This window comes from Pygocentrus nattereri, chromosome 19 (genome assembly GCF_015220715.1).
Source record: "Pygocentrus nattereri isolate fPygNat1 chromosome 19, fPygNat1.pri, whole genome shotgun sequence".
Lineage (NCBI taxonomy): Eukaryota > Metazoa > Chordata > Actinopteri > Characiformes > Serrasalmidae > Pygocentrus > Pygocentrus nattereri.
The window spans coordinates 19,653,443-19,708,208 of NC_051229.1; the positions used below are offsets into that span (position 1 = coordinate 19,653,443).

At 38.4% G+C, this 54,766-nt stretch overlaps 4 protein-coding genes across 4 annotated transcripts; 2 read left to right on the forward strand and 2 right to left on the reverse strand.

Annotated features, from left to right (window-relative positions):
- Positions 1-9,211: 9,211 nt before the first annotated feature.
- Positions 9,212-15,366, reverse strand: LOC108439881 (serine/threonine-protein kinase NIM1). Its single transcript, XM_017718532.2, has 4 exons — positions 15,014-15,366; positions 13,409-13,711; positions 10,974-11,242; positions 9,212-10,267 (listed from the first exon to the last, which is right to left on the reverse strand). Exons 1-4 carry the CDS (start codon positions 15,072-15,074, stop codon positions 9,506-9,508), a joined length of 1,395 nt encoding a protein of 464 aa, XP_017574021.1. The 5' UTR covers positions 15,075-15,366; the 3' UTR covers positions 9,212-9,505.
- A 4,616-nt stretch (positions 15,367-19,982) lies between these two features.
- im:7138239 (uncharacterized protein LOC497366 homolog) lies at positions 19,983-27,177 on the forward strand. Its single transcript, XM_017718522.2, has 7 exons — positions 19,983-20,073; positions 22,280-22,375; positions 22,770-22,909; positions 23,244-23,520; positions 24,401-24,582; positions 25,360-25,418; positions 26,979-27,177. Exons 1-7 carry the CDS (start codon positions 19,986-19,988, stop codon positions 27,127-27,129), a joined length of 993 nt encoding a protein of 330 aa, XP_017574011.2. The 5' UTR covers positions 19,983-19,985; the 3' UTR covers positions 27,130-27,177.
- Positions 27,178-29,784: 2,607 nt separating this feature from the next.
- LOC108439880 (anti-dorsalizing morphogenic protein) lies at positions 29,785-32,768 on the forward strand. Its single transcript, XM_017718531.2, has 5 exons — positions 29,785-30,513; positions 31,331-31,467; positions 31,735-31,857; positions 31,989-32,184; positions 32,305-32,768. Exons 1-5 carry the CDS (start codon positions 30,210-30,212, stop codon positions 32,730-32,732), a joined length of 1,188 nt encoding a protein of 395 aa, XP_017574020.1. The 5' UTR covers positions 29,785-30,209; the 3' UTR covers positions 32,733-32,768.
- An 11,919-nt stretch (positions 32,769-44,687) lies between these two features.
- Positions 44,688-54,112, reverse strand: LOC108439879 (macrophage mannose receptor 1-like). Its single transcript, XM_017718530.2, has 5 exons — positions 54,076-54,112; positions 48,615-48,980; positions 47,063-47,407; positions 46,724-46,821; positions 44,688-45,387 (listed from the first exon to the last, which is right to left on the reverse strand). Exons 1-5 carry the CDS (start codon positions 54,110-54,112, stop codon positions 45,235-45,237), a joined length of 999 nt encoding a protein of 332 aa, XP_017574019.1. The 3' UTR covers positions 44,688-45,234.
- Between the last annotated feature and the right edge of the window lie 654 nt (positions 54,113-54,766).

The following is a 54,766-nucleotide window of genomic DNA, read 5'->3' on the forward strand; positions in this document are numbered from 1 at the left end:
GGCTCATCTCCCCCCTCACCATGTTCTACAGGGGGACTGTGGAGAGCATTCTGAGCAGCTGCATCATTGCCTGGTTTGGGAATTGCACCGCCTCTAACCGCAAGACCCTACAGTGTATGAGGACAGCTGAGAAGGTCATTGGGGTCTCTCTCCCCTCCATCTACACCACTCGCTGCATCCACAAAGCCATCAGCATTGTGGGTGACCCCATCCATCCCTCACACAGACTTTTTTCACTGCTGCCATCTGGCAGAAGGTACTGGAGCATCCGTGCCATCACTGCCAGACTCTGCAACAGCTTTATTCCGCAAGCAATCAGGTTTATAAACTCACAAGGACTGAAGTAAACCCTCCCTCACACGTATATTCTAGACACACACACACTTCTCTTTTGATGCTCTACTTGCACTGTCTGGAACATTGCTGCTAACACTGTGTTTACACTGTTTACTGAAGTTTTCCTACCTCAGTGACTGCTGTGTTTATGTATGTCATCTGACTGTATGACTCACAGATCACAGCATGTTTAAAATCTTTGCACCTTATTCCACTACCTCATGTCCAGAAATGTGTGCTGTGTCGGTGCTGCACTGTCCTGTCTGTTTACTGTGTCTAATGTCTGTTTAATTTATCATATTTATTACATCATTTCTAGCTTAATTTTTCTTTTTGTACACCATGTCTGCACGTTTGTACTTTCTGTTCCTTGTTGCACCATGTTGTTCCTAGAGGAACGTAATTTCATTCCACGGCGTACTTGTGTACTTGACTTAATTAATGTTTGTTGTCACAAGATCCCCCTGAGGCTCAGTGTCTATCACAGTCACATTTTGTCAAGTCAAAGATTTTTCTGTAGCTCCATCCTCTCATTATCTTGTCCTTCTGACCTTGCCCTTAGACTGATATCTTTTTGCAACTAGTCCTCATGTCCTCGTGACAGCTGCCATAGTTTTAATTCATATTTAATTGGACTTGCTGACGGCAGTGTCAGAGAGGAGGATGCTGTCTAACCCGCAGGCCATTATGGACAATGGCTCCCACCCACTCTACGACACAGTGATGAGACACAGGAGCTCATTCAGTGCAAGACTCATTCTACCAAAATGACCACAGAGCGCCACAGGAAGTCATTCCTACCTGTAGCCATTAAACTCTATAACTCCTCCCTCAATGTACAATAACTCAGTGTTTTTATACAGTAAGTCTCATATTTATTATCACAGTCACTGACACTTTACTGTATTTGTAAGAATTTAAACTTGTACTTGCAAATTTCGCCCTGCGATGGACTGGCGACCTGTCCAGGGTGTATCCTGCCTTCCGACCGATGACTGCTGGGATAGGCTCCAGCACCCCCCGCAGCCCTGATGGAGAAGCAGCTTAGAAAATGGATGGATGGATGGATGGATGGATGGATATTGCAAATTTCTTAAATTATTAAAGTGTTTATTCTTTTAAAGAAATGGTTGCAACTGTAACACCTGCTGTTTCCCTCTGGGATCAATAAAGTATTCTGATTCTGAATTCACATTCAATGTTAAACATATGACACATTTTAAGTCCTATATTGACGCACAGAGACTCATGAAGGAACTGTTTATCCTACAGTTGAATGAATGAGGAAATCAGTTAATTATTGACAGGGAAAGTGCAGTGCCTTTCTCCTCGGGTCATAAGATCCTTAATTGTATGCACATTTTTGTGTTTTCCCTCATCTAGTACACCTGAGTGAACCCAAATTTATAAGCTCCTGTTGTGCCAGTTGAGGTGTGTCAGAGTGAGGAAAATACAACACTATGCAGAGTCAATTCCCAGTTCATTATAAAAAAGCAATGATTACTGATGAACCACAATTTGTCACAATTGATTTATTACATTTTAAAAGCTAACTATGTGTTGATCATATATACTCACCAAAATGACAGTCATTTTCTTGCCCTCCCAAGAACAGTGATAAATGTGAGTATAATGTAATATAAAAACAGGACATTGACAACATTCATAGGAATAAAAAATATATTTATTGTCAATATTTATTATCATCTTCTGACTTTTACACAATACACAGAACTAGGGTAATGTGAATATGTCGTTGTAGCACACTGAAAATAATACTTTTTACAGCCAATGTGTGCTCATTGTCTGCACTTAAACATTGGAATTACTGTTTTACATAATAGGAAATAAGTTCTGTTGTAGGTAAACATATACAATCTAATATGATGCGATTACTCAAATACATTCTAATATGATACTAATACTCCAACTTATAACTTTGTAGGTTTCAAATAATTTGACAGAAGCTATAAAAATGTGTTCAAATCTTATTTGTAGATATAGAAGTTACAAAAAATTGGCATCCAGAATGCTTTATATTTAAAAAGTGACAATCAAATCACAAGGCGAATAAATTTTACAGTATATTATTTATCATTATCTAAATAAACTAATATATAGCTCTGAATATTGCAATCTGTTACGGTGGAGGTAATTTTTTGATGATGCAGCATTTACATTCCTGCACGGGTTCTAACATGTTACTGCTGCACTATTTATGGTAGAACGGACGTGAAAATGAAAAAGAAGCTAAAATCAGTCTTAAGAAGTTAGTGTATCAAATTCAGCATCATATTGTGAATCTGGTACTGCCTGATACAACGGGCAGTGCTCTACAGGGTTTTTGCATTGCCAATGTAACCGTCTTCATACATGAATCATGATGATGGGCAGCAGTGGCAATAACTTAAAAAAACACAAGGTGCCGCAGAGAAGATAAGAGCTACTTAAAGAGGAAGAGGACATATCCGAGCAGGTGGGCAGTGAGAAATGCAGTGGGAAATGTTTGACTGTCATGATAGTTCCATTTGTGATAAAAGCTTTTGGCCGTTTTTATTCATTTTTTTGCTTTCATTATTTTTTCATAATTTCATAAATATGAAAAAGAGTAAAAAGAGTACAGAATAAATGAAAAAAATGGACATGCAATTATTTTTGTGTGTGTGTGTGTATGTGTGTGTGTGTGTGTGTACAGGTAGAGTTTGGAACGGACTGGTCTGCATGTAAATCTTGGTCTCAATACAATTCCCACTCCAGCCCTGAGTGTAAATGGAAAGTGATACCCATCTCTGTGCTACTTTTGGGAAAGCCAGGTTCAGATCTGCAGGTCTGCTTTTCATGTGAAGCATAAAGAAAGTAAAATTGATGCATGTGACTCACTGCTACAATCAGGGCAGGGAGCATGGGATTAAATAGGTCAAATTTCCAAGAAGTAAATAAGCCTAAAGCTGTTATTTAACAAAAACTAATAAGAGCAGCAGTGATGAGTAGCTATGAGGCACATCAGCCTGTCAAAATGCTATTAAAGCAGTCCTTCTTGTCTTTCAGTGGCCCATTAACTTTGACAGGCTTTACTAATTGTTAATCGTGACTTTAGTCAATAGGAATGCTCCCATATTTTGAATGTGGAATTAGGTTACTTCTTCAAAGGTCTTGCAGAGCAAGATGCATGTTAATGTCTATAGGCAACAGTTCTAAACATGTTGGATTGTTGCTTTTACCTGCTGTAATATCATCCTATTTATATTCTTCTTACTAGAGGAAAAAAAGATTCTCTTAATGTTAAATGCTTGTTTAATGACTATCTCTTCTTTGTTGATTCTTCTCATTTGTTGATAAAAATGTGCTTATGCACTGAATGTTTGAGCTATCTTTGCTGTCTTGTCTGGGCAAGTGCAGTATTCATAGAAACAATGTAATCCTATCTACTGTTGGGTTCAAACAAAATACAAAAATCGTGAAAACACATTTAACGCTGGGTTTATTGTTGTGGGTTATTATTCTTAATGCTTATTGCTGCTATAAGTTACTGAATAACTACAGTAATAAAAAACTGTAAATTTACTGGAACATAGCACAACAGATTTGTCAAGTAACAATAAACAAAGGAAAAATATGTTGCATGTCTTACAGGCACCAAACATAATGTGGGAAAGTGAATGCACACTATTGTTAGCTTGGTGCTAACATGTGAACATAGATTAAATCTCATAAGGGTTTTGTTCACATATCTCCATTCATGTGATTTACTGTGGACACAGCACCGTTCTGATAATGTGGTCCCTCCTCAGGGGTGCAGCCACAGATATCACTGGCCTACCAAACCAGCAGAATAGAATAGAATATTTATTAAGATATATTTTTAAGGCAATCAATTGTGCTTTCTGTGAGCACTATCATTGTATTATGAACAATTAAAACCATTACACTCTCTAATCATCTCCTTTTCATTTTCCTCAGCCCACTTCCTGCAACCCCTGCTTAGATGTTTTTGCTGTCCACCATTGCCTCAAGTCTTCAGCTCATTATCAGCACCCACCCTGTTCTTAACTTGCATGAGGACACTGAGGTGTGTAGAAGTTTAGAAATGGTTCATGAGATTTAGTGTGGAAACTAACCAACTGACTGTCAACTGACCTCAGAGCAGCTGTGGTTTGACCATAGACTTAAACTGCCCACTATCGTTACCTATGTATGAGATGCACAGGTATGCAGCACACCTACTACAGGTTAACAAATGTCATTGCTATTATGAACAAATGGTTAATTTAATTAAACAAGGAGTAATGCTTTATCAAAAAAATTAAGAGAAATTGACAGTAGGTATAATACACATATTCGGCAGTTAGTTTATTTCCCAAGCAAGCCAATTTTGATCCTAGCTATGGTCTTGCTACTGTATGACACACATACTATGCTGAAGTTTGTTGTATTGCATACTCTGTAAAGTAATACATTGTTATTACTTGTTGATTTTTAATTGCAACAATAAAAATGTTGTTTAGCTATATTTTCCACCTCCACTATGTGATACAATAGTTCCAAACTGTACTGAACTGAAGGCTTGAATCGAAACTTTGTTTCAGGCCTTTAGGCTATGACTTTAATGCATAAGCAAGGGTAGCTGTGGATTAAAGCACATGCTGTGCCTTGTCACCGCCTTGTTCACTCTTGAAAAAAACCCTGGATTGAGATCAGAATACATTCCCACAAAAGCCAACAGGTTTGATATCACGTATGCGTTTTCCCAAAAACACTCTTATTGAAAACCTGCCTGAACAACGAGAGATCAATCAAGTGTTGTAAGACAGAGCCCAGGGCTATGCCAAGTTTACACTATGAGAGAACACTGATTCTAGAGAAGGCAAGGAACATGCCGTCTCAATACCAGACCAAGCACCCCAATCTGAGAGGGAGCAATAAATTGTCATAGTAGTGAAAGTACATGCCAAAATAATAATCTGATTTGATGGCAGTGGAATCAAGCTTTGGTCCTGGGTGTAGCGCAAATTCCAGATAGGGTATGGATGACACATAGAGGTTTTTTATGGTTCTCTGTGCTTTGCAGGATTTATAAAATGATGATGAATTAAACAAACAAAAAAAAAGATTTCTGGTGTACAGGGAAAATGCTCTCTGGCATAGCCATCACTCACAGTGTGGGTGTGAAGCTGTCAGTGAATCCGGAGGCACATATTATTTAACCACTGCCGTTTTAGGATAGACACCTTATTTGTAAAACATAACCATTTGCAGATTTGCTAATTCTTTTTTTGTTGTTGTTCTGTCCACAACTGTTGCTCAGACTGAATATGGCAGCATAATTTGAAAGATAATTATGGAAGTTAATCTAATCAGTAGCGCACATGCTACTGTCAAACATGCAGGAGCATAACAGGGTCCTTCCTGCATGGAGCTTGCATGTTCTCCCTGTGTCTGTGTGGGTTTCCTCCCACAGTCCAAAGACATGCTATGCCATGATGTTACTAATCTAGGTAAACTTCCTTACTAAACTAAGCTAACTTCACTTTAGCACTACTATATAGCAACACCAGCTACTCAAACTGTAGCCTAGTACTTCCAAAACCATTCGACTACCACACTTGACAAAGCTTGCTGGAGTGCTTGGGGGTATTTTGATGAGGTTTCCAGTCCTACAATGTCAATTAGGTAGGAATGTTACCTTGCACATAGCATAGCAATATTCCTATTTCTACTGCTTACTGCAATAATAATCTTGTAATTTAAATTGGAACTTTCTGGTTAACCACACAGTGTAACAGGAATGACTAGATGGCTTGGACACAGGGTTTGTCAAGATGCTAATCACAAAGTAAATATTGGCTATACACCCTCAGAGGTCTGTTAGACATTGTTGTCCACAAAAATGCAAATTTAAAATGACTGAACTTGCATTTGCATTTGACCTTCAAAAAAGCCTGGATTGGGCTGTCACAGACAGAAATAAGGCTGTTGTTCAAATTATGTTATTAAAAATCTTATGTATGTCATATAATAAGAATAATAATATGGACATGTTGAGTAACAAATGAATGTTTCACACCTGCAATTCACTTCTTACTTCTCACTATAAATCAAATTAGTTACATACCTCTAAGGGTATTCTGCCCTCTGCAGGTAAGGTGGGGGGAGCCAGAGTCAGAAAAAGACACAGAGTGGTCTTCTTTATTTTTAGTGCTTGATGTTTACTTCAGATGGCACTGCGCTACATATTGAACATTAATGCAAATAAGTACATTGCTGAATTTTACAATACCAGCATGTAGCCAGAACTGAAAGTCAACAAATAATATACACACAAATTATATATAGCAATGCATGTATGTATAAAATGTATTATCCATTTATTCTATTAGCTCATTTTACAATATTAAGTAAACAAGTAGGACAAAAAACATAACAAATGAATCATTTTCTGCTATTTCTCTAACATAAAACTTCATCTGTAAACAATCTCAATCAAAATGTCTTAAGTGTTTCATTTTCTCTCTGCTAGTTAAACAAAATATGATTTTATGATTTAATTTTAATACAGCTCTGTAATCAAATGCAAAAAATATCACAAAGATATATGAACACATATGGTAAAATGGTAAGTACCACAGCAGTCAAGTTAAATTTATGGCCTTGATGTGCATATAACCTGCACACCACTTGCATGGGCAATACGTGCCATTAGTACATGAATTAGGTTAAGCTGTAGCGTTTAAGTATACAGTCTATATAAGTGCGTGAGTGTGGGCCTGATGTTAAAATGACTCATTAGAAAAAAATCTAGGTCACCGGGAAATGTTTTTTGGCAGTCCTGAAACTGGGATTAGTTTGGAACAAATAAACGTCAATGGAAATATTTAACTGGCATAATTTGATTGTACTTTATTATCCTTACTAGTCAGCACCTTCCCTTTTTTCCAAGATATTTAGGCAGAATAACAAAATAGCACCACAAAAATGTGGCTTAGATACTGGTAACTGGTCAATTCAGCTTCTTTAAAGGGGCATTCCAGCCAAAAACTAGCACTTAATACGATATTTATCCTTTCTGTGTTTTTGTCCATCAGTGTGCTGTCACTACAATACCCAACATGCATTACACAAAGAAGTCATACAACCATTCGGACTCTCCACTCACAGCAATACAGAAATGCACTGATGTAGAAGCTCATAAATACAGTCTCTTTCCTAACAGTAAACATTAGCTACCTGGCTTCTTTCCCAACCAGTCTGTGGAAAGAACATTTTCAACCCAAGAAATTGTACACAAGAGAGTAAAAAAAGATGGTTCTTCAAGAGTTCTTTAGTAAAGCCAATGATTCTATTGTTACAATGTCAAGCTTGTAACAGCAGCAGAATCCTTATTGGTACTCTACAGAACCATCTTCAGAAAGGTTCCATATAGAGCTTTCAACACATTCTTCATCAATCTGAAGAACCATTCCACTATGCAAAGAACCATTTAAGCATGAAATGGCTCTATATAGAACTCTAAATAGAGCCATTCTCTTTACTAAAGAACCGTTTTTAAGAGTGTAGCTTTAAAAAGCTTCCTCCCACCTTTATGATACATCACTCAAAGTGGATTTTTTCTGGTCTTTAAACCAGAATATCTCACTCGTGAGACTATCGTGTAGTTGTAGTGGATTGTGTGCACCAGTGTAGATTGGCATGTTCACAACAGATATAACAATGGTTACATCTTTCGTTTTGGCCTGATTGCCCCTTTAAGCTTTTAAGATTTTACTGCATCTGATATTATAAGTATTCCAGAAATTTAAGCCAATTTAAGGTCAATTAAAACATGAAAAAATGCAAAAAGGTACACCTGTTGACCTGGGCAGATGTGCAGAACATGTAATGGCCTTCAGCCCCCCCCCCCCAGTGGATGATGTTGTTTTTAAGCTGAATGTGGATTGTGGATAATGCAGACACTGTTGTAGAGAAGCAAACATTTATAAACCAATTATTTATAAAGCTCCACTGAACCTGAACCCCAACTGTTGGTTACTGATGGTTCAGGAGCAGGTAGTGTTTTCAAATTTGTTCATATTCTTACAGTACTGTGCAAAGGTCACCATTTATTTATTTCGTTTCCAGTCAAAGTGACCACTGAGTACAAGTTATTCATTTGCCAGGGTCAAGAAAAAAGCAGGAAACTTATTACGCAGAAGCTTCCAACCCCAAGTATAACATCAAGTCTAACAGTACACAATTTGTCCACTCTTTACTTGTGCGCACTCTACTGGCACTTTAACTCTTCCATCCTTCCAATCTAAACACTGTCCAGTTACAGCTGTGCCCTCCCAACAAAAGCTGTTCACAAAGCTTTTACTGACATTATGTTCCCCTTCAAAAAGGCACTAACATTCACACAGATAACTACCCAAACACACTTTAGCTGCCTTACATATTTCTCGTGTGCACCTAAAATGGTAAATGGGATATTTCTGATATATTTCTTATATCTTATATAAAATAATTGACTTGCATAATGAGGGGAAATAGTTTCCAAAACTGGAGTTTAAACAAAATATTACAAGTAGTATTTCTAAGTGCGCAAGACCAAGTAGACCACCAAAACTATCACTATCAGATAAACAGCCATTAAAGCTTTTGTCTGTGAGAGATGAGAAAATCTCCACTTCTGCTTCTTATCAGAAAAAATCCACAGGTGTTTCCATCTATCATTCCACTTTACTGTGTAAAGGAAATAGATTTAAAAAATCACACTGGAACACTGAAACTGGACATCTGAGATGTGGAGTAAGGTTTTCTGGACTGATAAGTCTGAATGTGTTTGGGTTTACGTAAATTGTGAAATTATTCCTGCAGATTTCTTTGAAAAACCAGAAAGCAAGTCTCTTGAAAAGAATGGAAGCTGTGATAAGTGATAAAGGGAAAGGGTGGACACACTAGACACTAAAAGACATGTAATTATTGAGGATTCTGTGTTCTTTTCTCCTGATGCTGAATAACTTGTACTTAATGGTTTTGAAATTCTTCATTTTAGAAATTCTATGAATAAAAGGGTGGTCACTTTATGTATCCATAAAACATAAAACTTAGGTCATCATCCAATGTGCCACTCTGCAATGCCTGTTGCTCTTCAGACCTGTGACTGAAAACAGTACACTCATTTCCTGCACTGTATTCACAAGATGGAACACACTGCAGAGTGGTCTTTTTTCTGGAAGGCCGTAGTTGGGTGGGACCAGCGTTGCCAGCTGGACTGGAAGTCTTTGGGATACAGGCTGGTGTACCCCACTACCTCCACTGTGCTCCTCCTTTGGATGCGGTGCAGGACAATGCGGTACACCCCTGTTAAAGGGCTCCGGCTGTCCAGCTGTGCATTGTTCTTTAGGTGGACCTCTGTAATGCCTAGCACCTCCAGCGCTGCCTTGACCGCCTGCTCTTCTGCACTGAGCACCCGTGAAGGGTCTGCAAAGTGCTCTGGAGTGGTCAAGGCATTAGAATATGGCTGCAGGTACTCGATGTCCTTCAGCCAGATACTGGACATGACCTTGGTCAATGAGAAGCGGTCAGCAGGCACCTGTCTCAGGAGGCCCCTGATGACATTCTGGCAGGGGTCAGGAACGTATGAAGGAATGGCATAGACACCCTGAAGGATACACAGTTTAAGTTTGCTGAGGCTGGTCCCGTTGAAGGGGAACGCGGCTGTGACCATGAAGTACAGCAGCACACCCAGAGCCCAGAGATCCACAAAGGGTCCCACGTAACCTTTCTCTTTGAAGAGCTCAGGAGCTGCATAAGGTGGCGAGCCACAGAAGGTGGTCAGAATCTGTCCAGGTTGGCACTCGGTGCTGAAGCCAAAGTCACCCACTTTGACATTGTAGCTGGTGGTGTAGAACACATTCTCAGCCTTCAGGTCTCGGTGGATGATGTTGTTGTCATGCTGAGTGTGGAGAACAAAGAGACTTTTAGAAAAGGGGGTTCTGAAAGAAGTTGTCTTCTGAAATCCCATGTGGTGGGAACCTCTAATATAAAACCCTAAATCTATATTAAGATCTATAAAACATCATACTCAGCCTTTCTTAGACTGTGGCTCTTCAGACAGGGGTGGATTTAATGATTCTTGTGCTCTGGGCAAAAGAGAGTAATGGGGCCCCTTGGATGCACATTTTGAAATTAGTTGAGGCTCTGGGCTCCTGGGTGGTGTCTTAAATGTATTAAATATTCCTAATTTAAAGATAGTCATAATTTGTGTTTGTATGAACATTTTCCAGCCTCTCTTTGCCCCTTAAATTTAAACAGGCTGTTTTTGTTACTATGCCTTTGACATAGGTACATGTAAATGAGCTCTGCTTTGATCAGCTGCCTTGTATTGTGCTTCATTCAAGAAGCAGTTTGAAAGGATGTGTGGGCTGCTGTAGACTGAATAGGCAGATATTTGTACATGTTTTCTTTTTTCATGACATCACAAAAAGCAATGAAATCAAAACTGGTTGTTTTTGGAGCTTAGTTTACACTTATGGATTGGAGACTGAATAGTTTTCAAACGTGCAGTGTTTAAATATGACATTATTCTATTTTATTACCAAAAGCAAGAGAAATTTGTTTGTCCATTATATGGGCTCTTCAACTGATTTCTAGCCACTTACCATGTGTCTGACAGCAGACAGAATCTGAGAGAACACAACTTTGCTCTCCACACCAGATAGTCGCCCCCTGCTGGAGATCCTGGTGTAGAGCTCTCCACCAGCAGCATACTCCATCACCAGGTGCAGCCTTCTGAAGGTCTCCACCACCTCATACAAGCGCACGATGTTGGGATGGGACAGTTTTTCCATGCAGGCGATCTCAGAGGAGAACAGTCTCTGAGAGTGCCGGTCCAGGCGCACCTTGTCCAAGATTTTGACAGCAACTCGCTCTAAGAGGTGAAGGAAGAAATAGAGGGGCAAGGGTTGGGAATGAGAGAGAGAGAGAGAGAGAGGGACAAAGAGAAAATGATGAATGCAACAGAAATATCAGTACCAAGCAAGACAGAAGGGGGTCTAAATTTTAAAAAGATAATACAATGAATTTCATCAGATAAATATGCGTGCATAATTTATACATTAATAAAATAATTACATCAGCAAATCTTTACTTCTGACAATAACTATGTACAGTAGAGTACTGTAATGTCAGAGACCACCCATTTGTTTATGTATTTTTAAAACGGTGAAGTTTCCAAGGAGATTATATAATAAATAAATGAGGAGAATGTCAAAGGAAAATGAACGAAAACATGATGAGCTTTGAACATGAACAGCTTTCAGAACTGGAAAATTTTCATATCACCATCAGATAAACAGCTTTCATCTTTAAGAGAGAGGAGAAAATCAAGGTCCACCCTTATTTTAGATCTGAAAAAATCCACAGGTGTTTCTGTCCATCCTTCCACTGTGAGAAGACAACACTATGAGTCTGAAAGGATGTGCAGCTGCCAAGAACCCTTTAAAAAATATGCGCTAGAAAACTGAAACTGAACTTTGGAGATATTTTGGAAAAATATCCTTTTTAGATTTCTTTGAAAAACTGAAAGCAAGTCTCCTAAAATAATTAAAGCTGTAATAAAGGCAAAGTGTGCACACACTAAATACTAAATAACCTGATATTATATGTAATATCTAGATTTTATGTTAGATTTAATCATTTATATTTTATTTAGTTGTTGGATGTGTGTAATTTTATACATGTATACATACATGTTTTTTCTTGATGCTGAACATTTTTGACTAGGAGTAAATGAAAGGGTGGTCTCTGACTTTTGCACTCTATATGTGGAACTGATGCACACACTTCAAGTCAATTCAACACATCACTTTTTTCAGGGCAACTATCCATTTTAAACTGCTACTCTGTCTTTTTATTGACGACTTCTTTGCTTACAGGCTTCCTACAGAACACAGAGAATAAGGGTGAGGGTCTAGGAGATCTATGGTGATTACCGTAGCTTAGCTGACGCTACCCATGCTCCTGTGACATGTGGATTAGCCTAGTTCTACCTCTCTGCCTCCAGACTTACTGTGCCAGGAAGGGTGAGAACATGCTGACATCATCATCCCCAAAACAAAAAGTGACAGTGGGAGTGACCGCCTCACGTGGACTGATCAAGAACTGAATGAACACCTGTCAGAAATCGGTCACCTCCCTCCACCAGCCAAAAGAACCCAACTCTGCTGCTGGGTTTTAAGACAATGATGGGTGAACAGTAAAATACATCACATGCACTTCATTAGCCAAACTAGGTGTGTTAGAGAAATGAACCACAAAACACAGACATATGCTATCAGTCAAAAGTTTGGACATCCCTGTTTAAATGTCTCTTATTTCATATTCTTAAAGGCATTTTGATCTGAAAATACTTAATATACTAAATACTTAAAGGGGAATTCTGGACAAAATTAAAATGGAATCATCGCTACATCTCTACATCTCTTACAGCAGTAATTCTACAAGCTCCAGTGAAATTTTCACAGTTTAATGACTAGAAAGCCCTGCTCTGATGATGCAATTTGAAGGTGGAAGGAACTACTGAACAACTACAAACACTGTTGGTTGGATACTTGAAATGCAATGCTATATGTCATAATGACATGTTTAATACTGTTTTTAAGCCAGAATTCCCCTTTAAATGCTTGAAATTAGGTTCAGATGCCTAACTATTAAAAAAAATGAACCCAATAGTAGCCAACATGTGCTTAGCATATATGGAGCTCCTTCAGGCCTTTTGGAAAATCTTCTCAGATGGCCCCTTTTTAAATACTAAGAATATTGTTGCATCAAGGCAAAGTGGGGCTACTTTGAGGCACCTAAAATAGTACATTGTTTTTTTTTAACACTTTTTTAATAACTCAAATGGAAAAGCCTAAAAAACAGGGAAAAACCTTTTGCGCCCAAACTTCTGAACGGCACTATATACACTCAATAACCATCTACATGCTCACATATAACATCAAACAAGATATAATTCTAAATTTAGGTTGAAGAAACATGAAAGTATTTCCCACTGAATATGGTATACAGTAAAAGCAGTATTGTGGTCACACACCTTTGGTAAGGACATGGATGCCCAGCTTGACCTGGGAGAAGTTCCCACTGCCAATCTCTCCACGGAGCTCATAGAAACTGATGCGCCGGCCGAAAGTCAGGTCATTAATCACCCTCTCGGAGTGGGTGAGGTCATGCACGGCCTGTTCAAATGCAGTGCGCTTGGACTCCAGCTCTGAGGGATCCTCTGCTGGCTCCAGTGATTCTCTCCTTCCGATTTCCTTAACACGGGCCTCCTCCTGCCAGGCCAGCTGGGGGACGAGCTCTCTGCAGTGGGACGGCATTGTCTGCTGGGCCACCTTCCCTGGAAATAAAGAAAGAGGGAGAGACAATGGTAGAGAGAGAAGTGGAATGCAGAAGGACACATGATGAATGCAGTTTTTCATTAAAGGAACAGTTCAGTCACAAATGCTAATGTTGCTAACAGTAAAAGGAAGTGAACTGCTGTCAATGAGTGTTATGCAAATGAAGTCATGCTAGCTGGTGGCTGCTATATGTTAACATATTTGGCTGAACCACTAAATAATAATACAGTTATTAATCTTAAGACTTATTGTTCAGTATCTATTAACATATGAGAGACTCTGTAGCAGCTATGAAACTAATGCGTAAGTTATGCCGTTATGAACGTGAGGAAGTGAAATGTGAAGTTACAAAAGGAGAAAGAGGGAATAATGTGGGAATCAGTCAAATCCTCATAGATAAATTACAACATTTAACCCTTAGCATTTGCAGTTGTCCTGAACCATAACAAAAACATGGCATAATCCTACATTAACTATTTTGTAGCTTATTGAAAACAGTGGAGAATTTTAAAGACGTTTAAAGAGAAGTTTAAAGCATTGAAACGTTCAATTCATACACATTTGTTAGCCTTAAAGGAAATATACTTAATATAATTAAGGAAAATTGTCTTGTTTCTCAGGATGAAAAAGTACAAGTTTGCTATGTTTTGTCATTTTGACACCAACACAAACAGACGTCTGTACAAATGTGGGCTTTGATGCAAAATGTGAACTGAATGAACATGTAATTCACTGCACAAAATAATGTTTTAGCTTTATACATTTCATAACCAGGTGGCATTAATGTTTTGAGCTTATTTAACTAATAATAAATTATTAACAGAACAAAAATCTACATGATACATTCTGTTAACTTATTATTTGAAATTCAATTAATTCAAGGAGCAAAAGCATTAAACCATTTTACAATGTACATAACTCTCAAGAAATATGTAATTATGCTTTAATAAAAATGCATAATAATGCATAATAAAAAAGTCAGCCTATTTAAATAAAATGAGCCAAACACAGTGCTACATAAGAGGCAACTGGTTATTTAGAGTAATAAGTCATAAGCATTCAAAATACAGCATAAGTGCATTCTTATTTATCACCCTCATCTTATTTACTTCAGAATATTTCAGCTGAAATAAAAAAAATACATATTCTCATTCCCAAATGCATGTTTAGAGAAAAGAAGCAGGTCTATTCTGGTCTTATATATATATACTTGGAACTTTTGTCATTTTCCTGCCTATCTAGACACTGGGAGCAGGCAGTGACTGATTCTGATCATTCATGTTTGGCAGGTCTTTGCTTACATAGCAGCTGTCTTTTCTCATTCTTCTTTGGTTTGCAGGTCTTATTCCTGTTCAGAAACATGGTAAGCTTGCTTCTAGGTCTGTCTGGATGTTCACTTCACACGCCACTTTCATAAAGCGGTGGTAACTGATAATCTTCGTTCTGCAGCTGTGGCTGAACATCTACTGTAAATTCCACGTTCTGTAGATCCCTCGTCTCAAATCAAGCTCCTGATCAAGACGTGCACAGCTGCTCTTCAGTTTCCTCCTGAAAGTTGGTGCGTTCCTTCAGAGTTTCTGCTGTCCTCTTCAGAGCGATGTGTCTGAGCACAGCCTCTCTGGAGCAGGACACACACTCCTATCCACATGCACACCACTCCTCTGCCGCAAGTGTTTCTCTGCTCCTGCAGCACTGAGGTATCAAGCTTGGCTAATCCAGAAGACAGACCTTCTGAACTGACCTGTATACTAAACATATGTTTCACGTATCTTTGGCTGTCAATCATTCACAGAGACAGTGATGGGATTATGGATTCTCACGGTCTGCAGGCCTTTGGGGTCAGTTAGGGAATGAAGGTCAATGTTACGTTATTTGTTTTTGGAACATCTTGGAGAAAAGCAGGGCTAGCCTGCGATGTCAGAGGCAACAAAACTGATCTGATTTTCCGAAGTCCTTTCTTTTTTTAACAAAAAACAGTTTTTTGATTGTTTGTTTAGTTGTTTGCTTTTTAGATTGACAAAATCTTTTTTCTTCTTAAATGGCCAAGACATTCCATTCTACTGGTGATTTCTGTAGTAAAGAATATTATAAAATGTAATGAGCCTGGGATTGTTGGGTTTCAGGATAGGTTTAGGTATAGAGTTAAAGAGTTTAATAGAGTTTAAATACTTACATATAGATACAAAGGTAATTTGGTATATATAATACATACACTCACCGGCCACTTTATTAGGTACTGTTCAATTGCTTGTTAACACAAAGAGCTAATGTAGTGGTGGTCAAGACAACTTGCTGAAGTGCAGACTGAGCATCAGAATTGAGAAGAAAGATGATTTAAGTGACTTTGAACATGGTTGTTGGTGCCAGACGGGCTGGTCTGAGTATTTCAGAAACTGATGATCTGCTGGGATTTTCACGCTCAGCCATTTCTAGGGTTCACAGAGAATGGTCAGAAAGAGAAACTATCCAGTGAGCGGCAGTTGTGTGGACAAAAATGCCTTGTTGATGTGAGAGGTCAGAGGAGAATGGGCAGACTGGGTCGAGATGATAGAAAGGCAACAGTAACTCAAATAACCAACCAAAATCTCTGAGGAATGTTTCCAACGCCTTGTTGAAAGTATGCCATGAAGAATTAATGCAGTTCTGAAGGCAAAAGGGGGTCCAACCTGTACCTAATAAAGTGGCCGGTGAGTGTATAGAGCATATTACTACAAATAGTTTCAGATGCTTTTTATTGTCCTATTTAAAAAGTGACACCTGCCCTAAAATGGAACAAAGAATGGACCAACAGAAATGCTCCATTAACATTCGTTTTCGTTAATTGGTTAATTTTACATTTTCAGTTTTGACATAATTCGAAAGCACAGACAGTCCTGTACATTGTGTGTAAATTTCATGATGAAAGGACGAATAGAAATGATCCATTTTTTAAAAATGTCTTTCCTTCAAACAAAATTGCAAATATTAAGACAGAAATGGCCGTACAGAATGTATTCTCAAGAGTGACCTCAGTTCAACTGAAGGACAAAAAATGAGTTCACAAGACGTCAGTATCAGACATCTGTCATCTCACAATGTAGACAAATCCAGATATGCCTCACGTGCCCACACTCCCTAGGCTAAGACCTCATTAATTTCTCTGACTGAGCACTCTGTGCATTAGTGAGAGATCACGTGCAGAACAGACAGCAGTTAACTCACGGATAATCCTGCTGCAGACTGAGAAGGAGGAGTCCATTTAACAAGCTAATACTTTACACCTCCAACTCAGCATCAGGTCCTAAAGTATGTAACCCAACTGAAAGAACCTGTCCTCTGTATTTAAAGGTGCAAATCATTCAATTATTGCATTTACTTCCTGCTATATACATGTGGTGCAAAAGGTTCTTCCACAAACCAGATCATTATTCCTATTACTCAGCTTATAGATATATATTAAAAGTTCTATTCTGTCCAGTAGATTGGAACAAATGATCAGTAGAATGGTACAAAGTGGACCAACATGAATAGTGAACGGCAACAAATATGGTGCATATTCTTCAGAGAAATCTAGCACATATCTATATTATATGTTACCAATACAGTGATAATGTACACTCACCAGCCACTTTATTAGGTACACCTGTTCAATTGCTTGGTAACACAAAGAGCTATTCAGCCAATCACATGGCCGCAACTGAAAGCATTTAGGCATGTAGAGGTGGTCAAGACAACTTGCTGAAGTGCAGACTGAACATCAGAATGGAGAAGAAAGATGATTTAAGTGGCTTCGAACGTGGCGTGGTTGTTGGTGTCAGATGGGCTGGTCTGAGTATTTCAGAAACTGCTGATCTACTGGAATTTTCACGAACAACCATCTCTAGAGTTTACAGAGAACGGTCCGAAAAAGAGAAAATATCCAGTGAGTGGCAGTCGTGTGGATGAAAATGCCTTGTTGATGTGAGAGGTCTGAGGAGAATGGGCAGACTGGGTCGAGATAATAGAAAGGCAACAGTAACTCAAATAACCAACCAAAATCTCTGAGGAATGTTTCCAATACCTTGTTGAAAGTATGCCACGAAGAATATAAATAAAATACACAAAGGAACTGTTTGATGATCCAAGGTGCATCTGTGAAGGACTTTCAAACCCTTCCATGGGTCAAAAGCTACACTAGGTAGCCCCCAAGACCTGCCCTTATTCCATTATCATGCAAAGGTTGTGGATTTTGGGACCAGGCCAAGACACATTACAAATAGTGTTTCCTGGGGTTCAAAAGGAAGGAAGCTAGTTTTGCCATTTCCTTTGGCATTTGTCCTCAACAGTTAAGAGTTTCCAGTAGTCTCAAATAATCTTATCAAGCTCATAATGGCACTTTTATGGAAGCTGAACAGATAATTAGCTAAAGTACTTACGAGTTGCTGGCAAATAAGTGATTAGGGTGTCATCCAGGTCTTGACTGGATCAGAGATAGAAACTGAGTTGCTATCAGTGTGATCAAGGTGAAGGTGTAATGAGAGATCAATCACTACAATGAGTGAGGTGGAAATGGCTCAGGAGGATGAAGACAAGACTTCAAAGAATAGAAACTGAGCCCAGTAATGGCTGAATACGCTAAGGCTGAGCTGGGCTACAGTTTTTGGACATGAGTCCTAAAATGTCCAACATTTTGTGCAATAAAGTTAATCTGCAAGTAAAAATGGAAGAATCGATCATTTTTGGTGCTATAAAAGTGCAGCCAGATAATGTGTGTGAGAACAAGAAATGGCAAACAGCCATTGTACATAAAATTTACTGCGATTTGACCAACCAGTTCAGTTGCTCCATGTACGTTCTGGTGCTATATGTTCTTTGGAGCCATACTATAGACAAACTACTTTTATTTTCAATATATATACATGAAGACACTACATTTGGTACATAATTTGTAGTACTGTCTCTTACTTATGTAAGAAGTTCTTGGGGTTCCAGTTGCGGTTGGCTGTGGCATCACTAGGGTTCAAACTTCACAACTTCCTTATGTTGGGGTGAGTGCTTAGATGGTTGCAACACTTTGAGCTCCTGAAGTTGCTCCGATTTTTGTGCCCATAAAACTTTAATAGACTGCAAAAAATATTTGTTTTAACTTCAAAAAGTCACATCATTAAAGAAGTCCACTTTAAATGAGCTATTTACCTAAAGAAAGAATTTGTTGGGTTAAATTTAGTTAGTCCCACAAAACTAGCCTCAGAACCCGGCACTTACTAACAAAAAAAGTAAAATGTTTGTCAAAAAAGTTTCACCATTTATTTTAAGTTGTGGATGTGCTAAACTTTCGAGAGAACAATAATCTGTTGTACATTGGTCATGTAAACTTATTACCCAATGTTCAATAAACTTAGGTCTGCTGTGTTATTTGAAAAACAGCTGATGTCAGACATACTTGGTGGGGTCAGCAGGATTTCTGTTCTTTTCTAAGCTGAGAAAAAGATAGCAATAAAAACTAAGGCAAAAACAGAGATACAGATGTCTTATGCTGAAAATGTTGGAGAATTCCCTGAAGGAACATACCACTGAAAGCTTCTTTAGGTGGATCTTTATGGCATTTTTCCAATTTTTTCCTCATTTGGTCTCAAAGAGTTGTTTTAAAGTCTAAAATGATAACGTCAGCATACTAGAGAAGACAAAACCAGAGAATGCACTCCTAGGCTGTAACATACTGTTGTCCATATTGATCTCTAATAAGACCTTTGACACTGCTCCATCATTTCTTCGCCACAGAAAAGGCCTGAAAGCGAGGATGTCTGTGTGAGTGTAGGCTGCTTTGACCTCTCTCTCACACACCATTTGGCTCACGCTGAATAAACACCAAGGTGCTGCTCTCCTCAGCAGGAGGGGGGCCAGGCACAGCCAGTTTACTTGCATTTTGCTCTAAACAGAGGTGCTAAACACCTTCCTCCAGAGAAAAAAGATGATTAATACCTTCCAATGAGAGGTGCTTAGAGCCTCAAAGACCCTTAAGCAGTTCATTAGAGAAAGGATGGGCATGAGCGGTGTGGTGTCCCACAGATATCTCGCACCCTGAGAACAAGTGGAACTTGCCTTCAGAGGTGAAAAGCTCTGTCATTCTCTTTGAACTTTGATGTGGCCCCCGCCTAGCAGCAGGCATTAGAGTGATGGAAATTTGATTACTCCTTCTGCCCTTTCATTTAGCACCAGTGGGAAGCATTTAGTCAGTGACATTTGTGGCCAGAACAGAGACACGTATAAATATCCCCAAGAGGCAGGTCGGATAGTCAGTCAAGGCAGAGAAGCATGGGAGTACAAGCAGCGCTGAGGAATATTGCTGTGGATATGATGCCACTCTGTGTGCTCCTCCTTCTCTGCGTGTGCCATCAGAGCTGTAAGTAGCGTCCTCTTTTCTGTCAAAACGATGATTGTGAATATTGCCACCTTGATTGCCATCACTTTTGTTGAACAATTTCAGTTTATCTTCGCTGTGCATTTTTAAAACGTGTATGTGTGTATGTATATAGAGAACAGTGATAATATGTTATTGCCTCCTGCAAAAATGACTATTTGGTGATATTTGATTAATTTTCAGTATACATTCCTTGCTGTTACTCATGGAAACCCTAAAATGCTATGGATTGACATGTTAATTTCCCATTTTTCCATGATGTTATTTTCATTTGTTTCCCCAAGATCTCTAGTTATTTTAAATTATTATTAAACATGACAAACACTGTTTTATTGCGATAACATTTGTTACATCATAAAAATAATAATAGCATTGCTATATTGACATCTTAAGTAAACCTCATTCGCTGTTTTGTGACAGTGTAATAAATAACTCAAGATCTCAAGAATGAATTCATGGCCCTTGAGAGCTTCCATATTTACTGGTTGGCAATTTTCTACATTTCATTCTTCGCTTAATATGTTTTATGGCAAGCAGCGTATCATTTCGCACATTATATCATTCATTTGCATAGCATATCAAAACACACACACACAAACACACACACACACACACACACACACACACACACAAACACACACACACACACACACACACACACACATTTTCTAAGCTGCTTATCCTTCCAGGTCAGTGAGCTGGAGCCTATCCCAGCAGTCACTGGGCGGTAGGCATAATACACCCTGCACAGGTGGCCAGTCCTGTTCCAAAACAGTTAGCTGGCCTTAAAGCAGGTTATAAACAACAACAATTACCTGATTCTAAATGATATAAATGACAGCACTGGACAGTGTTTATTTTAAACATTGTATATTTTATGTTTCATAAGTGTGTTTCAATAAAATAATAAAAATAAAATATAATATAAAATATTATATAAAAATATAAAAATAAAAATGTGAAAAGTAATTGTAAGTTCAGAAAGTTCTTTTTTTTCTTTTTCCCCACCTACTTCATCTAATGAACTAAGCAAAAGTGGCACATTTTTCTGGTAGATGTGTCTGCATAAATCACCTAAATACATATACCATATATACCACCTAAATATAAATGTGAATATAGTGTTTATTTTTATAGGCTTATTATAGTTTTCTTAATATAGTTGCCCATTTAAGCTTATACTCATGAACAAGTCCACTGCTGACAGAGATAAATAACTGGCTCATAACATTGGTTTATCAATGTACTCCAGCTTTAGCCTGAACAAGAGCCACCTGTTAAGCATGTTTGCTATATGCAGTGTGCTTTTGTGTTTATTCAGTGGTTATGTATTGTACAGTGGTTCTCTGAAAAAAGTATCCAAATACTGCATTTTCAGAATGGCATTAGGACTGAATACAGATAATTAATTCCTGTATTCTGAATACATATTATGAACACTTGGATTGCATTACTTCCTATTAACTACCGCTATTAAATATAATCATGCATTCTATTTGTTTCATGCTTGTTAAGAACCTATATAATTGTATGCAAAAGTCTAAGTTTCTAAGTGAAAATGCCTTAACACACTTCTACACATTTTATTGCATGATTACTGTTTATTTACGGAATATAAAATATTGTAAAATATAACACATGTTAAACATGTGCCTGTGCACAAGTTGTGGCACATTTTATATTTTATTTGTTTTAAATGTTAAAAAGGGGCAAATAGGAAAAAGTTGTGCACTAAAACGGGTAAATGCCATATTTAAGTCTGTTCCCTGTAGAGAATGAGAGAAACTTATATTCACTTAGAAAATCAACAAAACATGTTCTTTAATTTGACCAGGCCTGTTCAAACTTGCATACAACCGTAGCTGCTTATGTGGATTGAAGACGCAAGAATAAAGTGACATACATCATTAAGGGCAGGTTATAAATGTGAAATATACCAATTACTTTAAATGACATTGATCATGGGAAGCATTCACTGCGGTTTCCAAAGAATAACTGCCCTAAATGCACAGGCCAAATATTCAAATTCTGCCCACAATACATTATACACCTATAATGTAGGTCTAAAACAACAAAGAGAAAGTAGTTCATTTGCACCGAACCACTTCTGTTGCCATTTAGTCATTCTAAATGTCTATATGGTGGCAATAATACTAAGAAGTGAACTAAGTATATTTTTGTCTTTCAGCAACAGCCGTATTGAGCAAGTACGGAGAGCCAAGGAACCTATTTGCAGAGAGAGCCTGCTGTAGACGCCAGAGTCACTTTATCTACATAGGAAAAGGTGAGGAGCAAGGCTGGGCCTGTGGCATAGCGCCCCCTATGTGCTCAGCCCAGAACTAACTGCCTTTATACCAAAATGGCAAAAATTGTATTGCTGTTATGTTGAAATCAAGCCAACTTTTCACTCTGTTTATAGGGCGCACTGCCCATTATGCTATGTAATGATTTCACAATGAATGGATCAAAAGAAAGTTTCCAAAAATCTTGTTACATTAACATGCACTATGTATCTATATTCAAGTTATGCATGTTTTTCCTTCTCCTATGAAGTTACTACTTCTAAGTTAGAAGGTTTTGTTATGACGATGAATTAAATAACTGTAAAGCAGATTTTTCCTCTGAATCAGTTTGGAAATATCTCAACAATAACATTTTTTATCTGTTTGATTATTCAGATATCTCAGGCAGTCCAGTGAATGTGGATGTGGGCATGTGCAGAACACACTGCCAATCACAGCCTTCCTCTTTCAAACTTGGGATGCACTCAAGCTACTCAAGACACTCCTCTATGCTTGACTTCCTCAGAGACAAAAAGGTATTAGAAGTGCTACGGACAACATAATATGGCTGAATCCCTGTTCACAACCTTCAAACCCAAAAAAACAAACAAGCAGACTAGATTATGGACAGCACAATGTTACACGAATTGAATTATAGTGCCACAGGTTGAGCCCTTAAACTCTTTTCTAAAGTCTTTTTATGAAGTAACTACAAATGATTCATCAATCTCTAACTGATGAAACTAACATGTAAGTAAGTAATGAGGGCCTATACTGACCCCTCAAAGTAAAACATAGAATATTTTAATGGTTACATCAAGAGATATTGGACCCTCTTCACTTACTAAAATAATGATCTTCCTTACTCAGATGCGAATGCTTGGAGCTCCATCTCGAGAGTCTGGGCCCACTAGTGATGGTGCGCCATCATGTGGATCCAGCTCTACCTGTGAGTCCACAGGGACACGAGTGGACAAAGTGCTGCTTCTTGATGGTCTGCGGGAAGTTGAGATCATTGAGGATTGCCACTGCGAGGCCAAGGTGACGTGGTGCCTCCGTGCGCCCTCTCTCAAGACCTACTTCTTCGAAACACCATACGAGACTGTCATTGACGTTGGGAAGTGTGTAGGGTCAAAAGGTGAACTAGGTAAGAAAGGGTAGAAACTGAACGTTTATGCGCACTTGGGAAATTTGTTCTGAACACTTTTTGTTAGAACAATTCTGTATGCAAATGAACTATTTGCATTTCAATAGACAGTTTTTTAGAGGTAAACTACAGCAACAATTCGCTGCATGTGCACACAATCACTTACCAGACAGCAATTTAAATGGTTTTGCCCGTAATCAGTAAAAGAACAGAACACTCATTCACTCTAAGCACCTTGTGTAATACTTGTACTCTGAGATTTCTGTTTTATTACTGAGTACAGGCAATCATGTCTAAATTACTGCACATAGTAATCAACCACATGCTACAGATGCAGTACAAAGAGGCTATGATGAAAATTATAGTAGTATTACTTTAAAGGGCCATTCAATGCGTGACCATGCTGTATAAATGTGGGAACAAGATCCTAATACGTGGCCACAACTTAGTAAAGTATGGGAATGAGCTAAATAAGTCATGGCCACAACTTAGGCAATGAGATCATGGCTTATTAAGCTGTGGTCAAGGCTTAATCATCTCATTTCCACACCTTACTAAGTCTTGTCCATGCATCTCATTCCCACGCCTTATTAAATTGTGCCCATGACTTTATTATCTTATTATCACACCTTACTAAGTCGTGGCACTGCTATATTCTTCTTTATATGGGATCTCACCAGCAGGGCTCTGTAATTTTTTCACTGGAATCAATCACAGAGCCCTTTTGGCACTTAAAAACCAACTAAGTAAGCCTTTAGGCCCAAAAAACATTGAGATCCAACTAAAGGCTGCATTGGTAGTTAGTAGTTTGATCTACATCCCCATGTAAGTTACAGGCTCCATTATGAAAAGGCTAATGTAACTGGCTGTTTTTTCACAGAGGGATTTTCCTGTGTGCCTACTAAGTTTGATTCTGCTCTTGTGGACACTCCGAACAAAGTGGAGCTGATTCAGACGGTGACAGGCTGTGATTTGAAAGAAGGCTGCTACAGAATCCCTTATGTGGAATACCATTATGAGATCACATACAATGAGGAAGGGCTCAAAGAAGAGAAACTAAAGGTAAGTTTGAAACTAGCAAAAGCCTAAACGAGTCAAAAGCCTAAAATGTAGTGAACATGTGATTTAAGAAGTATTAGATGGTGCAGACAATTAGTTGATGTTAAAGGTGAAAATTGCCTCTATTGTATTTAAATTTCTTGAAATGTGTTTGTATGACTTAACCAAACCATAAAACAGATTACTTTTTTGCTGGTCTCATACCAGTAATGTTTGCCAATTAAAGGGGAAATTAGTCGTTTCCATTTGGTGTTAGCCATACCTAATAATTGATCCCCATTTGCCAAAGCCTATTAAGCCTATGATCCATTTCCCCCAAATGCTATCCATCTCGTTTTTTTGACAAACCAAATAATAAGCGGTTTGTAATAGTACCAAGTACTTAACTGACTGATTTCTACTTGCTTCATTCAATACATGAAGCTCCCACAGCTACATCTAAATGATGTCAGTCAAACTTTGCTATTATGTGTCTTCCATACAACTAACAGAATTGATAACACTGCTTTTGAGTTGTACACATCCTTTTCCCACTTTTTAAAATACAATTACAAATCAAGAAATAGTTTCTTTTAATGTGAGAGAAATACAGACCATCTGTTGCATCTCAAGTAAGGTGTGAGGAGAGGCTCACAAATGGCCCCAGCATGTGCCAAATCAAAGCACTTAGCATGTTAAGAGGTCCACTCTGCCCCCCTGGGGTACAGAGTTGGCCAGGGAATGTAGCAGCTTGTGGTGAGCTGATTGCCTTTCTCTCTTGTGTTGCTAATTTTCTTACAGGAAATAGACGTGGGGAGATGTTTGGGAAGCTGCACCTCAGGAAACCGCTGTCTTCTCAGGTACACTTCAAAACAGCTGACACAACACAGCTTTGCAACAACCACCCACAACACACACACACACACACAAACACACATAAATTGGTATCCCTAGCTTATTGAAACTTCTCCACCGTCTCTCTATATAAGTGCACCAAACGCTATATGGGTAGCACTAAGTTACAGTAAACCTTAACTTTACCTTTTCTAACAAAAAGCATCATATTGTTAATGGTTCTAACATCTTGAGAACAAGTGGCCCCACAAAAGAAGCTAAAGCCCCTCAACCATCACCCAAACACCAACCTCAAAGCAGCATTTTGGTTTGTGGTTACTCTTTGTCAGCTCGTGAGGTCTTACCTTCACCAACTACGATTCAATTTCAACATTAAACATATGCACATGAGTCAAGACAGAAGTCTAGATATATGAACAAACCAAGTAATAAGCTTTTACACATCCAGAGGGAAATTAGTTCAGTGGACTACTGAAAAAACACGTTATTACACCTGAATAAAAAGGCTGCCCACATATGGACTTGCATAACACATGCATTAGGAATGGATAATGCATTAATAAAGCAATACTTGAACTTTTCTAAGTGGCTTTTGCCGGTTGCAATTGCAAAATGACATAAGTTGTCCGAAATAAATTACACTGCATTGATGTAAAGAGCCATAAGCTAAACTGATGAACGGTTAGGTCACTCACAACACTGTTATGAAGCATTGTTCCCAAGAAATGGGATGTTAAAAATTCCATTTAGGTATTTTCTTTAAGTTCTGCTAAGGATAGGTTAGATGTACATGTCTGCAACTACAGGTCAAGAGACATACAGACCTGATAATGTGACATTCTTAACTAAACTCTTAGCAAAAAGGATTCTATACAGTACCAGCAGGGCAATATAACTAATGCAACACTCTGTGGTCCTCCAGGTCTTCCATACCATTTATCAACACAAAGAATCATTTAAGCATTCATGGTGATTTGAGTTGTTATGGTTGTAAAACAACTGCTCTTACTAAAGAACCACTGATGAACCATTTTAAAGGTGTCATCCTCTGTGTTTTAAATGTCATTAATTATGAATAAATTAATTAGGAATGACGGGTCACAAACGTGTTATAAATGGAACAAATTTCCATCAATTTAGGTCCCCTTAGGTCCTGCACTTGGGTTCTACACTGGAAATGCGTAACTATAATATCTACTATATATCATGAAGTATTGCTTACTTGTATTTACTACAATGTTAATGATAATTAATGTAATAGTCAATTTGCTTGTTTGTTTTATTTGGATGCAGTCAGAAGCAAAAGTTTGGACGTCCCCAGCTAAATTATTAGTATATTTTGTATATTTATTTCTAAATGAACACGAGTTAATACATCTACAGAGAACACACTTCTGCACACTTTAATACATTATATACATGTATTTCATTTATTGTATTAATATTATATTTAAATTGAACACATTGGAAGGAAATAAAAGGTAAAACATGGCCTGCTCATACTGTGAGACTGTAGTAGAGACTGTTCCTCAGACTGATCCTGAATCTTTACTCTGTTTTCTCAGGAGCGCCTCGGACTCTGCTGAGTGTTTGCTGTGGGCAGAGGGGCAGGGCAGCGCGTGCGTGCCGCAGGGTTACGAGAGCCACACGTTCCTGAACCAGCACGGCCAAACCCGCACAGTGCTGGCCATCACCTCGTGTCTCTGCCAGTCTTAACCACAGCGCCCTCTGCTGGAGCCACCCGCCCGCTGCAGCGACCACAACCAGCACACTGGAAAAATCGAGACGATGTTCTACCTTGAAAACGAATCTTACACCATTTTTCTATTGACATTAATGTAAATTAAACACCATACCATAAGCTGACAGAGTGAAATACAAAAGGGCTTATGTAAATTTGCTATGAGAAGTTACACGGACTTTTAAGATAGCAAGTTTACATGCAGGGTTACGCTTTTTAAGTTAAAACAACAAATCGTTTTCACAGCGCATGAGTTGACTACATTCTTCAAAATAAGAGTCTCTGTGTTATATAGAGTTCTGTGGAGCGAAGGCACGAATGAACCTTACAGGTAACCTAAAGAACCTTTCAGAGGGTGGTTCTTTAAAGAGCCATTTCAGTAAATGCGATGGTGAAGAACCTGGAAGAACCTCCTGCACATAATATAAAGGCTCCACACCAATTAAAGGCACGTTAAGGCCAAGAACCATTAAGGCGGTGTAGACAACGTTTTTAATAAAGCTGTTAGAAAATTCTTGTCGAGGAAAAATGTTTTCTCGTACATAATCACACTTGGCAGCCCCTGTAATATATGTAAAATATGTACATATTGTAAATAAAAATGTCTTTACCTATGCTGTGTGCGAGCCCTGTCTCTTCTAAAGTGCGAGAGAGAGAGAGAGAGAGAGAGAGAGAGAGAGAGATAGACAAAGATAGACTTAAGAAATAGTAATGTAACAACACTGTGTGTATATTTACATTATACAGATCAGTGCACACAAGACATTCAATGTAAGTTTTATTAATATGAGTGTTAGGAGTACATCTTGCTTCACACCTTATGTAAAGGCTAACCACATTATGCATAAGCACCAAGTAACATTTTAAAAAAGCAACTCATATAAACATAAGAAATCTCAACTTTTTGGTATTTAATTGTGCATCTATTGACACACCTACTGACACACATGGACCCAGGGAGGACTTGAACCACAGTTTGAGAGAATGATGCCTTATCCATTAGGCCACTGAGCCACACGCATCTTATTGTCTTTAAAGAAATATAAAACAGGTACCAACAGAACCATTTAACCATGCAATACTATTTATTTGTTTTTCTCCCTGTTCTTGAGTGTTGGGATACAGTTTTTGAATGAAACTATTTGAAATGCATCTCTCACACACACACACACACACGCACACACACACACACACACACACACACACATATATATATATATATATATATATATATATATATAAACGTATTGTTTTCCAGTCAAAAAATAAGTACCAAACTGCCATGAACGCACTCCAGAGCTGAATCTCTACACATTCATTTCTCGTAAAGTTTATTGGTTTATTCATCTCGGGGGCTATAATCTATAATGAACAGTCCTTTCATCAGCCTCTTGGTTAAACAGCTCCTCTGTGAGACACGTGTTCCTCCTTTCATGCAGCCTTTTCTCTACAACTGCCCAATAAATAAACCACCTCATCACAGCTACGTGTGACTTACGATGGGCTGTTGAGAGAAAGGAGAGAAAGACCTGCCTCGGCGATTAGATTTGTGAACATTGTGCTCAAACACTGAAGACAGAGAATATCAACAGACGTGAACACCGGACCATGCTGAAGAAGACCACCCGAGTGAAGCACTCTTAACAAAATTTATTTTCCTACTATTTTTATTTTTAATAAATTGTTTTCTTTATGCTTCAGCACGCATCTCTGGACCTTTGTTTAGACCAGAGTGGTGGCCATTTACTGGCATATAAAGGTCAAAAATAAACATGTAAAATTAAGCACTATTCAGCGCTATACAGAATCATGTTTAAAAGGTTCTTCAAAGAAACAAATTCAAATTTTCGTATACACATATTTTTATAGCACAATTTCTATTTAGTTGCTGAGTTTAACATATTGGGGGGAAAATTCTATATATAAAACATGCCTTTTGCACAGGCCGCATTTTATTATGCTTTTAATCTGTTTAATTTAGTTAATAAACTGTAGCTGCACATTAAAATGCGCAGAGGTTTGGGGGATGGATTAACTTATTTTCAGTTAGAAACTAAAAAAAGGGAACATAATGTGACTTGGGGTGCCAAAAGTTTTGCTCATGACTGTACACAGGCGTTCAAATGGTTCTGTGAGCTGTCAAGCTTCTAGGCCCAGCCATGGCCTTGATTAATGAACACTTACAGAACCTCTTTTAAAGATGCAGTGCGACCTCACCGCAGAAGTAAAGGCACCAAGGATTAAAACGAAGAAACAACATGAGCGAAAAACAACAACACAAACAAAAACAGGCCACGTCGCGTTTTACAAAGCTCCGCTCCAGGCCTCACTGGAGACCAGCTTTCCTGGGACAGGACTGCTGTCCCTAACAATCCATAACACTAATGGACTTGTTTATGCTAATGCTCATTGACGGGTGGATTAAGAGGTTCAGAGGGTCTTGTGTGAGATTTGAGCCCCTCAACCAAACTCAGTCAACTGTTCTGTGAAAGATTCTCCTTAAGCAGATTAATACGGCGGTGTTTGAGCAGGTGTGGGGAGCATTTTCACTTTGTTTGTCAGGCTAATTGTTGTTCCTGTATTTAATTATCCTCGTTTGTCCAGATTAATGGATCCATTTTGGAGGACGTTGACCACCTGCGGGGCGCAAACTTCCTCGCGCAGCCTTCCTTCTCTGCCTCAGCGCGAGCGGCCTGCTGACCATCCTCACGGGAAACTAAAGTTGGAGCTCGCACTCTCAATTCTCCACATGAAACGATCAGGCAGCACTTTTCAAAGCGAAATGAATGGGAACAGTTGGATCAGCAGTCCCTCTCCTGATCTCACATCACTCCCTAATCACCAGTCAGGTTCACACCTTGTTAACACCGCCATTAGCTCTGCCTTACATTCCCTCATTATTGACTTACATTTGCGACCAAATAGCGCCTCTTTATCGCTGTTTACCGAAGACTTAACAGCGCCAACCGTTTTCACATAAAATGGCGTCAGCACGGAGGCCTGCAGTCAGTTGCCTCTAGACTTCTTCCAGGAGAAACACCAGAGAAGAGCCGCGATGTTGCCTGCCGCCTTCTGGTTCCTGGTCTCCATCTTGGCTCTTGGGAGCCCCAAACCGTCTCTGAACTATTTGCAGAACCACTTTTCAGCGAAGGGCGAGTCGGAAGAGGTTCGTTCAGCTGCTCTCAAAAGGCTTTTGGAAGTGTTTGGCTTGGAGGACCATCCCGCCTCGCCTCCTCGGTCCCACAAGCAGCCTCCTCAGTACATGCTGGATCTGTACAACACGGTGGCGGACGTGGACGGCGTGACCAAAGACCCCACGGTGCTAGAGGGCAACACTGTCCGCAGTTTCTTCGACAAACGTAAGAGAAACGTCGCTCATTTTCAGGGCATGACCAGCATGGACTTCACGGCCATTTACATTTACATTTATGGCATTTAGCAGACGCTCTTATCCAGAGCGACTTACAAAAGTGCTTGTCATTACTTCAGAATATCTCATGTTAATAAAGGTCGACATAATTTTAAAGAGCTTTGCTCTAAATTGCTACCTGAAGGCCATGTCCCTGACATTATCTTACAAATGCACTAAGTTTAATTGAAACCTCCAGAACATAGTTACAAGGACAAAAGTTGTTACCAATGCTTATGTGGCAGTTATTTTGTTTCTCTGCCAAAAAAATTTGATAATTTATTTAGAGATGTTAAACACTAAATAGTGTCAAATTGATCTCAAAGATAAAAGGAGGCGAAAGGCAAGATTTTTGAAATTCTTTAAAACTTACATCATGTCCTGCTCTTTAAATACATTGTTTTTTTGTTGTTGTTGTTCAGGGTTTTTATTTGTTTTTGTGTTCATTAACCATCATTTCTCCTGATCATTGTGCGTTTGAGTGTTGAGCTTCAGGGTGAAGTGAGTACAGTGCTGTTAAAATATTCTGTGTTCAGCAAATGAATGTATTGTTTGCATGACACCGCTGTTCATGTCACATGTATGCTGCTTAAAAGTTCAGCAGCCCCAACTTAAAACACATTCCCTTGCTCCTGCTGAGGCATACCTGCTGTCGATGGAAACCAATGAACGACTGGCTTGTAGTGACACGATGTGCAAATATACCAACAGTGTGCAAAGTAGCCATGTGTTATTATGAATAAAGCCTTCTTTTCTTCCTTAAACAGTGCGCAGTGACGAAATCGAGTTTCTGTTCAACTTGTCCACTGTGGCGAGGAGCGAGACGGTCCTCACTGCTGAGCTCCATCTGTTCAAACTGAGACCTCAAGCATCACTCACTTTCAACAGGCATCACTTCTGCCAGGTAAGACCTTCTCAGCTGTATATCCCTCACATGTCATACTTTTTAATATATTTAATATGTATTCTCTTTACAACACTTTCATAATGATTTTACCCAGAGAGACTCTTATGTTTTGTTTTAAAAAGCTATTCCCATCTTGACCAGTTTTAATGTTCAAAGCTTTTGACAAAATGGGTGAACACATGGCACATGACTGTCAGCTTCCACTGAGGGACAGAAAGTGCTAAAAAAATGTATAAATGTCTGTTTTTTTGTCTTTGTTTGCAGGTCAGTGTCTATCAAGTTACTGATAGCAGCAAAATGAACATCAGCCAGAGCAAGAAGCTTGTGTCTTCAAGGCTTATTCCCATACATTCCAATGGCTGGGAAGTGTTTACCATCACTCAAGCTGTACGTTTTTCCACACATTAACTGTCACACATTGAGAACACCAGTAAAATGATCTTCGTTTGTAAGAATGGATGAGAATGAAAGAATGGACATGGTGAAGGAATTATTGAGTAAACACATTCTTTCTGTAGATCCGGACATGGACATTGGATGAGCACAGTAACCTGGGTCTGCTGGTCACAGTGAAGGCTCTGTCAGGCTCTCGGATTGACCTGAGGACGGTGCGATTTGCTTCAGGCGGGAGCCACCACCACAGCAAGCAGCCGATGCTGGTCCTCTTCACCGATGATGGCAGGCGTGCTCCCTCAATGGAGGTTGCTCTCAGAGGTAAGGCAAATTCTAACTAAAACACTGAGAAGTGCTGATTTTTATTTGTCTTTTTATTTTTGTCTTGTTCAACATGAGCATGTTGAATGTTCCTTGATACTGACAGCTCTGTATATTCAGGTTCTGAAGATTCCTCAGCTGGTCCCAGTCTCCCTGTCCGTAGCCTGACACTCCCAGCAGCAGGGCATCGCAGAGCCCGCTCCATCGACTATGAGGAGGACCGGGACAAGATGCCATGTCAGCGCCTTCCTCTATACGTTGACTTTGAGGAGATTGGCTGGTCCGGGTGGATCGTGTCCCCCCGTGGCTACAACGCTTACCACTGCAAAGGCTCCTGCCCCTTTCCTCTAGGTCAGAACATGCGACCCACTAACCACGCCACTGTGCAGTCCATCATCAACGCACTGAAGCTTACTAAGGGCATCGAGATGCCCTGCTGTGTGCCTGACAAGCTCTTCTCCATCAACCTCCTGTACTTCGATGATGACGAGAATGTAGTGCTAAAGCAGTACGATGATATGGTGGCAGGAAGCTGTGGGTGCCACTGAAGTCCTAAAACTGTATTAAACATGTATATAAGCCCAGTTCAGCCCAATTTAGATACATGCACCAGAAGTGGTTACATGAAAAGTGAATGTACATGTTTTTTTTTCTGCTGTACTGAAAAATCAATAGCACTGATGATTGATGTTTGGTAACCTAGAATGGAATTCAGGTGAAATGATGGACTGTGTGGATGAATTACTCAGTCCTTCATACAGCTTTGTAAAATATGTAAATAGACATAAATGCTAATATATGGAGGAACTTGGGGGTGGGTACTTGTAAAAGATGTACATTTGTAAATTGCATGTTGTGAACTATTATAAATACTGAATAAAATTTAAAACAAAAATGGCTTGTGGAGTTACTGTTGAAGGACATCATAAGTATTACAACTGAACAGATGAAAGGGGTATTAACAGTGGCTTTACCACATTTAAAATAACACATTTGCATAGTTAGAGAGCTTACAAACCAGGGTTGGGATACCTTTCATGATTTATTAAACATATAAAATGTGCAAGTTATGATAATTATGAATAGAAAAATGAGGTGTGCCTAATCCTTAGACAGAAAAACATTTACAGATGAAATCAAACGACTAATATTAAAAGTCTGTCAAAATTTGTCTAGTGAACACACACAGTGGGCAGCCCTATCCACGGCACCTGGGGAGCAATTGGGGGTTAGGTGCCTTGCTCAAGGACACTTCAGTCATGGACTGGCAGCCAAGGGGATCGAACCGGCAAATGTACGGTCACAGGGCTGGTTCCCTAACCTCCAGCCCACAACTGCCCCCAATTACCTATGTCACACTGCAATGTCATACTGTTACAACATAAACAAACTGTTGTGTGTTTAATAAACTGTAAACTAGTTTATTTTCTGAAAATAGGCATTTGATTTCATTAAAACTGTGAATAATCTTAATATATGCCACAGTTATTCTGAAACATACCACATTCAGAAAAATGAAAGTGGGTTTCCCATTATGCATCTGTTATTCTTTTTAAAAAATTGCTATATCGAAATGTTTTAGTAATGAAATACAACAGTTTGAAATGTAACACTTCAGCTGTTCCCACAACTGGAAACTACTGCTATTTTTCTCCGCCAGTAAAAGGCGTTCATGCTCTATGTCAAGCGGCCATAGAGTCTTGAGTGAATATCTCTTGTAAAACGTTTAAGAGAAGTGAATGAAAATAACTGAAATCATTTTTTAAAAATCCAATATTTCTCTTTTCACCTTTTTGCAATATTTTCCATTTTTCTTACTTTTAAAGGTGAGTTATTCATATGCATACTGTGTAATATACATAATTTACATCACAGATATATTTACACAATCCTGCCTTCCGCTCAATGACAGCTGGGATAGGCTCCAGCAACCCCCTGTGACCCCGAGGGATAAGCAGCTTAGATATATTTTCACATGGTATTGTTGTCTGAGTGTTGTGAGTGCTAGTATGTATTTTCATGCCTCACCTGTTTTTCGACTAACGTGTACAACATGCGGCTGTTATCTGTAATGAAACAGAACGGATTTGCAGATGCTATTATTTCTAAACTCGCTGTAAAGTAGCTTAAATATTTGGTTTGCTGCTTACTTATTTGCAGTAAACCTTTTTGGTTTTAAGAGCAGTAAGGTGTTTTTGATTCTCACGAGCGTCGAGTGATTCTAGTAGTAATATGTGGCGTCAGGCACGTCTCTGACACAATTCTGTCTGGTTAAAATCCAGAGGTGGACGAAGTACACAAATCATGTACTTGAGTTAAAGTAGAGATACCCAAGGTAAAATATTACTCCAGTAAAAGTAGAAATCTTTACACTAGACCTCAACTTGAGTAAAAGTACAAAAGTATTTGCCTTCAAATGTACTTAGGTATCGAAAGTAAAAGTACTAAAAGAGTAATTATGACTCTGATGTCCTGTTATCATTTTTATAACAAGACTCGCTTCATGAACTCATTTTAGGTGAAATTCCTCTAGTGTCTCTCTTGGTAAACCAGTCTTTTAATAGAAGGTCATTGATTAGTGATGCTGTCGTCTTTTAAAATGATCATAAGCACAAAACACTGAAGGCAAACAGTTTCCATCAGGGAGAACCGAGTGGCTCTGAAATCACTTTTACAAACAAGCAAAGTTTCAGTTTAAGATTACTTTGTAAACTAGTTACAAGTTGAATAAAAACTTGCTTTAAACTCAGGTTCACAAATAAGCTTCCTTTACTATAGTGATCTGTAGGTCTCTGTTCATAAACATAAACTAACCAAAACAAATTTTCTATAAAATGAAAGTGTTTGTATGAATTCAGAAAAAAAGAAACATGCCTGTCATAACTGCGTATGTGTACATATTTCTATATTGTGGTCTTTTTACAGGTTAGGTTAGTTCCATCATTGGTGCTCTTACTTTGAACTTCTTTTGTTTTTACATGTTACATTTTTTTACACACAAAAACCAAAAAAAGGAACGACAGATTTCTCAAATGTAGTGGAGTAAAAAGTAAGATATTTGACTTTGAAATATAGTGGAGTGAAAGTAAAAAGTCACCCAAAATGGAAATACTTCAGTAAAGTACCGATACAGAAAAAAACTACTACGAATTACATTTACTTATTTTCTGTCCACCACTGTTAAAATCACATGTTGATTTTATGCTGCTTGATTCATTTGATATTCCTCCATGACAGGGACTCTTATTCTGAAGGGCTGAGTGTGCGCGGCGGCCTAGCAGAAAGCCGACTGAGCCGAGCCAGCGAGAGGCCGCGCTAGCTGGGCTTAGCCGAGTGCTAACCTGGCCAGATATTCTCCCCTTTCTTTTGTTCTGAGTTTTTCAGTAAAGCTGAGTCACAGACTCGATCTTCCACTTGTGTGAGTTATTTGGAAACCGGCTCGCTGCAATATGAATATTCCTTTTCCGTGTACTACAGTGACATATTCACCTGCTCTGGTTCTGTGTATATTGTGTAAAAGTCATGAGATGATAATAAAATATGCTTTTTTCTTCATGTGAATTTCGTCAATGTCATGTTTTATATGAGCCATATTATACTTTCATTACTATTCTTGAGAGGGCAAAAGAATGACTGTCATTTTGGTAGGTTAAGTAAAATGATTAACCCCTGCTAATTTATCAGCTTTTGATCAGTAATAAAGTGTGACTGGTTCATCACTTTACTTCAGGGGGCACAAACGTTATGAATTCATCCTGAGTCGTCAGTAACCACTGCTTTCTTTGTAGTTAGTGAACTGAGAATTGACGCTGCATAGTATTTTTCTCATTCTCACACGCCTCAACCAGCACAACAGGAGCTTGTAAATTTCCAGTGGAGTTCAATCAGGAGTACTAAATGAGGGAAAGCACAAAAATGTGCATACATGATCCCAGGAGAAAGGCACTGCACTTTCCCTAACAATAATAAACTCATTTCTGAGTTCAGTGGTAACTGTAGGATAAATCAGCCCCTCATGAGGCTCTGTGTATCAATATAGGAGTTAAAACATCATATTATTAACATGAAAGATGAATTAAAACTATGGCAACTGTCACAAATGAGGACTGGTTGCAAAATAATGTCAGCATAAGCTTTTAATTTTATTAAACAGTCACTCGGTGGGTAGAAACAGACAAGGTAACAAAAGAAATAAAAAAACAATCAACTTAAGATTTGACAGACAGGCAAATACAAGGGCTGCTTACAGCATGATGAAGCAGAAGGACAAGATGATGAGAGGATGGAGCTACAGAAAAAAAAACAGTTGACTTTGATAGGCATCGTATTCCAGAGCACTCTGTCTGAGGGGGATCTGACATCAACATTAATTAACACATGAATTCCTTATATATTCGGGCACTGAAGAAAGCCTTTATTACCTTCATCTTTATTCATTAGTACATGCATTAGTAGTTTAGTCTTGTGGTTGTTAATACATGACTTGTTCATTTGTTCCTGATTAATGACTCATTACTTTCTGAATAGTTATTCATTAGTAAACGCCTTAATTACTGACAGGTTATGTACCCGTAATGTAAAATGTTACCTTAACTTCTTTATTCAGGTGGTTGAATTTTATATAAAGCTTTGGAAATAAGCATTTTCTACCCTGTCAAAGTTTCAGGACTCACTTTTACAGATCCCTCAGGCATTATATTATATTGAATATTTGAGCGAGGTAAATGACTGTGTAACAGTTATTATGCAGTGATTAGAGGAGAAAATTAAACCGATGTTTAGAAAAACATGGAGAGCGACAGGATTATGATCAACCATAATACAAAATTACACCTTGCCCTAACAGTAAGCTGGAGTTCAAATTTGGGTGTGGCATTGTTTAAGGCCTGCAGAATGTTTACACTGGAAACTTCAAGTGTGTGACAAGACAAAATGTAAACAAACCACAGACCTATCACAAGGTGCTTTAGTGATGGAGCTGTCCAGTTTGGGGCATGTAGATGATGTATGTAGATGTTTTGTTCCCACATTTAACATTAGCTTAGAAAGCAGGAACCTTTGGGCCTAATCTGTGCCTAATCTGTGCCTAAAACTCACCACTTATGGCACAGTTACACCACTGCTAAGTGTTGTGTGGACCGAACGTGGGCTAAATGTCATGAGCCAAGCTAATCTAAATAACACAGTTAAATATTATACAGCCCTGATGTTGGGAAGCTGGTTAGATCACCTACCTAGTTACGTAACATGAAACAAATGGTTTTCATATGCAACTTCCAGCACTCTGGCTGTTTCTCTCCCGATTGTTTATTAGAAAGGTCATAGAAGTCCCTTTTCCACTTTATGTTAGATGTTCTTGCTATCCATTTTAAGGGGGAAATGCAGAGCAGTGCAACGTGCCAAAAACAGAAACAGGGCACGCGTCAAAAACAGGCCAGCACACCCCATCACACTCAGCCACTTGCAGTTAATGCTTCATTGATTATAATAGACGTTTTTTGGTTTTGTTGTTGTCTCACACATCGTTTGCTGTTAGGACATGGTATTAGTTCATTTTTGCTACTGTGTCATTAGTAACTGTAAGTCAAAACAGCTGTATAGATTTTTTCATAGTTGCCCACGTGGGCCCCCTAGTGGCTCGGGCCCCTGAAAAGTCACTCATAAATCCCATCTGTTGATCTGGGTGTAGTCCTAATCCATTTAGTGCTTTGTAGACATTCTAAAATCAGTAGCTCTGCAGGATCCAGTGTAAGGACCAGTGTATTGGACTGATGTGTTGTGTGACCCAGTGGCCTAATGGATTATCAAAAAAGTCATCAACTGCTGGGGCTTGTGGGTTCAAGTCCTACCTGTGTCGATGTGTGTTGGTAGATGTCTAAGACACTGCCTGTTACTTTAGTAACAAGCAGAAAACAGCCAGTAATAATAGACCTAAAAGGTTAAATTCATTCATTCAAGTTTATTTGTAAAGCACTTTTTACAGCAATGTTGTCACAAAGCAGCTTTGCAGAAGTTTGAAAACATAGTTACAACATGTATCCCCCATTGAGCAAGCCAGAGGCGACAGTGGCAAGGAAAAACTCCCATAGCCTGGAGGAAGAAACCTTGGGAGGAACCAAGACTCACAAGGGGAGACCCATCTTCCTCTGGTCAAACAGTGTTTACAGTTTAATAAGCTAAATACCAAATAAATGCTAAGAGGATCTGTGTTTGAAGACTGGATAGTAAAGCTTTAGAAACTGTACTGGTAGAGGCCGTTTCTGACTGAGTCTTTATGAAAAGTGGGAGTGAGTTGAAACAGTCCCATCCTATCTCAATAAATAAGGAACTTTCAATAATAACAATAAGGTTTATATACAGTACTGTGCAAAAGTACGAGACTACACATTGTTTATACAATTTCCAGTCAAAATGACCATTAAGTACAAATTGTTTTTTTTTCTAGAAGATATAATATAATCCACATTCATAAGGAAGGGCATAGAAATACATAGAAAAAAAACAGGAGTTTTCAAATTTTTAAAAAGATAAATAGAAAATGACTCCAAACAACTTTGCAAGTAGTATCACACCAACAAAATGGTCACCATCAGAAAAACAGTACTTAAAGCTTCTGTCTGTGAGAGTTATGAGAAAATCAGAAGACAACTCAACAATATGGTTCTGACAGGATGTTACAGAGAAAAGGAAATAAACAAAAACTGCAAAACAAACAAAGAATTAACTGGTGTTCTCAGAAAACTGGACTGGCCACCACAGAACCCAGACGTCGGTGTCATGAAATGTAATTGAGATTATTGAATTATGAAAAGCAGAAAATGCAACCAACTTCTAAGACTGAACTTTAGAGGTGTGGAAAAACCCCCCTGCAGATTTAAAAAACTGAAATCAAGTCTCTTGAAAAGAACAGACGTATATCTGTATTTTATTTATACCTGAGAATCTGAGAATATTCTTTCCTTCATTATGGACAATAGCCACTTGCAGAATCAGAACGTCACAGGCTTACTATGTGTGCTCCAGGGGCATAAGGGATAGGTTCTTCTGACTTCTGGAGTTGCAGACGGTGGCTTTTGAATGCCCCTTGGGTCGTGGATTGGTTTTCAAAGACTTTGTGCCAGAACACTTATGTTATGGTAACAACTTTCACATGTTCAATTGCGGAAAACTCATTATATACCTCATTACAATGCATTGAAAAATGTAGTCTCACACAACCTGATAACATGAAAATCTAGGGCTTCTATTAGAGACTTTGGGCTGATGTTGGTGGACATGTATTCTTAATAGGGTTGAAACAAACTGAGTGTGACAAGGCCTTTTGATGCCAGAGCTCAAAGCAGGGGTCGATGGTGTGCTCATCTGCACTATTCATCAGAAAACAAGCCTCTAGTAAGCTAGAGTCTCCTCAAAAAACCCAGTACAATATGTAAATGTGTGACATGCACAGAGAGCATATTATATATGATAAAAATAAATTTTACCTCTTGTAAAGGAAAAACAGTTACATTAGTTAGCAGTAGCATTTGCCTATATTATTGTATTCTGAACTTTAAAAAAGCCCCTTGCAGTGGTGCTGCAGTAGTCACTAAAGCGGGATTCTGTATTTATTAGCTTCTACATTTATTAGGCATTTATTTATCATCATGGTGGAATTCTCAATGGTTACATGATTTATTGTGCAATGCATGCTGGGTTTTGTAGTGAGAGAACACAGATGGATGAAATATGCAGCCAACAATGCTACAATCAAATTTTTTCATGTTATAAACAGCATAAATGACAAACAACATATTTAACTCTAGCTTTAGACCAAAATGCCCCTTTAAATGCCTAAAATGCCTATGCCCAAAGATCTCCACAGAGGGAGCTATTACCAGTCAAGTAGGTTTTATATGCATCACTGAAGGAGTTGAAACGAGCTAAAGTGGGATTAAATTTGTGATATTTTATGAAGGATTCACTGTAAACTGCATACAAATCAAAGAATGTGATACTTGAACATCTTACAAGCTGTAAATGTGTGTATATAAGTGGCAGCTGCCATTATAGCAATTAAACACAATTTGGAAATGTGAAGCACTGTTAGCTTGTTGCTAAAATAATAGGCAAATTTCACACGGAAGCAGAAATTTGCATTACCATCACGATAGCTGGATGTACAAAAACTACTTATAAATAAAAGTTGTGACCTAACGGCAATACAGTCAAAATGACTGGTATATAAGAGTGGTTTTCATGTAAACCAGCTAATAATCACAAGTATTTTCTGTAATTGTTACAGAATACAGTCAGCTTTGTAGTATCCTGATTATGTAACGCTGTTACATGTATTCCTTTATTACCCAATGGCCATACTCAAAACACTCAGAACAGCCATGAGCCACTAGGCTTATTCATGATCTTTCAATAGAATAGCACAAGGACAAGACTTCTTCTAAATGACACTGAAAACAACTGAAAATGAGAATGAAATTTGAATTTAGCTTTCAGTAGCACTGAATTTATCCATTAGCTGTGAGACAAATGTTAAGCTGTTTTAAGTACATCACTTAAAGCACAGCTAACAAAGCCCAATACAGAAGACGCTGATAACAATAACAGATTATAACCAGGTAATATATAACTATATAAAAGAACTAATAATAAAAAAGAAACTCACTCAATACACTTGTCTGATCAGTGTGTTTTAACCATACGATGTAGGTGTCATTCATGCATAAATATGCAGTTACTGAAAGATTCAGTAGCATTCACACATATATGTACACACACACATATAGATAGATAGATAGATAGATAGATAGATAGATAGATAGATAGATAGATAGATAGATAGATAGATCTAAGAATAGTAGGTGCTATGTTTGTTTTCATGTAGGACTCATCATTTGAATGTCATTGCTGCACACGTCTTTCAATGTGATCAAAGCTTGGAAATGGCACATAACTTGGAACTGCTCCAGTAAAACATGTCATTACCATGTACTGCAAGAAGAGTTTAAAGAAAATTCCTTTTTCCCCCCAAAAAGAACGTTGTAACACGAAATAAAAACAAAAACATTGCTTGGCTTCTGACACACTGTTTTATGATCATTTTCAGATAATGTTTTGGCTTAAAACATGCTTTTTAAAATCCATTTATGGTGGAGAGGTACATGCAGCAAAACAGTCCCGTAAGAAAACTTGTTTTTCAGATTTACCACTGGTTTAGCATTATCAACATCACAAAGACACAAGCATGGTCACTGGTCATGCTGGATAGTAAATAAAATTGCTACATTTGTGCTGCAGACATTGTGTCCACTGGTTCGTCTCACCACAAAGAAAAGACAACTGAGTTGGTATGTTTCTCTACAAAGAATAATTCCACATCAAATCACTCTGACTGGCTTCGTTTAAACCTCAACAATTCAATTACGCAGAAATGTAGAAAAATCTGTGGAGTTATTCAAGGAAAAAGCTAATGCGGAAGGAAATTTTGGTCAACAGCTGAACTGCAAACACAAAATATCAGTAACACAGAAGAGTGCTGCACCGACGGCACGTACTTCTCTGGTAGAGTAAAAAGGTACACATGAAAGCTGATTACAGTCTCATTTTGATGATTAGTTGTGTTTTATTTGTATTTCATGGACAGCTATAAAAAGGGATATCTGTAGAACTGAGACTGAAACAAGAAATATAGCCTGTGGAATGACTACTTCTTCCTGAAGGTCACTCAAAATTATATGCAAATTAGATAAGGTATGTTTATACTAATTTGCAAGTACAAAGTAAAGCCACAGTGGTGAAATGGTACAGGTTGGGATTGGTTCACTTAAACTAAAATTAATTTAAGATTAATTGTTGCAAGTTTCATTGCTTAAACTTAATTAAAACATGATGAGGACGTGGCTCTCTGATGCATATTCCAGTGACATTGGCAGCTGTCTCTAATGACTGGCTCAAGAGATGAGTATGCTTACTACCAGATATGTTCTTGTAATGAGAATACATGTCTGGGTACAACCTGTTAAACCTTTGGTGTTGGATTGTGGCAAAATCTGCCACTGAACAAGAATTCAAAACCCACCCCTATATTTGTCTAGTTTGTTCTCTTTTAACATCTGCAATACAATAGTTATTCTTTTTTCAGCAGGGAATTACTGACTAGGCTACTTAGGCCAGTGCCCAGGGGCCTCTGACTTCCAGAAGTCTTGCAAGGCCCCAGACTACAAGGCTTTGGGGAGGCCAAAGAGTGGGAACACACCACTACAGATGAATACACTATGTGGACAAAAGTATTGGAACACGGCTCTTAATTACAGAGTTCAGATGTTTCAGCCACACTCGTTGCTAACAGGAGGATAAAATTAAGCATGTAGTCCTGTAGTCTCAACAAATACTGGCAGTAGAATAGGTCACACTGATGAGCTCAGTGTCTTTAAATGTGCCACTGTTATAGGATGCCACCTCTGCCACAAGTCAGTTGGTGAAATTTCTGCCCTGTTAGATGTGCCCCAGTCAACTGCAAGTGCTATTACTGTGAGTTGGAAGCATTTAGAAGCAACCTAAACAGCTTAGCCATGAAGCGGTAGACCAGGCAAACTTGCAGAGCAGGGTGGCACACAGTGCCTATGCTCTGTTGAATTGCTCACTATAGTGTTCGAAATTGCCCTTCAAAGCAACATCAGTAAAAGAACTGTGCATAAAGCATGCTGCTAGTGAACTCTAGAACAATGGAAATGTATTCTGTATTATGACAAATCACACTTTTCTATTTGGCAGTCTGATGGATTAGTTTGGTGAATGCCAGGAGAACAGGGGTTTTTCAGGGGCTGGCTCAGGCCCCTTAGTTTCAGTGAAGCGAAATGCTTCATCATGTGGGAACAGTTTAGGAAAGGCCCTTTTCTGTTCCAGCATGACTGTGCCCTAGTGCACAAAGCAAAGTCCATAAACACATGACTGGGTGAGTTTGGTGTGGAAGAACTTGACTGGCTCACACAGAGCCCTGACCTCAACCCCATCAAACACGTTTTGGGGTGAACTGGAATGGAGACTGCGAGCCAGGCCCTCTTGTGTCTGTTGTCTGACCTCACAAACGCTCTTCTGGATGAACAGGCAAAATTACCACAGACACACTCGGAAATCTTGTAGAAAGCTTCCCAGAAGAGTGGAAGCTGTTATACTTGCAAAAGATGGACCACCTCCATATTAATGTCTATGGATTTAGAATGAAATGTCATACAAGCTCTTGTAGGCGTGTAGGTGTCCCAGTACTTACTTCCATACAGTGTTTGTGACAATTCACTCAGCACTGTATGAATTATTTTTGCCAAAATATTAAATTTAGCAAACTGCATTAAAATGTGCAGAAGTGTGTTCTCTGTAGAGGACGTGATGTAACTCATAAGCAGCAACTTATTTTCACAAAGAAAATCCACAAAACATGTCATATGACCAGTGGCTCCAAAACTTTACATGCAACTCTAGTTTTGTTATCTTATGCATATCCATCCTTGTGCCCAGTGGCCTCATGAGACCATGACCTCGCTTTTCATTGATGATAACATTTACAGGCTAACAACAGGCCTGTGCAGTCTTGGCAAAGTGCACCATCACCCTCTACTTTAGGCGCCACCTTCATGCTAAATTGGTTTAGAAGTTTCATGGTCAGCTTGGTCCCATCCTAATAAGCCCATGTTTCCACCCACACTTAGCTCAGAATTTCTCATGATTGTCTCCAGATGTCTGGCCCTGCGAGACATTTGCTGTAGCTCTGTAAGATGTTATTCAGGGACAATTATCTTCTCTACACATTCTCTGTTGTCAACCCTGGACCTGGGGGCTCTGAGTTGTCTCTTTTGTATTGGCTCCAGGTTTTTCCAAACCTTTGTGTCAGACCACCTAGTATTATGAAAGCTTCTCTTATGTCATTATGTAATAAGTCACATATTCAAATGTAGGAAATGGGCAAATCATTTTGCAAGGCAGCGACAACATGAAAATAGAAAAGAGAAAAGAAACTAGAATCAGGTAAACATATCCTCTATAGGGAATGCACTTCTGTTTATTTACTGAATTTAACCTACTGAAAAGTAAATAAAAACACCTGATCTTTAAACTCTTGTCTGCTTTCTTGTTCATAAACCACTTACTACAAGAAGCACTGTTGTGCTAAAATGTACTTAAAAAACTAAAAAACTACACTGAGGGTGACCCTCATTTACAGTGCAGCTGAATCAATACAGAAATCAGGCATTGAAAAGATTAGCTTGTAAAAACAGTAAATTTAATGAAAAAAATCTATCAAATCAGAAAAAAACTGTTAAAATTTCACAGGTAAAACAACTTATTAAATACAAGATGAAATAGTGATAAAATAATTTTTAAAAAACTTTGCTTAATAAAATAAAAGAACAGAAATGTAAAACAGTAACTCAGCAGTAACTAAAAAGTAAAAGTTAATAATAAAACAAATAAAAAATTTGTGAAATTTGAAAAAAAAACACCCCCCCAAAAAAATTTAAAACATAACTAAAATAAAGTAGAACAGTTGCAGGCTGCGTGGACGCTGCTGAAGACTAAAAGTTTAAAACGTTCATGTGACACCAGCGAACAGAACTGTAGTTTCCTGTGCTGAATTCCAGCTCCAGATTTTCCCAGGTCAGTATGAACTCTCGGCACCTGAAAGGTGACCCTGTTGCTCTATTGTGACATCTGTGTCTGATAGTCTTATACAGCATTGTTGGGCTCTGGGTGGGTAACCCCCAATGAAAAGATTGCTGTCCTCTTCCACGACATTAGGCCTCATTCTTCCTAATTTTTTTCTTCAATATGTTCTTGAGAAAGGCCCTAAGAAAAAGTCTAGAATTGTTTGCAACTTTTTGCTCCAACAAACAAGTAAACACATAATAAGCTACTACCACTCAGTGGACTGGATTATATATTTTGTGTGCTTATTTGCCAGGTCTTGTAAGGGATATTTTTGCTGTTTTGTATTTCTTATTTAAGGCTAAAATGAAAAAAAAAAAAAATTCAGAAAATAACGACATTCTTCTCACATAACTATAGCTCATCAGTGGCCCTCTTCCTCTTCTTCATGTTCTTCTGTGCTCCGCCACCAGCACTGGGAATCTTCTTCCTTAGTTCAAACACTTTGCTATCCTTCCATCTCCAGCTTAGCTTGACGCTGGGACCCATATTCAGCTTTTGCTCAATCTTAAGTAACACAAAATCACATGAATCCTAACTGAATGTAGAAATTTGTGCTAAAAAGTATAAAAATGGTAGAAACAAAGTGCAAGACATAGCTAACATGAAGTACATATGGAGTTCTGTTCTGATGTCGGTGGGGTTGGTTGGCACATGTGTCAGCCTGTTCAAGTACAGGGCAATTGTCACAAACATGTACTATATTGCTGCTGTCGGAAGAAATCCTTGCAACTCCATTTTTGTTGTTTTTCAGTTTTTGATGTTATTTGAAATGCCTGCTATTACATTGCTACATTACATTGTGTGCAAATTTCATGAAGAACGAATCAAAGAAATGGCCAAAAATGACTTGAAAAAAGTCTAGTTCCATTGAATTTCCTTAATAATAAAGTTGGTGTTTTTCTTTTCCTGTAAAGTTTTAAAAGTTGTATAATTTTGGAAATTCATCCATCCATCCATCTATCCATTTTCTAAGCCGCTTCTCTGTCAGGGTCGCGGGGGGGAACTGGAGCCTATCCCAAATCTTTGCAACTATTTTTGTATTATTTTTTATGTTTTTATTCTAAAAGGTTTTTTTTTATATTTTTTTATCATTTTAAATAGTTAAATTGTTAAAATGTACAGTTTTGTTATACAATTTATTTATAAATTATTGTTCACATTATTTTTGTGTATTGACTATGTAAGCCAATAAGAATACAAAATAAACATTTCTGTTTAACTGAAAGTTCTTTTTCTCTCTATTTGTTGCTTCAGTCTTTGAAAAATATAGCCTTTTAATGTTATGCCAACCAGCCCCATGTTCAGCCTTTGGTTGGCACAAGTGCACAGCATGAATATGGTCAAGAACGCAGAAATTCTAGTGAATCACCTCATTTTGATTCATTTTGATTTATCAGTCTACTCAGGCTTTAATTTGCACTTCAGTGTTTGTAAAGAAGCAATTAATTGAGGCCCACATGTTGCTACTTGCCAGATTATTTGAAAATTGTTTTTTTTTTATTTCAGTGGGTGTTCTAAGTATTCTAAAAGCACTATCCAAAAAGTGTAAAAGGCTGTATACTCAATACTGCCTGTACAAAATGTAACTTGGACTGAATATAGATACTTAATTTATGTATTCTGAATATGTATTCCCAATACCTGTATTGAATTATATCCAAACCCTGGGTATGCCTGGGATATACAGCAGTGAAAACTTTGCCAACCAACTCTGCTCTCCCAAAACATGGTAAACCAAAATTTCTTTGCTTCCAAAACTATTTAAACAGTCATTTTCTCTTTTCCACTTGCCTACAAAGTTTGCAAACTCAGCATCAGTATCCTAAAAGCAGAGACTGACCTGACGCAGAATTGTTGATCTCACTGCAGCGTCATTCAAATTCACATTACTGTTGGAGCTCACTGTCACTCTCCCTATCTGTCTCCTCTGCTTCAGATCTGAGGAGAGATACCACAGATACAACTTTATTATCTTTTGAATTGTGTATTTCCTTCAGATATGCAGTTGAAAAAAAAACAAATGGAAAGAATAAAATTGTCAGAGTTGAATGGTTCCATGCAGCACCACTCATTATCAAAGATCAATCATTATTTTTAAATAAAATGTATGCAGCATCATTCAAAACATACAGTTGGTTCAAATTCTTGTGAATCAGCTGGGCTGAGGCTTCACACTCACCTCTATAGCAGACGAAATTGTGTTGCTGGCTACATTGTTCATTGTACCATCTCCCAAAGTCATTCAAAGCCATTGAGACGCAATTGTCAGTTTGGCCTGGTTTTGAATCTGCCCAGTAACGGAATGAGGAGTTATTCAGATCTGACCATTTCCAGGAGTCACTGAACAGGCCAATCCACATGTACTCAACACTGTAATTCTTCATAAGATCAGCAACCTTTTTGTGTTCCTCTAAACTGTGGATGCTGACCAGGTCTGTATATTTATTTCTGCAGAGAGTCTGAGCTTCTTTCCAGGTTTTTTCTGTGGTCAACCCAACATATTGTCTGCCATCAGTTGGGTTTGCTTAGGAGTGACATCAGAGAACACTGTTAACCGCACTGTGAAACAATGCTTCACTCATAAATTCTCATATAGCCAACAGTACATTTACACTAAGACTAAATTTTCCATTGTCATGTTGTAGCTTTCATTCATTACGTACTACGTTATAATTTTTAGATTTTACATTATGACAACAATATGATTCCTTTCTAAAAGGGCCTGATAGCTAATATTTAAACAAAATATTTTAAATTAATATGTATTTTGGGGGGGGCGTTGTTGCCTTGAGGCAACATTATGCAACAATGGAAATAAATTACATGGAGCATTACACAGGAAACTATTCTATTATATATTTTCAAAAAAACATATTTTGACAATAAAACCTTTCAGAATATTGTTTCCTGAACAACAAGTAATCATTTAAAACCACAAATAAGAGTTTAACTATGCTAAAGCATAAAAAAAGGAATCAAATACTTTTTAAATACTGAGAATTGCAGTTCATTTACTAAACAAAATGAATGACACTAGCGAAACATATTGGATGCGGAGTGCTACATGACGTAATTGAATAGACTGGGCCTGGGACTAGACTTAGCCTTTAAAATTCTATACATGTTAAATACTGTATAAGTCAGATTTCTAAAAAAAAGCAAAAATGCAAAAAGATGCTTAATAAAATGTCACTCTATATTAAAAACTAAAGAATAACTGAACTGTTACAATGTGACTGCATACGTGAAACTTTACCTGCCAATGGCTAAATCTCAGTGCTGCACAATGTTGCTTCAAGGCAACAAAGATATTTCAGAATGTTCTTATAACATAAAAATTATTTAGATATAATGAATATCAAACATAAATTGTTGTTTCTTCTCATTTTTTCCTTTCATTACTAGCCCTTTCACCATCATTAAGTATATATCATGTCATCGTACACTAAGGAAAATGGGTTTTTGTGTGGTCCGCCGGGCCCTGACGGCAGCCACAAGAGCCAACAAGAGGCCGGGGCCTGAGCTCAGAGCGGTGGCGAAACCCGATGAGGATGGTGGGGAGAGGAACACCGTGAGTGAGGGGGTGACGCCGTGCAAGTCCCAAGCCCTGTCTCCTGTCAGCTCTTGCAGCCACCATTGGGGCCCAGTGGATCGGCACACACCACAGTCTGTTTGCTGAGGCAACATTGTGCAACCGAGTGTTAATTTGTTCTATAAAAAGCACAACTCACCATCATAACACACACCAATGTACTTCTGTGAGCAGTTGTATGCAGACCATGTCAGAGATATTCTTCCACAGGGAAATGTTTGAGCAGCTCCATCATTTGTCCAGTTACTGTACTTGGGAAGGAGGTCATCTCCCATAGACCAGCCCCAGCTGGGCTGGTCTCCTCTTTTAAGTCCAATCCACACAGAACCATTATAACAAGGGTCTATTACAGACATCAGCATCCTCATCTCGTCCATGTTATCTATAGTTGCTAAGTCAGAGTACATCACTCTGCAGTAGCTCTGAGCATCCAGCCATGTCTTTTTCTCATTCACATAGTGGTATTCCCGAGAGAAGAAAAGAGAAGAAACTCCCAACCCCAGACCTGTTGTAAGAGAGGAAGTTAATAACATGCCTATACATCAGCGAGCCAAATATTCTGTTGGGTCTTCATGTGCCACCAAAACAGATTTGACCTGCTGGGACATGAATTCTACTGAAAACTTCTGAAGACATCTTGTGGTTGTTAATTAGCAGCAGATCTTTAAGGTCTTGTAAGTTGGACAGGCACATCCCACAGATGCTTGATTGGATTGAGATCTGGGGATTATGGAGGCCAAGGCAAACATGAACTCTTTGCATAGTTCCTCAACAATGTGTGAACAATATATGCAGAGTGTCTGGGCCACCGCCGTCAGGGAATAACATTGCCATGAAGGGGTGCAGTCTGCAACAATGTTTGGAACATGTCAAATTGACATTCACATGAATGCCTAGACCCAGGAGAACACTACCCTGAGCATCACACTCCCTCCACCAATTTGTCTTCTTCCCACAGTGCATCCTGGTGCCATCACTTCCCCAGGTAAACACTGTGCACGTGTAAGGCCTGTTCACGTGATGTAAAAGAAGCAGGAATCCATTTCTATATATCCTTATATATATATATATATATATATATATATATATATATATATATATATATATATATATATATAGCTGTCAGGCTAGGACTATAATTGTGCTATAATGCATGTTCATAATATTAATGCGAGCAAATGAGTGGTTGATCAGCATACCAGCATCCAAAACCTAACACGTGCTGGTTTTGCAGATTTTTTCTAGCAGGGCATCCAGCACATATTCAGATTATTTTTTATAGGTATAGATTTACAGCTTACATTAAAGGTGAAATGCAAAGCTTTCAGTGAACAAAATGAAAGTCCCGAACTACTGCCACACTGAATGCACAACATACCATGTTTATTCACACATAATCATCCTTTTTAGTTGCGAGATGCTGTTACTTCCACTGGCTAAATTACTTAAAAATGCATAGCAAAAAACTCACTGAGCTATGAGTCAACTTGCTAACTGAGTGTATACGCTAACCCTCAACAGAAAACCTGAGGAGCTGCTACAAGGCTGTGAAGATGTTCAGGTTATATAGAATTGTGAACACCCAAAGAATCATTTGCATGCTTAAATGATTCATCTTCATACTGTTGGAGACTGTACATGGTTCTATATAGAACCTTTTTAAAAAGGATTCTATATAGCACTAAAAAGGGTTCTGCTATTGTTACTATGTCAAGTTTACAATAGAAGAACCCTTTTTTCAGATGTAACATGAAATTATAATTATTGTTGTTATTATTATTATTATTAATGGACACACAGTGTCATAGGCATAAATACAAGGGACATATTAGACAAATGACTTACAAATAAAACAATGTTTAGCACTGCATTTGCCCAGAGAAGCTGCTGCATGCTTACACATGCAGACCTTAGGTTTATCTCTATATCACACACACACACACACACACACACACACACACACACACACACACACACACACACACTTTTTTGGAATCTTTTCTCATCATACTGACCAGCCATTTTAACTGAACTGTTTATGGCAGAACTTACACCTACTATATGGTGTATGTATATTTTAAGTTAATTTAAAGCTACATTGAAACTATGTTACTTGGTGCAACCGGTTAAATAGTAGCTTGTAAACTTGAATGTTGTGGCAGTTTTCATTCAGACTAGGCATGTGTGCTTGTTTTATAGTGGAATTTACATTTTTATATTTGTTTGATTACAGTGGCATCCAAATAAAATACACTGAGAATCTTTTTTTCAGCCTGGAAATAAACAACAGAAAGTTTTAGAATGTTCTAAAAAGTTATGATGAGTAAACAGAGTAAGAAATACACAAATGTTTTCACTATTTCGAGGTCACTACTAAAATGTAAGCAAATGTGCGATGGCATCCATGTTAAAGCCTTTGAGCAAGAAGATGTAAATCAGATTATCTTCCACTGAAGCTGGTGTTCAGATGACTCTGGTTGATTCAGAGGCTTTTGCACAACTTTGTGGCGCTCAATGAAACTCATGCACATATATACCGCTTACTAGGAAAATCCTGAAAATCGTTTTAAAATATTTTCACTGTAATGTTTATGCTGATGATATAATGAGTTGATAAATGCTGTATTAAATTAGACAATGATGCAAAACAGAATCACTTTCCTTAGAGCTCTGAGAGTTTTGGAGCCCAGTTTACACAACTCACACACCAATCACAGCCCGCAGTAGCCCTGGCCTGTTTGCACCAACGCTGTACCGTCCGCAGCTGATGTCCGCTCTGGTTGCGTCATCAGCGGTGCCGCTTTCACATGTTTGTTTGTGATGTAAATACCGTCATTCCTCGACGACACAAACGTTGGCATGGCGACCGCGTTACGTGACAATAGAAGACTAGAATAGAATAGAATAGAATAGAATAGAATAGAATAGAATATCCGACTTGCCGCTGTCCGTCCATCGGGAAACATATGAATGCAACGTAAAATGCAGTCAAGAGTCCACTTGCAACTTTGTCTCACAGTATATTTGTCTGTTCGTTTAAGCGGAGAGTGTGTTTCTCGTTTGATGGGTGTGTCTAAGGCGTTACCCAATCAGCAGAGACGTGTATATAAACCCTATTAAAAATGCATTGCACATAGTGGATTCTAATGAAGTCAAATGCAGCCGCTGCAGCTTGCTGTACGTAACAACTGAACACGTTAGAAAAAGCACTCTGAAGTATTAAACACGTGTTTCATCAAACCCTGAAAATTCTTAGAAAAGGGCGCCAAAATGGCTTTTTCAGCTGCCCTAGTTTTACTTTTGGCTGACACAGCGGTCAAAACAGGACTGTTTCTGTTTTAAAAACGTTCCGCAAACGTTCTGCTTCAACTTTATGCAGATGAATGCGGCCGCATTTGGCCAATCAGACAACGGCACACCAGCCTTCGTCACAAACGACAAACATGGTTCTCTAAAAGGACGGAGCGGAAACTACTTTCACTTCTCTCGCTCCATGTCAGTTAACAGACTAGGAAAATACCCGATTTTATACAGATTTAGAGGAAAGATGTGGAAGTGGATGAATTTTACATGGTTTGAGCGATGAGGCACAATTTCAATCATACAGAGCTCGTGGTTACTTGTTAAGGTAACTTAGCCAGCTAGCTAACATTCTAGCTTGTGTGGATGACTTCCGTTCTGAAAACTGTAAAAGCATAAAACGCACATGTGTGTATTTCAGTCTTATGTTAAGCTTCTGTTTAACAGCAAACACCATATCAGATTGCTGTGCTCAGTTTGGTTCCTACATTTCCATAATGACATAGAAATGCCCACCAGCGGCAAGCAGAGAGATCCAGGGCAAACAGGGATGAGAGCAGAGTGATGGGCCTCCACTTCTGAGTCCCATAGCAACCTATTGTTATCTTTACTATGGCTGTGTCTAATGAACGCTGCCTGCTCAGACAACATATTCTGAGGCAGGAAGGCAACAAGTCCTGTTGAAAGAATCAAATGTCTGTATAAAGTGCAGCCTGTGGAGGTTCCTCAGCATCTGTAGGCAGCGTAGATGTACCCTTCACTGCTTTAACTACATATCCCATAATCCTCTGTCTGCACTGATGTGATTAGGAAAAAATAGCCTCTGACGCAGTGGACTGCCTTCAAACCACTGTTAGAGCAGTGTAGACAGTTCCGGTGCTAAAATCTGATTGGCTGGGCTGTATTTGAAGCTATACAATCTGCGATATACCACAACTATGAATCTGTATTACTGCGGCACAAAAAACCTTTCTGTTGTCAGTGGATTAATCTTTGACTCTAATGCTGGTCGCATGCAGCACTGAGTCTGCTGATCAAGTAAGAACCCGTTCTTGTTTAAAATGAGAGGCTAAAACATATTTTCTTTAGGAGAATTAGGCTGGTCAGCTAGCTAACAGGCTAAAAGGTAGCAAACATGCTAAACAACTCCAATATTAATATATATCACAGGCTTGTTAATGTACTGACAATATGATTTACTGAAAAACGTCAGTATAAAAGTCCAAAGAATGTCACAAGAAAGGCTGACGTGCTTCAGATGTCAGTCAGAAGTAGCGTCAAGCCCAGGCTGCATCCCAAACCACTCCGCACTCCCTAGCTAGGTAGCTAGGTAAGCAGAGTGCTGTGTAACATTAAGTTTAGAAATTCTAGCTTCTGCGGTCAAGTTGTGCACAGATGTCGAGTATAAATGTGGAGGATTCCCAAATGACCATTTTTAGTGATATTTTGCATTGTTGGGGTGCAAGAGTCAGTATTACGTAGTGCACTTTGTAGGGAGCAGGGAGCCGCTTGAGATGCAGCCCCGGCGTGAGAAAGTGGCGTCGTCAGATTGACAGAATACTCGCGGTGGTGGTGACCAAAAAGTACATATAACCTGAAAGTATTCGCAGTATACTTGTTTATGTCAGTTGTTATTAATAACAAATAATTCTAAAACATTGTGTTTTTAAATATATTTTACTCGAGGCAGTGCATTACTGCAATTTTATCGTGGGGAAGGGAGTTTTAGGAGAAGACCCCCCTTCCCCGTGATGAAATCGAGGTTATTATACAGTGATATAAGTTCTTTGTCCATTTTGCCAACGACTAATTGTACTTTATTAAATTTGAATACTTGTGTTTTTTCTCAAATACATTAAGTGAAGAACATACATTCTCTTTATATTTTCTTCTAGACTTTAAAAGCACTTATTTCAAATATAAAATGCCTTTCCTCTTTTTTCTCCTGCCAGCCAACTGTTGTACATTTGAATCTTGTTTTTCTAAACAAATTCATAGCCATATAAAATGGAACTGCCCATAACAGTGGTAATCTGGCTTTGTGTGAGACTAATACTGCCCATTACTTGCCACCACTGCATTGTTTATGACCAAACCTTTTAAAATCCATGTATGTTAGTCTGTTTAAGTGGAATTGGCTGTATGCTTCCATTAATTGAGTAAGATTTTGACACAGTACCCGTACTTTCACTTGTACTCATCCACCTTTGCAACATACAATAAATAAAATACATCTGTTATTTGCCTGCATTAGACCATCAACTTGACTGAGCCATATAGACATATAAATACGTACTTACCTGAAACTAGCAGCAATAAAATAATTTTCTGCTCCATGTCTCTACTGACCACCCAGCACCTCTCCTCTGACACGGTAAGATTACGACTGTTCAGTTTATTTGCTTATTTTAATATAACACTGTCATTAACAGGCTTATGCAAAACATAGGTTATATTACCAGTGGGTACAGTGCAATTATCACAACTCCATTATCAAATTAAACCATAACCACAGTACCACAATATAGCCACATAAAATACATAGAATAAAACTTTTTTCATTATATGTGAACTGTTGAACTTGGACATACAGCATTTCAGAATGAAACTCTGTATTGTTTTTTGGAGATGCCATGTTTTCAGCATAAGAAACTCACAGTTGACCTGTCTGTATTCTGCCCACATATGCAGTCCTTCACTCCATACAAACTAATGTCAAATTATACAGGATGATTATAGTTGTAACAAATAAAAAGCAATAAAAACACAGTTGAACTAAACCTCTCTTTGTCCCACCATTCTCTCTATTTCTCAGTCCTGTAGAAAAATTCTTCTTAGTATGGGGCAGAAAGTGTCTGACTGCTAAACTCATAGAACTCATCTCTATACAGCAACGGTGATAGTGGAGACTCTCTCCATCTCCCTAAAGTTTTTTGTGGCATGCCTTGTTGTCTACAGTATTTACAATATCAACAACAATGTTAGTTATGC

Bases quoted from the DNA above. Each gene is read 5' to 3' on its own strand.
- LOC108439881 (XM_017718532.2), bottom strand. From the start codon at position 15,074: ATGTTTCTGAACAGGAATAAGACCTGCAAACCAAAGAAGAATGAGAAA. The intron at 13,712-15,013 runs GTAAGCAAAGAC...CTTTATTTCCAG, and splicing joins TGAGAAAAGACAGCTGCTAT to GGAAGGTGGCCCAGCAGACA. The intron at 11,243-13,408 runs GTGTGTGACCAC...TTCACCTCTTAG, and splicing joins CATCCATGTCCTTACCAAAG to AGCGAGTTGCTGTCAAAATC.
- im:7138239 (XM_017718522.2), top strand. From the start codon at position 19,986: ATGGGAGTACAAGCAGCGCTGAGGAATATTGCTGTGGATATGATGCCA. The intron at 22,376-22,769 runs GTGAGGAGCAAG...TTGATTATTCAG, and splicing joins CTTTATCTACATAGGAAAAG to ATATCTCAGGCAGTCCAGTG. The intron at 22,910-23,243 runs GTATTAGAAGTG...TTCCTTACTCAG, and splicing joins ACTTCCTCAGAGACAAAAAG to ATGCGAATGCTTGGAGCTCC.
- LOC108439880 (XM_017718531.2), top strand. From the start codon at position 30,210: ATGTTGCCTGCCGCCTTCTGGTTCCTGGTCTCCATCTTGGCTCTTGGG. The intron at 31,468-31,734 runs GTAAGACCTTCT...CTTTGTTTGCAG, and splicing joins ACAGGCATCACTTCTGCCAG to GTCAGTGTCTATCAAGTTAC. The intron at 31,858-31,988 runs GTACGTTTTTCC...TTCTTTCTGTAG, and splicing joins TGTTTACCATCACTCAAGCT to ATCCGGACATGGACATTGGA.
- LOC108439879 (XM_017718530.2), bottom strand. From the start codon at position 54,112: ATGGAGCAGAAAATTATTTTATTGCTGCTAGTTTCAG. The intron at 47,408-48,614 runs GTGAGTTGTGCT...GTCACTCCTAAG, and splicing joins CATTGGTGTGTGTTATGATG to CAAACCCAACTGATGGCAGA. The intron at 45,388-46,723 runs GTCAGTCTCTGC...GTGTTACTTAAG, and splicing joins GATCAACAATTCTGCGTCAG to ATTGAGCAAAAGCTGAATAT.